At 32.9% G+C, this 72089-nt stretch overlaps 8 protein-coding genes and 1 long non-coding RNA gene across 10 annotated transcripts in view; 6 read left to right on the forward strand and 3 right to left on the reverse strand.

The window, feature by feature from the left end:
• Positions 1–6075, forward strand: part of LOC128186496 (forkhead box protein F1-like) — a 6342-nt gene extending 267 nt beyond the window's left edge. Inside the window, exons 1-2 of the mRNA XM_052856286.1 lie at positions 1–1068; positions 5687–6075. The exon at positions 1–1068 is cut by the window's left edge and continues 267 nt beyond it. Coding sequence (XP_052712246.1) covers positions 3–1068; positions 5687–5823 — 1203 coding nt within the window. The 5' untranslated portion in view covers positions 1–2 and the 3' untranslated portion in view covers positions 5824–6075. The remainder of the gene's footprint in view (positions 1069–5686) is intronic.
• A 12317-nt stretch (positions 6076–18392) lies between these two features.
• Positions 18393–24107, forward strand: LOC128188974 (uncharacterized). The gene is made up of 11 exons (XM_052860327.1): positions 18393–18555; positions 18860–18905; positions 19043–19217; positions 19639–19808; positions 20139–20200; positions 21439–21488; positions 21827–21986; positions 22904–22975; positions 23226–23275; positions 23367–23470; positions 23711–24107. The coding sequence occupies exons 1-11, from the start codon at positions 18451–18453 to the stop codon at positions 24007–24009; spliced, it is 1293 nt and encodes a 430-aa protein (XP_052716287.1). The 5' UTR covers positions 18393–18450; the 3' UTR covers positions 24010–24107.
• A 941-nt stretch (positions 24108–25048) lies between these two features.
• Positions 25049–33657, reverse strand: LOC128188411 (testis, prostate and placenta-expressed protein-like). Its single transcript, XM_052859451.1, has 7 exons — positions 33296–33657; positions 31797–31858; positions 28008–28066; positions 27372–27457; positions 26849–26910; positions 25802–25866; positions 25049–25589 (listed from the first exon to the last, which is right to left on the reverse strand). Exons 1-7 carry the CDS (start codon positions 33513–33515, stop codon positions 25526–25528), a joined length of 618 nt encoding a protein of 205 aa, XP_052715411.1. The 5' UTR covers positions 33516–33657; the 3' UTR covers positions 25049–25525.
• A 149-nt stretch (positions 33658–33806) lies between these two features.
• LOC128188410 (partitioning defective 6 homolog beta-like) lies at positions 33807–39591 on the reverse strand. Its single transcript, XM_052859450.1, has 3 exons — positions 39429–39591; positions 37911–38133; positions 33807–36735 (listed from the first exon to the last, which is right to left on the reverse strand). Exons 1-3 carry the CDS (start codon positions 39492–39494, stop codon positions 36038–36040), a joined length of 987 nt encoding a protein of 328 aa, XP_052715410.1. The 5' UTR covers positions 39495–39591; the 3' UTR covers positions 33807–36037.
• A 1301-nt stretch (positions 39592–40892) lies between these two features.
• Positions 40893–43666, forward strand: LOC128189611 (turripeptide Gsg9.2-like). Its single transcript, XM_052861275.1, has 3 exons — positions 40893–41037; positions 43196–43319; positions 43530–43666. The coding sequence occupies exons 1-3, from the start codon at positions 40995–40997 to the stop codon at positions 43609–43611; spliced, it is 249 nt and encodes an 82-aa protein (XP_052717235.1). The 5' UTR covers positions 40893–40994; the 3' UTR covers positions 43612–43666.
• A 963-nt stretch (positions 43667–44629) lies between these two features.
• Positions 44630–48082, forward strand: LOC128190219 (uncharacterized). Its single transcript, XR_008244337.1, has 3 exons — positions 44630–44781; positions 47506–47623; positions 47958–48082. It is a non-coding gene; the product is annotated as an uncharacterized LOC128190219 (long non-coding RNA).
• A 5885-nt stretch (positions 48083–53967) lies between these two features.
• LOC128189902 (GTP-binding protein Di-Ras2-like) lies at positions 53968–56266 on the forward strand. The gene is made up of 4 exons (XM_052861695.1): positions 53968–54310; positions 54477–54544; positions 54845–55052; positions 55940–56266. The coding sequence occupies exons 1-4, from the start codon at positions 53986–53988 to the stop codon at positions 56140–56142; spliced, it is 804 nt and encodes a 267-aa protein (XP_052717655.1). The 5' UTR covers positions 53968–53985; the 3' UTR covers positions 56143–56266.
• A 3219-nt stretch (positions 56267–59485) lies between these two features.
• Positions 59486–64050, forward strand: LOC128189800 (ras-related protein Rab-2). Its single transcript, XM_052861560.1, has 8 exons — positions 59486–59638; positions 60112–60183; positions 60357–60424; positions 60892–60974; positions 61587–61679; positions 61942–62053; positions 62209–62277; positions 62670–64050. The coding sequence occupies exons 1-8, from the start codon at positions 59593–59595 to the stop codon at positions 62760–62762; spliced, it is 636 nt and encodes a 211-aa protein (XP_052717520.1). The 5' UTR covers positions 59486–59592; the 3' UTR covers positions 62763–64050.
• Positions 64051–65211: 1161 nt separating this feature from the next.
• Positions 65212–72089, reverse strand: part of LOC128188317 (WD repeat-containing protein 7-like) — a 27049-nt gene continuing 20171 nt past the window's right edge. For both annotated transcript variants that reach the window (XM_052859296.1, XM_052859295.1), the window contains 2 exons: positions 69093–69197; positions 65212–68233 (listed from right to left, as the gene is read on the reverse strand). In XM_052859296.1, the coding sequence (XP_052715256.1) occupies positions 68048–68233; positions 69093–69197 (291 nt within the window). In that variant the 3' untranslated portion in view covers positions 65212–68047. The remainder of the gene's footprint in view (positions 68234–69092; positions 69198–72089) is intronic.

Raw genomic sequence — 72089 nt, forward strand, 5'->3', positions numbered from 1 at the left:
AGATGGAGACTGCAACAACCCTTGTGGATAGCAAGGATATTTCTACAAACCTGCAAATCCTTCAGGACGTGGACGGGAAAATAATTCCCAAAACCGAACCGGACACTTGCGATGATGACGCGACTTCTGATGACGACGATGAGGACTCTTCCGAGGAAACACCGACCACCACTACAACGGAGGAACCAAATCCGAAAGACGCCAAGAAACCCGGAGTTGGGGTTCGGCGTCAGGAAAAGCCTCCTTACTCGTACATTGCTTTGATCGTGATGGCCATCCAAGCTACCCCTAACAAACGATGCACATTGAGTGAAATTTATAATTTTCTTCAACAAAGGTTTCCATTTTTCAGAGGAACATACCAAGGTTGGAAAAACTCTGTCCGACATAATCTATCTTTGAATGAGTGCTTTATCAAATTACCTAAGGGCCTCGGTCGGCCCGGGAAAGGACATTACTGGACCATCGACCCTGCAGCCGAATTTATGTTCGAGGAAGGTTCCTTTCGTCGCCGTCCAAGAGGATTCCGAAGAAAATGTCAGGCTCTGAAGCCTTTCGGAATGATCGGAATGAATGGGGTGACTCCCGCTGGATCTCCAATGCTAGGGTCCCATTATGATTTTTTTCAAAATACAAATATGAATTCTATGAACATGCAATGTGCAGTGAACTCCTCGCAGCCCTATGACACGTCAGGGATGATGACGTCACAACCCACAGGACTTCACCCATCAAGCTATTCCACTGTTCAGCATCAGTACAATCAAAATTGTAGTTTTAATTTACCCGGGAGTGGAAGATTCGGGTCCAGTTGTGCTATGTCCGGATTAGAGGGGGATTATGTTCAGAGTGGACCCTCGGGTAATCTCCCCTTATATGACAGAGACCATAATATGCAAGGTCTTTCCATGGCGTGGACAACGCAACGTTTTTCCAAACAGCAACCCCTTAGTCCGGCGGGAAGCACAGGTTCCGTTCCCAGTATATCTCCATCCGGTTCCGGGGAGCCTTCACCATATGTTACCAACACCATTACCACATCAGAACCTATGGATCTAGCTCTTGCAGGTACATCTATATTTTAAAAAATATATCTCTTTAACTCATTATTTATACCCCGACGTCAAATGAGAAATGTTTAAACAGCAAAAATTTCTGTTATTTTTTAAGGAAGAAACTATTCAGTTCTCTTATCAACTTTTTGCACGTTTGAAACCGGCGCATTAATTAGTGAATTTTGCAACAGAAGTAACTCAATTATCGCCGGGTTTTTTCGTCGGAAAAAAACTGACATCGTTTTTGACACAACTCACGAGGGAGCATTCCTCACCCACCTAAAAAATTACAAAACGGTCGAAAAATGTTCTTTCCACGTGTGAGGGATTAGCACGTTTGTGTTTTCATTCGACGGGGTGTTTTCAAAACTAGGCCCAGATACCAGAAGAATCCCTTCAAGGATTACGTGTACTTTTCCAAAACTCGGTATATAATCGATCAATTGCTTTAAAAAAATCGGATAATTATATAAACTACCAGTAATTAAAAGTTTTAAATGAATACTTTAAAAAATATAAAAATTTTATTTGTATATAACACGACTGTTTACATCATGCCGAGTATTAAAATATGCATTTAACGAAATTAAAATATAAAATCTGAAAAAAAGAAAAACAATCAGTTTATAATTTCAACATCGAGTTTTAAAAAATCTTAAATATTTTCTGATTAATCAAATCGAAAAAAATACGTATTTCTTTGAGGTACTAAAAGAAAACACTGGTTACAGATATGATGGTTAAATAGTGAATATTCATAGATTATGACATGATATGATGATTAAATAGTAAATATTCATAAATATCTAATTGACTTTTTCCTCGGAATATAAAATCAAGCAAATCTTTGAACCGTTGGTACGAGACTGCAAGGCTTTTGTTCACATAGTGTTTACGCCAGACAGTAACTTATGTGTCTGGTTGTTAATGAGCTAAAAGGGGTGATTATCCAGCGCCTCTAATGAATTAATGTCCAGATCGGTACAGCGATACAGATGTCATGACCTTATCTACCAGAGGCCGTGGCAAGCAATCCCACCATGCACCGCCTGTGTCCTGTCGCAAAATGGTAAATGATAATGTAATAGGCCTAAAAGCAACAAAACTAAAACTTAAACCCACAAAAATACATTGGTTTGGTTTTATTTCTTTATTTTAAATTAATTTTCCAAACAATTAATATCGGGTAACGTTAAAAAAAAATTAACCAGCACATAACTTCATTGCTACCTATTTTTACATTAACAATTTACAAAATTGCATGTGCTCGAAATTATCTTCTAATTTTTCATTCTTCTTGTTTCTAAAATTGTTTTGTCGCATGAAAATTTAAAATATCATCAAAGCGAGTATTTATCAAAATTACTTGTAAATTAATCCTTTATTATTTTAATTATATTTTTAATGGGAAAAATCAGATATTCCGTACAGCTCAACCATGAAGGACTCGTGGTTGTACACAAGTGTCCACTAATTGAGCCCCTCCCTGACACATCAGATAGCGCTCCCTGCGATACCTCGGGGTCCTCCAGGGGCGTGTCAGGGGTCGGGATCCGTATTGTTCTGTATGTGTCAGACTCCCTCATCTCTGACGAAATTGGTCACTAATTAAGAATTAGATGTACATTGGCCATAAATCACATTACGAATCTCTCTCTCTCTCGCTCTCGCTCTCTCTCTCTCTCTCTCTCTCTCTCTCTCATTTATATATATTACATTCACTAAAAACTAATACGTGTTAAATAAATAGTATACCATATTGAATATACTATATGCACTAAAAACTGATACGTGATAAATAAATAGTATATCATATTGACTGTACTATATGCAGCAAAAACTGATACGTTATAAGTAAATAGTATATCATATTGAATATGTAAAATCAGCAAGTGTCAAATATTTTGTAAACTTGAATAAGTGTGAAACAAAAAATTAATTTATTTCATCTACATCTATCAAATTGATAATTTTTCTTTTTGTGTAATTTGTATACTTATTTTTAAATCTGAAAAACATCGAAAATAATATTTTACAAATATATTCATAATACGCATTAGAACGAACGATCAATTATGCAATTCACATAGATATAGATCAACCATATCGGATAAGTCGGGTATGAAAATATTATCATGCGTTTATGCCGGCGATTAACTGTGAAATTGAAACAATGTTATTCCTCGGGTGTAGATAATTTAATGGTCTTTAATGTGAACCCCCGGGAAGTCCCGAGAGGAAAAGCGTCCACTTCAAACTGATCGTCATATGATAATTCATCAGGACTATCAAACGCTTCATTACTGGGGTCCGCTCGGACACCGCGGGGATTGTTTATTTATTCGGAGGGGTTAAGTAAACCTCCGTTCCTTCGGACGATACGGTGAATTGCATAATTCGGAACCTCTTTAGATTGTAGATAAGACTGGTCAGAAACCACAGATCTTGAAAGCTTTTGGTCGATGAGCGGCATTTCACGGTTATTCTTGTCGGATAAGAATCGCCGCATTACCCTCATCAGAAGTGATGATTCGTGAGAGAATGTTTAGGAAAACAACATAATTCTTGTTGTATTTGGTTTCAAACACGATGTTTTCGCACGGAAGTGTAAGGGAAAGCGGAATTTTTCCTTCTCTTGTTGTCTTAGCGGGTTCCTAGAACCTCCAAATCTTTTCTTTTCACACAAAAACGATCACGACAGAATCAAGACAAGACGAAAATGCTTGATTCCTCGTCAAAAATTTGTCTAATGTTTTGACAAAGCAATTTAATGTATATATAGATAGTAACGAAATATCCAATGATTTCATAACGGAACGAAAAACTTTGTAAGGATGCGTATTTTTCGTGGGGCTTCGCAGCATGAACTGTTCATATGACTAGAAATCTGCGTCGTTGGCAGTCGTTATTCTGAAACCAAAGAAAAAAACCCGATTTTTCTTCTTATTCTGCAGATTTTATTTCTTAATTATTTTACAAAAAATGTGCGAAAAATAACTTTTGAAAAGAATGCAACATTTGTCGTTTTTTTTTTTTGTTTTTTTTATAAATTTCTTTAAAAATCAAAATGATAAATTACTGTTCATCGTTGCCAAAAGTCATTCAATGTGCCTTATGGATGTTATATATATAAATACTAGCTTATATTCTAAAATTCTTTCAAGTCGAAAATTTTTAGAAAAAAAAATCGGTTGATAAAAAAATCATAATGAAAACTATTACATCAGTGTCAAGCAAATAAATATGGCGTTTTATCTCCGCATGGCGGTTTGACGTTGTCGGTTGCTTCACCTTTATCGTGTGGAAAACACTTTCTTCATGTTTTTATCTCCGTCTGAAGGGCCACCAGTGGTACCCTTGTGGCGATCTGACGAAGCCCCACACACGATCTGACGATAACTGTGAATTACGGGGATCCGCGTGACACCATTTAGTGTGGTGTCAGATTGATATGGAAATTTTCATCTTGGAAAATAAAGCTTTGTTTGCATACATGTTTTTTCGGCGGAAAATGTTATTTTTTCGACATCAATCGAATTTGTACCTTTTTCTATCATACCAATTCAATACGAAAAGTTAGTATCTCTTGATTGACTTCTTTTCCCCAAATATTTATTTTTATTCAAAAATAAGATGTGGTTTTATAACTTACCAGTATGAAGACATCGCTCCTCTATAATACGATATAGCTTGTTTTTTTTTTATATACACTAGATATTATATTTGTATCGAGAGAGTATCAAACTCCAGTAAAAGATGCAAATATGATATGAATACAAAATCACAGTTGATGACTTCCATTAAGGGCGTGTATTAATAAAATTTTCCAATACGATACAATATTTTGAGATGCAATATCCGATATATTGGATTAGAAATTAAGTTGAACAATTTATGTAATATAGTATCACAGTGAAAAGAACTAAACCTGTGCAATGTCTTTTTTTATTTCAGTTCAAAACAAAACAAAACTTATTTTAGTGTAGGAAATAAAAACAGTCAGAACACTAAACATATTTCAATCATTTCAGCTGTAAAAATAGAACAAACCAAAAAAAAACCACAAAATTAGGAATACAAAATTTTCAGGACTTTCAACATTCTCGTGTTGCACAAACAATATCTCATCAATCCTACATCTATTCTTGTGATAAAGTAATAATATAAAAAAAATTTCAATAGTATCTACACTAAGTTCTTCTAATAAGCATAATGAATTTAAAGATATAACATTAGTTAGTACATGTAATTTAGACTCGGGTGAAATTCAGACACTTTTTCAACACCTGTTGTACAAAGCGACCTGGCGGCTTCTACAACGTTCCAAAACGTGCATTATGAATTGAGGGGAGCCCGATCCTCTTAATGGGAACGTAATTTGTCCCGAAAACGAAGCAGATGTATTGTAACAGATAACTCCCTCCGTGAACTCGCCCTAATGAATAAGTCATCTCGCCTGTCTAAGATGGTTAGCATAGAAAAATAAGTACACGTGATCTTGGGTATATTTTTCTTTCTTGAGATTTCCGGAAAAAAATCCTTTGAGTTCTCTTTTTGTCCACCTGGGTATGCAATAAGTTTGATTTTTTTTCTTCATGTTTCCTAATTTTCTTAATTGTCTTTTTTTTCAGGCATGCGACTTCAAGCACCTTCTTATAGCCAGAATACGTCTTGTGACAGGAAGCCATATTTTGGACACTATGGAACAAATGCAATGAATTCGGCGCTGCACCATGCGCCATATTATACCGAGAAATGTGTCATGTGACTTCGCTGATCGAATGAAGAATTTGCTCAGAACAAAATCTCGTCTCATTGGAAAGCGGAAATATTTTATAAAACCAAAAAAATATGATACATGTATGATTCTGGTGAAAAATGGACTGTGTGTGTTAGTAATTTAATGTTGTATGTGACATTTTGATAATATTCATTGTATTTTTAGCAATTTGACATGTGGATCTTATTCTATACAATGTATTGTATATTTCTATATATAAACTTACACAAAATATTCTGATTTGCTGTGTTTTATCTATACTTTTTTTTCAACGATTCATTGTCAGGTAATTGGTCTGACAATGTTTTCATCGCAACCCAAAGTACTTGATACAATCGTCTATTATCAGCGCTCAGCGGCAAACCTTTATCTTATATTGAATTATCAAAATAATTTTACACTAAATCCCCCAAAGTATTTCAAATACAATGAATATATAATAAAAATTGTCATCGTTTCTCTGCTTTAAGATACAGTCTTTGTATTTGGAAAGAGCTTACCAATTTTACAAACTCCATGGATGATACTGATTGTCGGTTGGATCGTCAAGATGATAATAGTCTGTCCCAAATTATTGCTTCCATCAATTTTTGATGATTTTTAATAAAAATACACATACCTGTGAAAGAAATACAATTGAAATCGATGAAAGGGAATATATCCAAGATATCTTCATTGAACAATTATCCCTTTTCACTCATAAAATTTCACAGAAACGAAAACAATTTTCTTACGGAGATTTGTAATGGGAAATGTTTACATCTTTTCTCCATTTGAAATACACTCGGAATACATCGCGTAATTTTTTAAGATTATCATCCGGGCTTCTTAATGGCTGATGCAATGCAAAATTTCCGTAGACTTTCAATTTTTGTATGTGTATTGAAACCTGAAGCGGTAGAGGGGGCGTTTCAAAACAGATAATCTGGACATTTTTCATATTAGTGGATGAACGTAGTTTGAGCACAAAGGTATTTACTATTATTGAAATATCAAGCAAAAAGTGGTGGAAGCAAAATCTCGGGACAGAGTATAGGAGTCTGAGTTATAATTACCATAAAATACGCGTTTAAACTTCAATTGCATCGAACACGAAGAAACCAAGCAGTAAATGATATGTATTAACACTGAATTCATTCAATTAGGAAAAAATCTTACATGTTTTAAAACTCTTCTTCGAACAATTTCAGATTTGAAAATAGGTTGTTTGAGTTACATCGAATGTGACCAACAATAAACTTTAAATATTGTGTGTCTATTGACTTCTACATATTCTAAAATGAAAAAAAAACCATGTTGGTTTCAGAAAATCTCGGTAGGTACCGTCATTAGTATATTCGAAAAAGGGAATAATGAAATTAATTTAAAATCAAATTTTCCCCTTAGAATACTGTATTGTGTATTGAAAATATCTGTAATAAATCTTATTCACAATAATGAAAATAGTGAGTGGTTAAAAAAATTCTCTAGTTATTTATTCGTTTAAAATTATGGAAATCGCAATTTCTTCTGACTTTTCACAAATTAACTTTATTTCAAGAAATCGTTTTTGTAATAATCTCTTCAATTGCCCAAATAAAATGAGTAGAAGTAACTGAACAATCGACATTGTCCGCAACGCAATACAAAAAGGAACATCAATTTCTTCCGTATAGGGATCAAACTGGGAGTCTGACGTCAGTCCGTGCAGTCCGTGCTCTCCGTGTAGGCCTACCTATGTCTAGGTTGGCTGACGATATACTTCAATTCGTCCTGAACATTGGTTGGTTTGTATTTGATATGACGACTCTATTTGTGATGATTTTTCGTCTTCAACGTTTTTAGAGTATAAACAGATTCCCAAATACTGGACTGCATGAAAACTGTTTTACACTCGTTTGCAGCACAATGAAACAAATGTACAATTTCTAAGCGCGCCTTTTTCGCTCTCTATATGTTTAACCACAATTTCAAATCTGGAAAATGATCATCTGATTAAATGATATCAAAGTCAAATAGATCTGTGTGGAGTTTAAAGAATTTGTGGTGAAAATATTCATAAAAACAACTCTTTATTGTCATACATTCTTTTATTTTTTTCTCGAACAAGAGATAGCATTATTTTATTTACTATATTCTAAATTAAAATTCATGTTTTAATACCAAAACTCTTGGTACACCAGTAAAGTATATAATAAGATAAACCAACTATCTATTTAAACGAATGGTTTTCAACAGCTTCAACTTAATTGTACGTTTATTGTTTACATTTAACATTCTATATCTCGTGAATTATATATTTTCTTACAGAATATTCTAATGTGTGCAGGGCATTTGCTTTTAGTAAATGCCCAAATGTCAAATAATCAAATTAAATTCGATTTTTATCGTTTGAAACGCGTGAGACTTGCTGTTACTCAAGCGTAAATTCTGTCCTAAATATTTATAATACAGTTCACGATTTGTTTATTTTCTTACACAAGCAGCCTATACTAAAACAGAAAACAGATCAGCTTGTAATTTTTTCTGAATCGAGTGATCTTTCCTGAAAGAAAAAGAAATCATTGTACTAGACTTTTCATTTTACTGTTGAAAGCAAAATATAAATAAAATATAATCAGATTAAAAGAAAACAATATTGTTGCCGATAATTCTTGTTCTTTGCGAGTCCCTGCTTTACAGGTTTTGTTCCATCAAACAAAATTTTAAATCGGTGCTAACTTTTATCAGGATAGGTACCGTGGCTCAACGGTGATTTTTTTTTAAAATGGAGAAATATCTGAATCATCTTTTTTTCAATTAATGTTTTAGAGAAATATAACTAAGTATATATGATCTTTTTCATAAATCTTTGATTTCTTTGTCAATGTAAAACACAAGTTTGTATGTCACAACTCACCGGTTACACGTAAATTAATCCGAATATGAATATACGTATATTGTAAACTAACTTCTTATTCATATTATAATATATACACATGTACATATAAACAAAGCTTTCGTTCACAGAAATCACTTTCCAAGTCAGTTTTCTGTGAGAGCATTTGTAATTTATAATTTTTTCATTTACACAAAACCTAATTCTTTCTAAAAACTTTATCGCAAAGATAGCTATATACTTTGCCTGATTTTTTTCCCGTTTATTAATGAGGAACAAATATTTAAAAAAAATTATGAGATAATTGATTCACATTACTTATTCTATGCTTATTAATTAGGTCATTTTTCTAAACTGGTACCAGATACAGAAGTAAATTTAGTAATCCTGTTTTAACTGAAAAAAGATTTGTGATATTGAGGCTCGAGCAAGGAAGTTATACGATGAAAAATATATATTTCCGCTATCTGAATGTCGATTTACAGACGGGCAGACAGTACTCATTTCAACATTCTTCCGCCGATAGATCAAAAACTGTGACGGTTGTGTGTTCTTTAAAAAAAAAAGCAATCTACATGTAGTTGTGAGTAAACAAAAAAGAGTAATATAGTATTTCAGTTAACCAACAATTAACTTTAACCTGTAAATGATTTGTGCCATTGTGCATTTAAATAGAATTTCTTTTTTTAGTTTAGTTTTGCGTGGTGTTGGGGAGAGGGGATGAAAACATCAGTCAAAAGCACGCTACGTGCACCAAACTGATGAATTCCCGAAAGTCAGGCGAACTTCAAGCAAACCCGGGTCAAAAAGTAGAAACAAGACGTATATCTTTGAAGTGACAAATTACATGATTAATCAAATTTACGATTTTCAACTGCTTATCAAAAGAGAACTTCTGCTACACGACGCGGAATCTTTATTGCCAGAAGAAAAGGGCTAACCACTCATGGATCTACATTTGTCAAAAGAAAATGACAACTTAATGGCGAAATTTCGTACCCAAATCAAACCTATTTTTCTCTTCTGCGAAAGAGTTGAAAAAGTAAAAAACCTCCCAAAAGCAAGACAAAAACCAAAAGCAACGATGATGGTCTCCACTGTGAAAGAAATACTTGAGAGGCAATTCCATGAGTTCAGGAATTGGGCAATGTGGTTTCTGTACGTAGGCTTCACCGGATTAAAATCAAGGGGAAAAACCACATCGATTCCAAGATAGGTTCAAGTTGAAAGTTAAACAAACAGAATCATTGATGACGAGATTCTATGAAATGAACATTAGTGGATGGAATTCTCGCAGACTTTATCCCTCCAGATCTCTAATTTACGAGAGTCCGTGGACGGGGCGCACTAATAGACGGTAATTACACTACAATCAAGTTTGGAACACGTGGTCCTTGCCAGATATTAGCCAAACCATTAAAATATAATTTGTTCAGACAAATTGCTCTCCTATTAATAAATCATATATTGGATTTTAAGATGTTTCTACAAATCAAAGCTAAAGGCATGGAAAAACATCGGAAAAACTATTTCCTTTTCTTAATTAATTAGAATATTTCTAACCATATTAGCTTTCTTAAAATTGACCAAAATAATTTCAGTTTTTAATGTTCGGACCACACGCATAAGAAATAAACGTTTCCAAATGATATCAAATTAGTTGTCAAAATATGCCAGGTTGTAGAAGCGGCTTTCTGGGCTCTGTCTTGGTGAGCGATGAATATGTTTTCGGAGCCGATTGTTTACACGCGCACGAGTTTTGACACCATATGGTTAACAAATCTAATCTACTATCTAATTGGATAATTTGTGAACACAGGGCACAGAAAATAGAAGCACAGTTGAAGCAACTGTGAAGCTACATATATGTATTTTTAGGAAACTAAAAAAATAAGATTTAGAAATGAATATTTTTCACATTCGATATCATAGTCATCGCAAAAATGTGAATATGTATGCATGTATTTATAAACTTTTTGAACTAAACCATGGAGGACGCGACCCCGTATGATTCAGCAATAAACGACTGCTACCCAAAGGATGCTATCGATACGGTAAAAAATATTCAATCTTCACGATTTAGACCAATTTGTCATCAAAATGACGTTATCTTGCCCAAGTGCTTTAATACTTTTGTAAGAAAAAATCCGAACTAAAAAGCGGGGATGATGACAGATAAACTCCATGATGAAACTTCTCGTATTATCGGCCATAACGGCGAGGAAGCAAGCCTCTTTGAAGTGCCTATGTTAGACAGGGATTTTTGTTGTTTCTTCATCATAGCAGAATATTACCGAAACGGAGATCAGAATAAAAGAGAAAATAAACTTTACAACTTTGCCCTGCCCTACGAATACGTAACAAAGAACTTATCTCGAAATTCCCATCGAATACGCGTCGATTTTACTATCACACCATTCCATGAAAAAATAAAACCACCAAAAAAAAACACCTTTGTGGAACAGTGACGTAATTGTCTGACGTTAGAAATTGAAGCAATTTTAACACCTTAGAGTTTTGAAATAATTTGCTTGCTTCAATTTCCTTCGCCTGCATTCTGTTTGATTGTCATTTTCGGAGTAGAACTGACACTTTCACCCCCAGCTGCTCGGATGAAACGTCCCTTATCAAGCATGGATGATAGAATCTATCGACACAGTAATGTTCTGAAAGCGCTGTTAATGGCTGAGTCCTGAATTTGACAAAATAGACCTATCAGGGCTGTGGGAAACACCAAACTGGAAAGAACAAAGATTATTTTACACAGTACATACATTATAAAATATACTGATAAATTCTTGTTGATTTTTTTTTTGGTCTGATTAATTGATTCATCAATTAGCAATATACCCCCCCCCAAAAAAAAAAAAACAACAAAAAGCATGATTACTGAAGAAATTTAACTTCAATGTCTAAATTATTGCAGCTTTTTAATGCTAAAAATGTAAATGTTACGTAATTTAGGTATATATATTTTTTACCCCTAGCTTGAAAGCTGGACAATATTCACTAATGCCAATTAGATAACTCGATGTTAATACATGTACCATACGTACACTACAGTTACATCCTGTAAACCTACCTATTCATGCACATAATTGTTTTTATTTATTTGAACTGATGAGCTATACAGCTAACAGTTATAAAAACATGAACTGATTTCCGTGTGTATTAAGCTTAGTTTTTGTTTGGGATAACTTTAAATTTTCCCTTCTTAAAATATGTTTGACATGTTCTGCACACAGTGCGACTTTTAACCAAATGCTGAACGCGGAACGGAAAATGTAACGTAAAGCGGAACGGATCGGAAAACGAAAATTCCGATAACTTTATATAATTTGATATTATTTGATAAATTTGATAAAGAATAAAGTTGATATATACAATGCAATATTGTATATATATCTTTTAACAGATTATTCATTGATTTGATCAGAAATTGCATGAATTCCTCGAGAATAAACTGACATCGGTGACAAATACCGGTAATGCCGTTAAGAAGTTATTTTTTTTTTCATTTTATGTACCACGTATATCAAGATACCTCTGGCTAATAAGTCGCCTTTTGTTGAAATCAAATGTAAATTAATTTTGTATTATGCATGTATGATACTAATGTACGCACTCATTTGCATATGCGTATGTAAATGTACACCTTCAAAGAGTGTTCTGTCCCCATGCTTCAAGAGACTGCATGACGACACGATGACATCATCGATTTAATTGGTCTGACTTTTTTGTTTGAAATTCCAATTTTTTAAAATTTAATTCTGTATCTAAAAATAAATTTGCTAATATATTTTTCATCAGTATATTAAGCTTTTAATTATACTTAATTACAAGTACGTGTTTTAAATAAACACTATTGTTAGGTATTCAAAAAGAAATGTTTAAACTGGAAAGATATTACAAAGATAAGATTATATGAACAGTTTGTATTATATTAGCTATAGAGGTGTACACACATGGTTTATTCCCACTTAGCCAACATTCTGAAATTCTCAATTCCCACTTGGCCAACATTTTGATTTTCACACCTGAGTGATCAGGAGGCTATAGTCTGTTTTCACATGTAAGTGTATTTGTTATCAATTACCTGAGAATAGTTTATTGAAAAAATGCAAATAAAAAATAGCATTTAATTTTAGCTATAACATGCATATGATAATTAAAATAAATAATTAAATAAAAATAACCAAAGCTTATTTTTTTTTTCCAAAAATAAATCAGCAATTTTCTGCAAGATTATTACATAACACATTTTATATGTATTAACCAATGCCAGAACTTGCATGATTAAAACATTTATGTAAATTAACAAACTGTTTATAAATTGGATGTATATATACATTAATAAGATAGATCAGCAGTTTTTAAAGAATAGACTAGAAACATGTATTACTATGTTCTAATATAATATTATATTTAATTTAACTTTTGACATTACAATTTAACGCAAATAACACAGTTTTGTACCTCATGTACATGTGTATTTTAATGGTTTGAGAGAATAAACAAATTGATATTGATAAGCATTATTAATTATGATTAATTTAGAGAATCAAAAGCCTGAAAATTATGACTTCTTATAATTCTTTTATGGACTGTTAGTTGAAAGATATAAAAAGTAAATATGCCCGATATTCAGGTGCAGGTCAACTTTAAAAAAAAAACGACAAAGGATGATTTTATCTTCTTAACTAATGATGTGTTCATCATCAGACAATGAATCTTATAAAATGTGAATGTCACCGTTAGGAATATAATTAAGGACTTAATTTACTCAAGTGTTGTTTTTTTTTGTATTTTGTTAATTTCATATTATCTAGATTGGAAATATTCAATATAATCATAGAAACCAAAGAAATTAAGAGGACGAATAAAGTTTTTATAACTTGTGCACAATCCCATTGCAATATATAATGCAATAAAATATGTTCAAATCAGAACCAAAGAAAAATATTTACATTCTACTGTGTTTTTCCATTAAATTCCGTGATGTTTAAATGCCTCTAAATGCAACAAGTAGTCAAAGGTCAAATTGGCGAGTTTTATTATGACGTCACAAACGTTGAACGCTGTAAACTGCAACGTCACAAGCGAAAATCAAAGTTCACGCTTATGGCTGTTACTGTGGCTCTTCCATTAATATTAACTTACCCTTAGGATGAGATAGGAATTTTAAGGTATGAATCACATTTGCAGACAAGGCAAGAAGTTAAAAAATGTAAATATAAGCATTAAATCATGATTTTTTGAAGTATACACTCTCATAACTGCAGCGGTGTGTGCATACAAATTTTCATAACGCGCTATCGCGCGTTACTCAATTTGTATGCACACACCGCTGCAGTTATGAGAGTGTATACTTCAAAAAATCATGATTCAATGCTATATTGAAGAAAAGGAATTGAAATATATGATCCATATGATTTATAGATTTTCAAACGTGACTCTTATAATTACAATATTTTTCAATGCCAAGTTTAAAAGGCAGCTTATATAATTATCTCAATAAATGATGAAAATAGACAAACCATGATATTTGTACCTTAATCAAGGGCATAAATTATAAGTGAATGTGTAACAGTTAATTTTTTAAAATTATATTTTCATCTGAATTAATTATATAAAGTACTAGGACAGAAGCTCAATATTCATATTTATTCCTCTGTAGTCTAACAGATATTTTATTTCTCCGACTTTTATCTGAAAACAGACTATAGCTTACCTGTAATTAAATTCTTTTGTTCTCCACCTGCACCCCATTCCCACTTAGCCAACACAAATCTACCTGTATTTTACCTGTATTTTTACAAAATGTTGGCTAAGTGGGAAGACACCACACACATGAAGTAAAGCTGAATAACTACGCATGTAGTGTATCATGTCTATCATAATTATCATATCTCATTGTTCATCTTATTTGATATGCCATAGGGCATAAGGAAAATAATAAACTCCAATCATCATAAAATATTACTTCATTTTTAATCCCCTCTCTCTCTCTCTCTCTCTCTCTCTCATCTTTCTGTCTTGTTGCATGTGATAGAACAACTAACACTTTTTGTTCTTTTATTATGCAAGAAGATAGAAAACAAAAGACCATGGTAAACCCAAAATGGCATAGGCGGGCAATCGAACGCGTGTCTGAGGCATAGATTAAACCATTCATCAAAATTTATGTTTACATAAAATTATGAGTTTTCGAAATTAATTTTACAAGCGATGAAATGCCACCCATTTTGTAGGTCGTGCAACCCATGTGTAATATGCCGATTTCTCTCGTTGCTACCAAGAATTATGAATAGGTCATTGATGCATGAAGATGGTGCACCAATACCGATTTTTTAAAGGTACATGATATGAAGCTCGTCCTCTTAATTTGTTATCATTTTCAACACATGATCACTTATTTATTAAAGATATTCTTGGGAGAGAGGGAAAAAAAATCAAATTTGCGTGAGAGTTATCCCTCATGGTTTACTATTGGATGCGGCAAAGGCAAAAGCGCACGTACGGACCAAGCAAAAAAAAAAACGCAAGAGAAACATTCTATTGAAGTTTTATAAGGAAAAAGATATGCCAAGATTATCTTAAACAATATTGCAATTCAGCAGTATTGTTTATCACATCAAAATGAAATAAAACACCAAATGTCACAAATTATATCTATGTATTCTAAAAAGTTAAAATCGGTATGTATATATACATTTACAATCATATTTAAAATGCACAGTTATTTCACAAAATGCATGCTGATAGAAATACCGGGTATTATGATCTGGCTGCGGCCAAAACTTATCTAAACGTTCGAGCAAATGTTTTGTTTGCTCTGAAAGCACACATTTTTTTAAAGATGTCATGCTATTAACTCAAAACATTTTGAAACAAACATTACTATTTAAAATGAAAGGCACCTAGACACGATTTGAGATCAACATTTTAAATTTTTTTCTTCTTTAGTTTTTGTAGTATGTATTAAATAGTTTACTTGTGCATTTTGAATGATTGATCAAAATTTAAATAAGTGAAGTTACAAGCGAGATACAGAGGTTAGAATTCATTGTTATGTAAACAAGGCTCGAGTCTTTTATTTGTTTATAAATTATGAAAAGTAAAAATTGCCATTTCTATGACAAAATGACTCATGGCAAACAAGATAAATGATTTTAGTATGTTAATAAATAATACTATCAACAAAAGAAAGACAGGTTTATTGAAACTTGTACCAATAAATCATAAATATAAACAATGCAAGGCTCGAGCTTTGTTTACAAACCAAAGTATTCAAAACTCCGTATCTTGCTTGTAACTCAATTTTTAAAGTTTAAATTTTGATGAAGTATTACAATAACCCATATTAACCATTCTAGACTTTAAAATTGAAAAAAAAATAAGATTTGAAAAGTTTGAGCTCAAATCGTGTCTAGGTCCCTTTAATTATTAGTATACACTATACAGCCAACAGCCGGGCATGATGAAGTTACATTCAGGGTTATTGCTGCTTACATTTTGATACCTTGCACACACACACACACACACACACACATGGCACATGACACACATGCTACGGTCCCTTAAAGAACTTCATTACCTTAGAGAAACATTGTCTAGTCGAAATCGAAAACATGTTAGATAATTATTTGACAGACATTATAATTTTGTTTTGCAATCTATTCTTGCTATATGCAATTGTTTGACAATTATCATACTACATCGTGATGCAAACATTCGAATAGATTTCCGCACACTCACGTTTCTTTACACACAGTTTACAATAAGTAGGTGCTAAGAGGCCACATCGCTCACCCGAGCAATGATAGCCATAACTCTAATGAAATCAACTTTAGGGTATCAAATACAAAATATCTGGACCATTTTTTCGGAGTATCTCTCAATTATTAAAGATTTTCAAAATTTTCTCCACATATTCTTGTGTAAAACATTATGCCCCTTTTGTTGTTTCGGTCTTTAAGAAGAATATTTTAAAAGATTTGTTTTTATATTAATTTCTATGACAAAATTCAACTCCCCATTGATGTTTGAAGGAATAGATATACAATGTATAAATTTTACAATGTTGTGTTTTATGTATGTGAAAATGTATAATGATTACACTAAAGAAATACATGTATGTATACAATACTATAATATATAAATGTTTTAATGAAAGATTTTCGAAAAATTAGAAAAGATTGTTCTTTATTTATTTTTCCATGAGAAAATTCAACCCCCCACTGTGGCTTCACCCTATCCCAGAGGATCTTGATTTGAACAAATTTGGAAATACACTACCTGCCTCCACACAAGTTTTGGCTTTTCGGGCCAAATGGTTTGCGAGAAGAAGAATTTACAAAACAATGATTTTTATTATTTTTTAAATTCTTAATTATCTTCCCTTCAAAAAGGGCAAGACTTATTAGAATAACTAGACATGCCGTCAATCAAGGAAGCAAATTTGGTAAAAATAAAAATAAAAAAATTCAGGATTTTAGAGGCAATGAAAATTAGAAAAGTTTACGACAACGACGACAGCGAACACATTTTTGAGCAGAAAAACTCATGAGCCCTCGGCTCAGGTTAGCAAAAAAAAGTAATTGATGTTAAATAATGTCAACTCATTTTTCTGCACGTGAAGTCTGTTTTATGCATTTAAAAAAATTAGTTCTATCTATCATCATTACAAAATCTTATTAAAAGATCGCTTTTTAAGTTTAGAAAATCCGTCTCATGTCTTTTTACCATTTTATTTGAGTGTGTTAAAAGCATTTACATGTATAATATTATACATGCATTTCATCTTTTAAGCTAGACGTATCATACCAGTATGAAAATTAATAAAAATACGAGTTTTTAATGAACGATTATGATATTACCATTAAAAACTTGATGCCTTGCTTTGCGTGCTTCGGTGCCTTCCTGGATGCTCTATAGGGGTTTCGATTGTGAGTGCAATCCTTTCCTCATAGGTTTAATTATTAAAGCACATAGCCGAACATATTCATATCCGTTGTCAGAGCAAGATATATAATTCTTAGAATCATTTTAAAAGAAGTTTGCACACTGGGTATTTGTGTGAAACAGCAATGTGACGTAGGTCTGTCTATTTCACTGCTGTCCACTCAGCCATGGCTCTTTGAAATCAACAAGATTTGTCTGGGTTTTTTTTTTTAGCAAAGACTACGAAATCTGTGCATACTTTATTTGAAATCAGGTCATTTTGAAATTGTTTTGGTGCAAGAAATATATATATATATATAGTAGCTGCATCCTACCAAAAGTCCACATACGGTTTAACAATAAGATATAGTTTTGTCCCGAATGCAAACTGTTTTATAGTACATTGTATTTCATTGATCAATGATTGCTGAAAATTTACCTTAACAAACGGGGAACTTATTTTTTTAAAGAAAAGGACCTTTTGATGAAAAATTAAAACCAACGGGAGATTACTCTAAACTATTTCAAGATTTCTCAGATATATTTCAGCTGCAGAGCAATTTAGCCTTTTTCAACAGAGAAAAAACTAGAACATCTTTAATATTGCCACGATTAATACTCCAATAATCAATGTTTGTAGCTCAGTGGAGTCAATCTTGACCCGGAAAAACTTGCGTGAGTTAATATAAATCAATGACAAGTCCACGTGTATAGATTAGCGACTGCATCTGTCGATCTTTGGTGACACGTGCAAACATCTTCAGATCAATGGTCGTGCGCGTCAGAGAGACACCCTCCTTCCTCCGTTGGCCATCATGAATGTTTGGTCGTTTGTCTCAGTCTCAGTACTCCACGTATTGCTTTGTATGTCTGTTACTCTTGCTGCCGTTGTAGATGTATCGTACAAAAATCTTGATAAGGTAAGATAACTAACATCTCAAAACAATGAACGATGTCCAAAATGGGTACGGGTATAAAATTAAATTGTTTCCCATCTAAAAATCTTTGAAACAACGAAAGGTTTTTGCCTTATAACAGCTAATGAATATTCACTTTGTCAAAAAAAATCTCCAATTCAGTACGTGACGCTTTTTTTCTTCTATGTTGTTGTCAGTTTAAATGTACTTGGGTATATATGTGTGTACTATATGTAAAACCAGCACAGTGTTTTCATTAAACAATAAGTCATTATATCTTATAGATTTAGATTGTTCTTCCATGCAGGTCAGAAAAGCAGAGCCATTTTCAGTCTTCTTGATCGTTACCAAAAGTGAGTATAGACTTTCATTTAGACCCGCTAACAATGCAGCATATATGTCAGAATGATCTTCTTGATTATGGTAACGAACTAGACCAGTTTATGATCATCTATATCACATTGGATTAGTAACCAGTTTCTTCTTTCAGATTGTGAGAAGTGCCGACTTTTGTATCCAAAGTTTGTGGCCGCCTCCCAAGCCTTTAAGGGGGACACTTCCGTTTTGTTTGGTCGGGTCAAGGACACAAAACTGACCTCAGAATGGGAGGTCACTTCCTTCCCGTCCCTGGTGTTCTTTGAGAAGGGCGGCAGGCACCCAATGAAGTAAGTAAATGGATATCGGTATATATACATATAGTGCGATATTCCATTAATTCGCAATTTAAAAAAATCTACCGAGATTACTGTTTTGCGAGAGTCAGGCTGTACTGTACATGTAGATCTAGAGGAAAGATTAATACTGTATATATGACTTGTGAGTATACGACTTAAGATAATGTGATCTTATTAATTCATAATGATAATTTCGTAGAACACACATGTACATTTATGTCATGTTATAAATTTTATATTTACATTCACCCAGTAAATTCAAAATTTACAACATGACTTTTACATTTATACGAGTTATATATTAGACGAGTGTTCGTTTTTAAACGGAAGTGTGTCGACTTCGAGCCTTCTTGTGGCTCTTCCTCCTAATCTGTTTCATACTATTAGTTACAAGGTTAAATTGTTTTCACAGACACCGGGGTGACATCACGGTGGACACGGTGACGGAATTCGTGTCCCGGGCCCTGGGGAGGGACAGCGCGACCGTGCGGCGCCACTACACCACAGAACTGACCACCACTAACTTCTACGAGATCGTGGGGATTCCCCGCCAGTTCAAATTTCTACTGTTGTACAAACAAGGTAACTGTCGGTATATAAATTCTCCTTATGAATGCGGGTATAATTTTTAGAGCACACGTAGGGTATAAATTACTGATTGGTCATTTGACAATTATATAATGTTTTCTTTGATTTGAATTCTATTTTTTCCCTCTTTTTTAATTTCCATTTTATTTAAAACTCTAGGCTGAGTATGGTACAAGTAGATACATTAGTACCATGCTAGCTAAAATAAATTAAAGCAGTGTTTAATATAATTTTTTATATTGGAGAAACTGATGATTGATGTTTAACAAAGCTTTCATTATTTTAACGTTATTATTTGTTTTTTATTCTTGAATCTTCCACTAGAACACGAGGAGGAAGTCGCTAGAATTGAAAAATACGCTGAAATTTTTAAAAACGAAGATTCTGTAAGTACAGGTAGAACATAAAGCAAACAAAGGTTCTGACTAAGAGCCATTTATTACCGGTACGCACGTAGATCACTCATGCCAGTTTGGGGTGTTCAGAAATGACAGCCAGCTGTTGGTTGAATTTAACTTTCCAGGATTGTTCCCACTAACATGCTTCACCAAGCCGTCTTTTAACTGAACAAAGAATTTTCTCTTTTTTCTACTAAATCATACAGTAGGATGTTGTTCATAATCCATATAAAATAGAACTAAAGAAAACTGATTTGGAATTAGTTTATTTTTATCTGTTATGTAAAAAAAAAACGATACAGAGTATGCTGTGCTTTACAAAAATTAAGATTATTGGAGAAAAAAAAATTGTAATTTTCATGTACAGAATTTGATTCCCAATAATCTAAATTTTTGTAAAGGACAATGTCTTAATGAGGCATCATGATAAAAATCAACACGGAAAAATGGATGTGGTTAAATCTCTTGTGGCCTTCAATCATTAAAAGAAAATTAAAAAATATTCTCAGAAAATACGTAAACCACCCTTTGTGGCATAAAATGTTCCAATCTGCATATTTTGATTCATAAGTATACTGTATGCATTAACAGGGTTTGGGACCGGGTGTTCGGTCTGTGCGTCATGATAAAATTCAACACGGAAAAATGTGGTTAAATGTCTTGTGGCCTTCAATCATTAAAAGACAATTAAAAAACAAAATTCTCAGAAAATACGTAAACTATTATAATGTATAAGTTAACAGGAGTTTGGTCTTTGCATCTTCATAAAATGTAGAAGTCATTACGTGTATGTGCGATTAGGCAAATAATATTTATTAAATAATAATTAAGAAAATCATAAGTCATTATTCAAACAATGATCAAGAACGTGATAAACATGTAGGAAGAGTAGACAGTAAATGATTAGAAAATAATTAGAAAAAACTGTTAATAGAGAATGACTAATATATGTGCATGTGATTTTTGCATTTTAGAAAACAGAAAGTAAATTTTTAAAATCGTTGACTTTTGCGAAATACAGATACAGAGAGCAAAGATTTTGATGGAAACTCAAGACTGATTATAGATAAATATTAACATGAATAGTAGCAGGCATTGATCGAATATATATAAAATAAGCTATACGTACTTGCATTAGAATATTTCAATTTTAAAGTGAATGCTACTAGTGTACATTTATCAACGAATTATTGTGAATATGATATGGTTTTTGTTTAATATTATAGATTATTTTTCTGCGACTAGATGTATTACGAGAACCAAATTTAGCTGAACAGTAAGTATGTAAACATTATTACATACATTACACTGAGAGAGAGAGAGAGAGAGAGAGAGAGAGAGAGAGAGATGAAAACAACGTGGCAACTTTTGAATGTTTAATTAGTCACAATCCCTTTAAACGCATTGTGGTATTGTGTTCTTTTGTTTGTTTTGTCCTTTTTTGTTACATGTTTTTGGCATGTTACTTTAAAAATTGACGTTTATTAGCTTAATAAATGACCATTTTAATTCTTCAAACAATGTGCTGTGTTTTAATGTGACAAACAGAGCACCATATTATCAGTTATCCGATGCGATTTTTTCATCTTTTTTTTATTCTCGAATCTACTTTAGGTTTGAAACGCGCCAATACCCTTCATTATATTGGTATGCAGACGATGAGCGTCCCCAAAAAGCCAGATATGGCGGGAAAATGGACGATACTCAGATCTTGGAATTCATCAAAGACCAAACTGGAATTCAAAGAACTAAATCCGGGGCATTAGTAGAAAATGTAAGTATTTTCTGGAAAACAGTTTTGCAAAACATATCTGTGTAACTTTTATATATGCAAAAGTTAGCCAATATGTCGACTCTGACGAAAGAGTCTCCATATTTGCTATTAAGGACCGGCTCCCGAATCTAGATATATGGGTGACAGAGGTCAAACCCCCCCCCCCCCCCCGAAAAGAAAAATATTTTTATCATTAAACTCTCAAATGTTACAAAATTGGCCTTGCACCACACCCCTCTTTATTTGTCCCTTTGCCAACAAAAAACTCCCTCTCACCCCCCTCCCCGAATCCCACGTAAAATTATGGATCCGCTTCCAATACCTTCGCTTTCCTACAGTTATGTTACTATCTTTTTGCAAAAATGTTATTGCGATGTAAGGATACAGAAATTACTCAGTTCTGCATAAATGTTTTTAATCGATCTTTTTACAACAGTTTCAATATTATATAAACTTTTTTTTATTGGCCTTTTGGTCATGGCATTAAAAAAAAGCAGGAATGGCTAGCCCAGCAGGACAGACACAATATAAGCAGCAGCATAAGCATAGATGATCTGCTGTTCCGGGTATACGTACTAGTACCGCAAACAGCATTTTACTTTTAAGGTTAATAATATGAATGTCTATGATTATAGAAAATCTTCACAAAAGCAGCATGAATCAGCAAGCTTAAAACAAGCAGCATTGACTTAATTAGCATTGGTTTGTGCCCGGGTTGACCGAGAACATTGAAATTGAATTTTAATTATTTACAGGTTTAAAATACGAAGCCAATGTAAAACAGTTAATGTTTAACAACATTTTACAAAATCAGCATCACATACAAAAGATCTGAGGATTTATATAACAATTCTTCCCATGCTATTGCAGATATTTTAAAATTCTTTTCTGCATTTTTTTTTCCTTTTTTTCCCCAGGCAGGGCGACTTACTGATCTCGATCGGTTGATATCGGAGCAAATTCATTTTATTGAGAAAGTCAGAAACATGGTAAATGTCGTATTTTTTATTATCTTTTTGAAATCAATTTCTTGAATCAGTGCATACAATAATTTTGAAGATTTATGAATAAACGAAGTAAGCTACAAATTTTTCAGTATTTTTTCTTCTTCAAATTATTACAATTGAAACATAACAATTTCTTCTTTGAATTTAACTCGTACACTGATGGATGTAAATGACAATATATAGTTTATTTTGCTTACATTGTATACTATGTATTTTTATTTATTCTTTTCAGGATTTGATTATTACAGAAGCAAAACGAAGGTCTAAATATCATAAACAAGAGTAAGCACTAAAAGTTTTTTTTTTAGAAAATGTTATTAAAAATTCAAGTCACATTAATTGATAGATTTAAACTTTTCCATTTCTCTTTCAGTTTGGCTAAATATTATATATACCTATTAAAAGAAATTAAGAAAGCTAAATCAGTTGATATCCTGGATGACGAAAGAGCCGCAATAAACAGAGCATTGTCTGAAGGTATACATATCTATGAACCATTTTCTAAAAGTTTGCATTTTTGGTGGAGGGGGGTGAATTTTGTTTCGAAATACATATTCTGTTGATTTGTTGCGTAAACGAAGTTGAATCAAAGCTGAATCAAGTCAAATTTTTAAATAGTTCCTTAGGCCCAAAATGTATAATCTTACTGGTACCAAAATCATAATTTGCAATGATATTTACAAATCTGTCAGGTTCAAAATTTACAACTTTTTCCAGATCCTGGACCAAAGTCTTCAGAGGCGCTGATCAAAATGAGGAACATTATCTACGCCTTCGTGGACGCGACAGGGAAAGATTTACATAAGAATACTGCAGAATCCAAGTTCGTTGTGAATAGGGAAGCCCGCGAAGTCAAACTACAGATTGATGAAGAACTTGTATATCTTGATAACGGCGAGGAATACCGAGCCACGGGTGACGGTAGGACCGTTAAACTGAAGAAGAAGACGGGGAAACAGAAAAACAAAACTCAAGGCAAAGAAAACAGACATTCACATCATCATGACGAGTTGTAAAATTACTTTTCGATTTTTGATTTTTGCTTACTAATTAAATATTACATGATTAATGAGCGTTGAGATGTGTCACAATATTAAAATATTTTCATTTTCTGTATCTTTGTCTGTGATAACACTACGAATCGATTTTGTACTATACAGTCAAATATATTTCATCAATGACTATTTTGATATTTAATCGTACAATTGCTAAATGTTATTTAAGTAATAAGAAATCATTCTTTGAATATTATAAGGTGATCAAAAACGGTCCGGCGTGATCAAATCTATTATAAAGCCTTTCACACTACGAATCTAATTTGTGGCAATTCGTTTTGTTATTCAACTGACGTTATTTCCTTTGCAAGTTTTAAAAGAAATATAATTACTCCTTTGGTATTAAAATATCTAAGGAATAAACAATTAAACGTCATTGTATTTACAAACCCCCCCCCCCCCCCCCAAAAAAAAAACCCGTTGGCTTGCGAAGATGTCATATACTTATTTACACGGCCAGTTTAGACGGAAATTGTTTAATCTCGCAGTCCTTGTAATCTAATAGAGCATTCACAGCCCCAGACCCTTCCCCAATCTTCGGAATCCGTTCTACTTTCCCGTCTTTTTCATATTTCTAATTTAAATATCATTTAGAAATGAAAAAAAGTCATGTGCGGTTACAAGTGCCAATGCTATACCTAGTTTTTGTTTTGATTGGTTTTAAGTTTTAGAATTCAAAACTTAAATGATTCTTCAATGTAATACATGTATTAGAAGGATAAGAAATGGGACATTTTTCGGTTTTCAACATTCAATACCATGCTACATGTATAAAAGAATTTATTAAAATTGTGGCGGATCCAAGGTAAGATCAGAAGTGCCGAGGTTTTTTGATTTAGTTTTTTTTTCTTTCTTTTTTTTGGGGGGGGGGGGTAATTTTTTTGGTGTTTTTTTTTTCCATTCTGAAATATTTCATTTGCATATTGGCATAGGATTGCATATTGCATATTGTCATCGGATATTGTACCAATGTGTACACTGTGATTAAAAATAAAGCAGATTGTATGGCTTGATAAAGGTTTAATGAAAAAAAAAACACTTTATGTAAAAATCTTATATGGTTGAGCACATTGTGAATACTGGATGCAATACATTAAAAGCTGGCACAATGCCAATCACAAAGTTTGAGCAAGATGAATCTAATACCTTAAATACAAATACTAATCATGAGAAAAAATTTTATACTCAAGAACAAAATAATAATGATATTTTAAAGACTCAAACATAACAAGCGCATTTCTACATATGCATGAAATAACAGCTTATAACTTTGATATAAATATATTCTATTCTTAATACTGATGAAAAGTGTAAAAAAAAAAACACACAAAAATAGTTCGTTCGATAATAATACTGAACGGTTTCAAATATGCGCTATGATACATTGTAACAAACAATCACCAATATTAACAATGATGTACAATTTCTAAACATACACAGTCTAAAAAGGATTTTCTTGAGAGAAAAATATCTTGGTTTATCGCCAGGCTTCGGATGCGATATTTCTGCTGTACTGAGGATATGTATCCCTGTATCTAGCACTGAAAGAAAGGTCAAGGTCAGATTATGACGGTCAAGGACAGATGATGTCATGTGCATGCAATTAGAACAAACAAGAACATTCGTGCATTTGTTTATCATCCTTCTTTACGCTTGCACTTACTGCTTCATATTTCAAGGAACCAAAATCTGTCGAATAAATTCATTAATAGGGATGTTAATATCATTTTTGATTATATTTTTTTAAACTTACTAGATATTAGCAGGAATTGGCTTTTGGCCGTATTGATCTAAAGATGGCTCCTGGCGCAATGTGTACTGAAAATAAATAAATAAATCAAAGGCCGGAACGGCCACAAAGGCGTCGAGCTGACATTTTCTTTTATATAAAATGATATCAATAATTTAAATTTTTGTACTAAAAGTCGTATATCAAATAAAATTAGAATAAAAAAGTAAATGAATTATATTTTGTGCTGCTTTAAAAACAAAAATTAGTATGTTCCCCTATAAAATAGGTAGTGATGCGTTTATAATACATTAACTCATCATGGTTACAAAAATTGAAGGAACTTCAAAGTTAAAAAAAAAAATTTCTTCCTGCTTAAAACAGTTTTTGAACATTTTTCACAGGTTCATAATTTGAATACATTAACAGTGTGTCTCCCTAAATATAAAAATAAAACATACTTTTATTTATTTCAATTCCCTTTTGAAACAAGATTACCTATTGTATGGTTGTTCACAAACAAATCCACAACACGTGCTATCTAAAATACTCGACCAACTGCAATATTGTTTTTATTTCATTAGATACATTTATCGCTTACATTTATTTTGGAGACCGTGCCCGATAACAAAAGAATTTACATATAAAAGTTTATTTATATCGGGCGCGGTCTACAATTAAAATGTAAGCGATAAACTAAAATAATATTTTACACCTTCTTGTATTCATCCGCCATTTCTTGAGTAAGCAAATTTATACTTATGCAATGAGTTGTCAATAACCAGAGAGGCAAAGTTGGGTTTTTTGTACACAATTAAGTTGAATAAATGAATAAAAATCTTGTAATGTGTTTAATACTTTAAGGATCTTATTTCTTATGCGCATTTAAAAGGCGGCGCAGAGCATGAATTTTTGGACGATTGCCAATCCAGACGATCGCTAGAAGGCTGCCGAGCATTAGCTCGACGCCTTAAAAACAACGATATAAAAGTTTTTCAATAAATTGTTTCTGTAATTTTTACTGATTCAAAATTCGGTGTAAATTTTTGGCCGCTATATATAGTGTCTTACATTCCAAGACTTGGTGACTTCCGGTCGGAGATAGCGTACTGCGTAACCAACAAACCGCTGATCTGAAAGAAAGGTGAAACATTCGTTAGGAAATGTATCGTTTGGTCATTTTGTGTGCATAAAACTTGTTTTGTTTGATTATTCACAACATAACATTCAAAGGAGCAATTGGAATATCATTTTGTGGTAGGTATTGGTGGTGTAAAATTGTTAGTGTCTGTTGTTTGTACTACGGTACGCATATTCTGTCCATTTATTTTTGATTAAAGAAAATATTGCATTTCATACTCTCAAATTCATATTCAAAAGATGCCACATTGATTTCATCTCTCTCTCTCTCTCTCAGGTGAAACAAAAACCATATACGGTAATTGGAAAACCGTAATATTAATATTAATAAATAAGACTGTGTGTATGTTGTATAATTAATTACTAGTGACGTAATAAACTCGAATTTACTGTCTCGATGGACTTAAAATACTAAATATAGTATTAGTATTTTAATATGCATTGCGTCACTCACCTTTGCTACTTGGAAGGGATGGTAGCTGAATGTTGAACCTCTCCGGGGACCTGTTCAGGAAGTCCGACCACTCAGTGCGAGCCCGCCTGAAAATCCATGTTAGATTAACATTTACCAATGATAACTACCGGTATTGTTCGAATTAGAATACGTTTACTTGTACATGTATTTCTTGTTATTCTATTTTACTATAGGTAGAAAAGCTATAATTATGCATAAACCAGGGGAATTTAATAGCAACCAGGTTAATTCGTGCTTAAAATAATGTCACCTATAGGTGCGCTATTCAGTAAGATATTGCCCCAATACAAAACTCGAGTAATGACGCGTCCTGTTTATGCGTATTATCTAGATACGCCTTCTTGGTTTTCAAATAAAATTATGGATGCAATATTGCTTGTACATTTGCATGGACATTTTCGTGTTTGTTAAATTTTCGCTCCATTTGCTTTTTTATTTTGACGGCAGGCAAATTTTTAACGGCCGGGGCTAATTGAAAACAATTACACATTTTAAACCATAATTTCACAGAAAGAACATAAGCGAAAAGAACCACGTGCGCACTATAATGATAATTAGATTTAAACCTTTAAGATAAAAACGTTCATCTAAGACAGACAATTGGATTAGACTTACTTAAGCTCCTCTGGAGTTGTATAATGCTTGTGTAACTGCTTTCCCGTCGATGTTATTTCCTAAAGAAGGTTATATGAATTAAACAGTATACTAATACATGAAGCTTTGTTCTTTTTTAAAGTGTAATTAACACTTGATTACTTTCGAATGTGTCTGACCTAAATTCCAATGATGACATGCAGATTAACACCATATTATTATTTGATGGACTTATTAAAAGGATGGGAACGCTATGGATGAAAATATAACAGTTGAAAAATTATGTAATCATTGAATAAAACATTTTTTCATAAATGCAATAGTTTGCCTATAAAATGAAATTGTCTTTGAACACTGTTGGTTTTTATCGCATATAAATATCTAAAGGTAATACGAGACCTCCATAAATGGAAGCGTACCTCTCCTACCGCCTTGTTGTAAACTGTGAAGTAACTAGTATCGGGTAGCAGTTTATACAAAATTTACAACATGAAACTAATAAATAATTCTATATATTTAACAAAACGATTATTTTACACATACATACCTAGTTGCAGGTCTGTAGTTCCCGATCTGAAAAATTTCGGATTGATGACTCCCAGTTCATCCATCCGATTTATTTTTCGGACCGGAAGCTACAAACCGGCAGCTGATATATCCCCTACCAGAAGACAAACACGAATTAAGAAAGAAGAAGATGTAATGTACATGTATGTTGGTAAAAATCATGTTATTTCAACACATACAATATATATATACATGTACTTATGGGAATAGTCAACATCTTTCTTCGATATTTTTATTTCTAGAGCAAAATTCGAATTAATTCCCCATATCTTTCTTATTTTAAACAAGCGGCCCATGGGCCACATTGCTCACCTGAGCAACAATAGACATTATAAAATCAGCTTTACAGAGTAATATACCCCCCCCCCCCCCCAAAAAAAAAAAAATTATGGATAATGTAGTCTTACAGATCCTGTATTCTAAAAAATCAATTTTTTCCCTGAATATTCTTTTCATCATTGATCCCTTTTTGTCACAGTATAGTCATTTGACATATATTGAGCATTACAGTTCTCAAGTAGAGAACTAAATCAAGTCTAAATCAAATAAGATATAAACCTTCATCAAACTTGTGAAGCCCAAGAATTGTCCAGAAGTCAAAGTCTAAACAATTTTAAAGAATAAAAAAATATGTCAAAATGCTTGTATATAAGTGAAACCATATAATATAAGATTTTAGTTTTGGTGAAATCAAAATGGTTTCCTTTGTAAAATTGGACCCCCCCCCCCTCACCCCATGTAGCTCCATCCTACTCCTGAGAAATCTGATTTTGACAAATTAAAATCTACACTGTCTAAGGTTGCTTTCACTAATGTTGCACCTTTTGTAAGAGAATGTTTTTTTTTAAAAAGATTTTTCACAATATATTTCTTTGTAAAGATTTAACCGGTCCCCATTGTGCCCCTACCCTACCCCCAGGAATCATAATTTGACAAAACTTGAATCTACCCTACCTGATGATACTTCACACAAGTTACAGCTTTTCTGGCCACTCGTGTTCTGAGTAGAAGATTTAAAATAAAATTTCTCTTTATATTCCTATGTAAAAAGTTGACCCCCCCCCCCATTGTGTCCCTACCTTTCCCCGGGGGAACATTATTTAAGTAAACTTGAATCTGCACTATTTGAGGATGCTTCTATGCAAATTTCAGCTTTTCTGGCCTAATGGTTTTTTAGTAGAAGATTTTCAAAGATTAACTCTATATACAACGGTTGATCCAAAGTAGTTGCAGAACTGCGTTCTAGAACACAGTTCGCAATTCAAAATTTAAAATTCATATTTGGGGCTTGAAATTTTCAGGGGCATTTACTGGTGGTATACCACTGCCACTGTGAAAATTTGGTGAAGTGGTCCTCTCTAGTTCTTGAGATTTTGGCTTTTTTGCGATTGAATAGTGAACCGCGTTCTAGAACGCAGTTCGCAATTCAAAATTTAAAATTCAAATTTGGGGCTTGAAATTTTCAGGGGCATTTACTGGTGGTATACCACTGCCACTGTGAAATTATGATATATCAATCTAAAATTGAGAGCGAGGGTACAGGGTACCTTTAACATGGTTCCAAAACCTTATAAAAGCATATGCCATGTTAATAAATAAATTAGATAGAAGACATACGCTCTGAAGGAAAATTAAATCTGGTTTCTTACGTCAATGGCTATACATCATAAAGCTACGTTCATGACTTCTTGAAGAGACCTCGACAAACTGATCGCACATTAAATAATCCAATATACTACTTCGTCGAATACAAAAAGATTTAAAATTAGTTACAAAAAAAGTTGTGAAAAAAATTGATTTTAAAAAATGTAAAATAGAGCATTGTGGTGAATTTCTATAGAGTACTAAATTACGAAATTCTACCAGAACACCAAAGATTTAGAAATGAATTCGCTAGCGTGCGGCGAGTATCGTTACCTCATGCTCTATAAAATATATTATCTTTGGAAACAATTATCACAAAGCATTAAAATTTTCAGGTCTGAATTAGGTAGATATCTTAAATCACGAAATTTTGTCACTTCACGCTGAGTTTTCATGATTTTATTGCATCTGTGACATTACTTTTAGATCAATCCTCGTATTTCTATGTAAAACTTCGACCACCCCATTGTGGCCCCACATTACCCCCGGGGACCATGATTTGCACAAACTTGAATCTACATGACCTGAGGATGCTTCCACACAAGTTGCAGCTTTTCTGTCCAACTGGTTTTTAAAAAGTAAATTTTAAAAGTTTAACTCTATATACTCCTATGTAAAACTTCGACCTCCCCATTGTGGCCCCACCTTACCCCCGGGGACCATGATTTGCACAAACTTGAATCTACATGACCTGAGGATGTATCCACACAAGTTTCAGCTTTTCTGGCCAAATGGTTTTTGCGAAGAAGATTTTTAAAGATTAACTCTATATACTCCTATGTAAAAAATCGACCGCCCCCATTGTTGCCCCACCTTACCCCCAGGGACCATGATTTGAACAAACATGATTCTACACTATCTGAGGATGCTTCCACACAAGTTTCATATTTTCTTACCAAATGGTTTTTGAGAAGAAGATTTTTAAAGATTTACTCTATATATTCCTATGTAAAACTTCGACTTCCCATTGTGGCCCCACCTTACCCCGGGGACCATGATTTGAATAAACTTGAATCTACATGATCTGAGGATGCTTCCACACAAGTTTCAGCCTTTCTTGCCAAATGGTTTTTGAGAAGAAGATTTTTAAATATTAACTCTATATACTCTTGTGTAAAACTTCGACACCCCATTGTGGCCCCACCTTACCCTCGGGGACCATGATTTGAACAAATTTGAATCTACACTATCTGAGGATGCTTCCACACAAGTTTTCAGCTTTCAGCTCAGGTGAGCTATAAATAGTAAATTCTTGATCAACTGTTGGTGTTACATTATATACAATTAAGATGACCGGATGGTCCTGACTATTTTTAGACCATATTGATCTCCTTGAGATGAAGAGCTCTGAATAAAGATATAGAGAATGTTCAATAAATAAAATATATAGAACTAAAATATCAAGATTTTTCTCTAGTACATCACAGTTTATGACTATCATATTTGAAATTTAAGGTAGATCTGATGTTAAAATTTTCGAACATCAGTCTCTATCATTTACTCTAACCGTAATAAATGAGAATATTATGAATCGGAGCACCAAGCAGCACATGTAAAAGAAAACAAATCGAGCACTCGTGTAAAAATGCTGAAACTTACCAAACCAGACATATTCTTCACTGGGGGCTCCAGCATAGTGGACGTGGATCTTCGGAAGTCATCTGTCGGAAACGAATGATGTAAATCAATGTAAAATCTAGATTTGTGTCGGCTTTCAGGCATGCATAAAGATAGGTTTTCTTCATGGAGTACTATAGTACGCCAAATCAAACGAGTATATTACGGCAAATATCTTACTGAACATGTTTTAATATTTAGAGACCCCCCCACCCCCCCTCCAAACAAAATTTAAATAAATTAAAATTCATTCCATGTGCGCGTGTCTTTTTGAACATAATGTCATTGATAGACTGACATGATTATACCACCTAAAATAACATTCCAGCTGAACATATTTACATGTCAATTCTAGCTGTCGTAGGAAAAAATATACGATAATGCGGTACTATAGAGGCATTGAACGTGTGTACATTTAAAATCGGAGGAAAACGGTAACAGGATTAAAATCTTTCAGTGTGCGTATGTTTGTAGAATGGAAATGCATGTGTACCTTTCAACAATTTTGTCGGTGCTTTCCATACCGCAAGAATATTTAAACCTTTCCGATTGCCAGAAAAATTTCTATTCAATCTTTGCGACAAAGGCTTACTTAAAGTTTATAAACTCTTTGTACTTTTGATAGGGAGGCGGGTATACTCTGTTCCGAGTGGCATGTATTGGGAAATTCATTCTTAATTTACAATTAAGTGAAATCAATAGTCCTAAACGAAAAAGTCCACACAATAGGTGGGATCAACCTTTTAAAGCATATTGAAAAACAAACAAACGATGTCTTGGTCTATAAGAGCATAAACATGGAAACCCCTAACTGTGCTTTCCAGTAACGATTTTTGTTCAGCCATATACAGATTCCAATCACTTTGGCATGGATTATGATTAAACCCGATCAATATGTTGTATGACTGTCTTTAAATATTCTGCAATAACTTTAAATAACGATATACTTGATTGGTCTTTGTGCAAAGGATTTAAGTGATAGCCTTTGGATTAAGGGTCACAATTTTGATATATATTTTAAGCCCATTTAATTCATACACACACAATGCCCTGTCATTGTAAACGTCCCACGGGTCATTATCATTATTTCACGTAATTAATAAGTGACATCTAAAACCTCAATACGATATATAAAGTCGGTGGGTTTTTTTTACAGTTTTCATTCCAATTACGTTGACCAAAACTCGATAATGTTTTCATATGAGGATCAAACTTTTGGCGAATTATTCCAAGCGTACATACATTTCTCAGGGTACATGAATTGATCGACACATATGCTAACTGCTACCGATTTTAACGAAAGATGCATTACACGACCTGCACAACTTCACGGCGGCCTAATCTTTAAGGGCTGATAAATTTCTTTAATTATTCAATGCTTGACAAAATGAATAAACTGTAGAAAAGATAATCAATACTTAGAACTGGTCAACGTACCATTTTGATCTTGATAAAAAAAAATGAAAATTGATAAATTTTACCTGGCCCACAGGAAGTGGTGGTACGGCAATGTTCATCGGGGAGCTTGTGTCCGGCTGTATCCATATCCATTCTCCTAAAGCTCGGGAGACGGGGGTGGAACAGCCCCTCCTTCACGGCCGCGAGCTGGACCCTCCGGTGGGAGGGATACTGGTAGGAGTAGCTGGGGATCTTCATCGGATAAGCTCCTTGCTGGACGGGATCGACGCTGACAGTTGTCATTTTCACAAGTTCAATAAATATCTGTGATCGCTTTTAGATTCGTGTATCCTCTTATTGTCAGACACCTGTGTAAAGAGGCTCTTATGAACGTCTGGGGGGTTTAATCCAGGTATCGATAGCTCCCAATGCACTAGTTACAGCAATACCCGAGAACGCCAAAACCTTTGTGACGTCACGCTTAGCAACTAACAACAAAAAGGGACATAATTGATTAAATGGTTAAATACAGATGGGTTCCAAACGAAACAAGGAGAGTTAACTCTGATTCTTTATATTAAAAAAAATCCAAAAGTAATTTGCATCGTTTATTGTTTAATTAAAATCAATAGTAATAATAATAATGTTAATAGTACATGTATTTGGTTACACTAGACAACAAATATTGCGAAATTAACCAAAACAAGTTGTGCACTTTTACAAACAATTATTGTCAGACACAAATGAAGCTCTGCTGGTCTCGGAACTTGTAACTTGGCAGTTTAAATAATGATTTAGTCCATAATTTCAAATTAAAATTTCATAAAAAATCAAAATTATACATTTTTCAAATAATCTATTTAGAAGATATGAAATTCACAGTTACAAGTAATAATGTAGAAAATCATTCCAGTATTTTTTTTTCAAAAACAAAATCAGAAACACATTATTTAAAAAAAAATATTTTCATTATGTTTACAAATTGCTCCATAGACCAAACAGATGTTCAAGGAATGTATGATTGGAAAAAAACAAATCAGTGACAAAAAGAGTTTCTCTTAATGGAAGACTTGCAATACGTAAGAGTGAAAAATATTTTCCACTTATAAACAAAAACATGCAAATTTTGTATGGCTATATAATTTTTTTAAAATCATTACAATCATATTTGTATGCCTATAAGATTTTTATACATATAACTGTATGAGAATTATTTACATGATTTATTTGAATTTATTTTACAGTATTTCTTGTTTAAATGGCAATCAAATCAAATGCCAATTAGAACTATTTCAATATAATATCATAAACAAATAATAATTCAAAAAAGTACTTTGATGTGATGAGAGAAATCTTTCCATTTAAACAACACATAAAATTTAATTGGAAACAAGGAAATTTGGTTAAAAAGTTCTGCTCAGCAGTAAAATCGATTCCTTTATGTAAAGGGTTTGGTGTCCACTTTGAGTTCAAAAGTAGACACAAAACTCTTGTCATTATAGCAATGTGTACAAGGGTACATTCAAACAAATTCCCATTCAGTAAATTTTGCTCTTTTCAAACTCCAACAGCCAGATTAAAACCATATAAAAAATAAAATACATGAATTCCACGTTCCTACTCTAAGCATCATAATGTATGAAATTAAAAAAGACTGGATGAAAGACTTCATACAACTTCATGTATTATTTTATAACTCTACAGTGTATTATCTAAATATCAGGTCCAACATAAAATAATCATAATGGTCAAGCTAAAATAAGGGTAAAATGATTATCAATATCTTATAATTCACTGAACATTTTTATCCTGATATATGTGCATATACCAGTTATATACATGTATATGTTTTTGGTCCCCAAAATTTTGTATTCAATACAAGTTTATAAATTGAAAATTTATTTAAATGTACAAAAAAAATGTAATAATTCTAGTACAGTCTGCACAATTTTTCTTTTCTCTCTTTCTGATAAAAATGCATGAATCTGTAGCCAAAACAACTTGCTTTGTAAAATCTATTGAACTACTTATAAGTTTTAAAGTGCTAACAATACACTGTACACTTTAGAAAGTCTGCCTTGTAAAAACTAACTTCTCCCATTAACCGACTAGAGAATTTAAACATGCAAATCGAGAAAGCATTCTAGGCAAGATATGTTATAAAAGTTTAATACACAACTCATCTCTGTTCAACAGAGTTCAACAAAAATCACTAAAAAGGGGGGTATGTGTTAAAATACACTTCCTTTGTAAAAAAAATTATCATTATTGATCCCAATGAATAACAAAAATAAATATATAAGTATAAAAGTGTTCATTGATGTTTTCTTTTCCTTCTCACTAAAAAATGAAATTGTATATCAATGCCTATGAATTAGAAAACTGGGAGGGAAATGAATACCATTTAAAATATGCAGTGGTAATTACTGCATCATGTGCTTAGACAAGTCTGAATAAAAACAAAAATAACGGACATGCATAAATAAACAGAACATTTCTTACAATGTGACCAAAAAATATCATTGCTGCTGAATAAAGGATTTGCAAAACTATGGACAATTAAAATCCATAAATGCATGACATTTAAATAAAACAAATACAATGCATTGGGGAATGGAAGGAGGGGTTTATAAATCCAGATGCAGAAATAAAAGTAAGCAAATAATGTTAAAATGAAAGTAGACCTGTGATCATTGTATATATCATTATTGACCATATATAACATATAACATATAATACATATGGACATTTTTTCAATTGAAGAAAAAATATGAACCAACATCAAAACATGTAAAAGCTGTGGATAAACGCATGATTGGATCTCTTCATAAAGTGACGACTTCCGTGTTGGGAATCTTCTTGGGTGCCGGCGTCGACAGATGGTCGTGAACTTCATCGTCCTCATCATCTTGTTCCGTGACATGGTCGCTGTCGAAGGATTTGGATGACCGCTGGGAACTGAAGGACATCTGGGATGAGGCCTGTGAAGCCTGGGACATTTGGGAGTGCCGGCCTGGGCCCCCTCGCTGGGGGGCCAGGGTCAGTCTCTGGTTCACTGGCTTCACTGTGATGATCAGATTTGAACTGTTTGCAACCATCATGTCTGTCACTTGATCTAGAGTTTTTCCAGCCACTTCGATGCCGTTCACTTCTAAAACTTCATCGTTGACCGCTAAAAGTCCAGTGCTTTCCGCCAGACCACCAGGCACGAGTCTTGAGATGAAAATCCCGGGAACTTTTTCCAAACCATGTGGAGTGACCCGTACACTAGTTCCATCTCGAATATAAAATCCAAGTGGTTTGTCAGACCCGTTCTTCATTAGTTTCACACGCCGGTGATGCTCAGGAACTATATCAACATCGATTATTGCAGACACACGACGAAAGTCTTCAGGAAGCCCAATGTGAAGTTTGGGCTTTGTACCAGGTACTGGTTCATTTGTACTACTGCCCATAAGTTTTGAAATTTTATTCTTTTTCTTTGTTATTGTTCCATACCCATTCATTTGTTCATAGCTCTCTCCTGCAAGAAAAACATACATTCAAGCTATTTTATTACCATTTAGCCTCGATTTAATTGGTTCTCAATATTCAAACAACAAATTGCTCTTAAGTTCTAAAACAATTTGTTTAACAAAGGCATGTGTCTTTCAGGTATTTTCCATGAAAAAAAATCCCCTTGAAAACTAATGACATTAAACTATGGTATACTCTGCTCACCTTTTGTACCTCATCTTTCAAAATTAGTGATTTAATTGGTATCATTTTGTAAAACTCTGACAGGGCATTTAATATTATAAAATGTAATGCAATATAATAAGGTAAACCCCAACTAAACCCTGAGTTTACAGTACAGATCAGACCCAACCTAACAGAAGATAAACTCCTGACCAACTAAACCCTCAGTTTACTTTCAGTTTACTATGGGTTTACTCAGGGGTTACTAGAATGGACACAGAGAGTAAACCCTGATCAGAATTATACCCCTTAAAGCAGATGCTACATGTATCATAATATACAAGAGACAGGAATTACAGGCAGTAATATGGTAAAAACATAAAAGACGGGTCTGTTTCACTCTTCAATGTGTAAAGTGAACCCCAAAAGCAAACCCTGAGTAACCCCAAGTGGACCCAAAGTAAACTCTGAGCGGATGCACATTTTCAAATGCAGACCCATATTAAACTCCAAGTAAACCCCAAAAGTAAACCCAGGGTTTAGTTTGGGGGGGGGGGGGGTCTGCTCTTGTGTCAGCTTCAGTCTGATTGGTACTGTACTATAATGGCATTAAAGACTGGAATTTTTTACCATAACATATCAAATGTACAAATGGAAAGAATGTTTTGAAAACAAAAGTAAGAAGTTTATAATAAATGTGTTACAAATAACATTTTTAGAAAATAGTGATATGTTGTATTATTTGCATTTTAAATTTATTAAATTTTTATTTATAAATCAGAAACAAGTAGAAAAAATTTAACCGTCTGCACAAATTTATTTATGTGTTGCCTAAAAATTTTGGCTACAAAAAATAATAACTTTATTATTTAATCGCTTGCCCACTTGTACCTTTTTTCACTGGATGTTCGAGGAACAAGAACTTATATTGGTGTGGCCTAAATTAATACCTCATTTTTTTTCTCTAAATTTCAAAAAACTAATACATGTATTTATATTTTATAAATAAAACTACATCACCTTTCATCTGAACCATAATTCGCAGCAGTGGTTTTGCGGTGCTAAGGGCTTTCTGAAAGTTTTCGTTATTGTTGATTGGCAGCAGGTCACCATGGGTGTCGGTGTAGGTTATCACAAAGCTCTGTGGATCAATGTTGTGTAAAGCTGACAGGAGTTTTTCAAAGCCTTCATACTCTTTCATTTTATTCTTGTCCACCGAAAACCTTCTAAATTCTGCATCATACTGAAAGAAAAGATATTGATGCATACAAATGAATATTCATAATTTTAAAACATTAAAAATAGATAAAATTAAGAAATTGCCTTTTACAAGGAAGGAATTTTACTTAGATATAGATGTACCTGTAAGTAGAATGATTATCATGGTGGTGCAGTAAAGACATTTCCCAATTACAATGTAATAACATAAATGCTTTCTAGCTTTCATTTCATGTTTTGTTCTTTTTAAAGTGCACATGTCCTTTTATAAAAGGTTCATATTTTGTTTACAATCACAAGATATTTTAATGCATACATTAGACAACAGCTTTATTTGAATATAGATTCCATTTCATCTATATATCACATTAGTTTACTCTTGTCAAGTGAAAACAATTCAATTAAAGAGAATCTGCACTTATCCTGAATTGCATTGACTTGTAAACAAGATTTTAAGTAAATAACGACAAGGATACAATTGTATTTATAGGATCAAGCATGATTAATGACAAATTCTTATTTCGAAGCACTTGATAAATAATTCAATCATTGTGATAAAAATTACAGTTTCATAAGTCATTCCAATTTTCATTTCCAGATTTCAGACAAAATATTGTGTTTAAAGTCAACATTACATAATTTTTGGAAGGATTAGCAACTTATTTGAAAAGAATTTTTCAATTAAATTCTGACCAAGGTAAAACTTTCAGTACCTATTGTTAGGTTGCATCACTGATCAGCTATATTAAATGTGATTACAAGTGTGTTACACAAAAAACATCAATAACAAAAGCATAATCCACTATCATAACATGACTCATTTAACACATGGATGCAACCGGCATTCCTTATCAATAAATTTAGTATTGATACTGTGATCTTACTGATCTATCATATTGATCATCAACATGGTCATACAAATGATTGGTCAACCTACATTGTAAATACTGGTTAGTTTCATTGTCCTATTTTCTCTTTTACAACAATCCCATGTATGTTATAAGATATATAGGTCAGTTTGACACAGAATGTGACAGGTGTGAATGCCCACAATAACAGCTATAAAGGTATTTCCCAAATACTTATGCTCTGAGTCACGATTTGAACCGAATGCATTCTATACAATAAGCCTGACCCCTAAAAATATCATAAAATAGAGACTCCAAAATCGAATGATAACATTTGTGACATTGTCTGAATAGGTTGGGTTGGGAGGGGCCCCCCAAAATAGATACACGGGCATATATAATGGCAGGTGCAGGTGCCCGTCGATTTTAACTTCAACATCGCTACTGATCGCGATGTAAATGGAGTCCTTACCTTGCTTTTTACCTCCACTAACCCACTCTCTCCACGAAGCGAGGACTTGGATCCCTTTGACATCATGGAATAAGCCCTAATCGGGGCTGGTCACCTCATTGAAGTTTATTTTGGTGGCTATCAAACCTTGCGTAGGCCAAATTTGATGACGTCACATTTCTGATACGAAACTCTCGAAACGAATACAAATATATGTGTGAAAAAAATATTTACTACGATAATAAAAATCGTGATGTATTCAAACAAGCCAAACACAATGAAAACTTGGACAATTATTTTTTTTTCATAATTGGAATGCCTTTATAATCTGACTTCCTGTTTTTATTATAAAATTTAAACCCAATACTTACATTTTTCCGGATTTTTTTAATTTGAAAAGAAAGTGCGTAGATAATGCATGTAAAATGTATATACATTACAAGGACTGATAATATACTGAAATATTAAACTATCAACAAATATGATAATTTTAAAAATAATTATCGAAAACAGTATATATTTAACAAATCGTCGATTTGCAACCTATATAAATATGTTTATACTTCGGAGACGTACATGTACGTTGATTCAAACTTGCGTATGTGTATCAAAACCTCCTAATCCTGCCATTCTTTAGAAATTCTATGTCTTGTTTTTAATAGAGTGGGTCTGTGCTCCGTTCTAATTTTTCTATTAGTCTAAATAAGGTCTTATGGAAAACAAACCGATTTCAACAAACAAAACGTGGAGGCCCAATATATGATAAATATATCATTTTGTATCCAAACAATTAAACGTTTTGAAAAAACAATACCGTTACTCCATGGCCAAAGTCACACACCAGACAGAGTTTAACATTATATACCTATAGAATTTTTATGGTTTGGGTACAACCAGAACTCAAAACGATATTTTTTTCTTCTCGTTTATCAAATACAGTGTACATGTATATTAAAAACTGAATACGATTAGAAATTACGCTTTTGCAAACTTGTATAATAATATATTTGAAAAGATTTTATTCCAAAAAAAAAAATCAAATCAAAATTGTATTTTACGACTAAACCGAATGGGCATTTGCGCTGTCTTACCCCCCCCCCTTCTTCTATGTGAAGTGATGAATGCTGACCGAATTGGATAAATTTGATAATATAGCACCAAGTATAATAATTAATCATGTAAATAAAAATGCATTGTCACATATAGACAAAATGCATTTACTTAATATATGAGGATTTCCGATGCCAGACGACTGCAACCTTACCATATTGTAATACTTCAATAATTTAGTATTTGACATATATCTAGATTTTTTTTATCAGACATCTCAAAAAGTGGGGAGGTAGGTGGCTGGGCTGGACATAGAGCAATATTTTAATTTTATATAATATTTTAACAGAGAGATATGTAACATAAAAATAAAAATTCTGGTACGTTTCTTATGCCTGTTATTGCTTTTTAGCATTTCTTTTGCGATTAATTTCTCGTCACTGAAATGACCTAACTGATAAGAATGAAACGAAACAATCCTATAAATTAGACGGATTAGATTCTAGATTTACTTCACTCCTTCAAACATTATTCCCAATGAAATCTGTTATCTGCCTCGTCTCCCTTTTCGCTGTGGCAGGTAAGTTACATTTTCTTTCTTTCTTTTTTTATATTTTTGGGACTGCATTGTTTACGTTTAAGCAGGCAATTCTAACTATAAGGTATTGAAATAAAAATTTAATGCTCATGAATATTTTTATAAAGATATTTAGTATAAGATTCTTATTGTTATTGTACAATTTTTCATTTCCAAAGTATCATTATCATTTTTACATGTATTACATATTTCAGTTTTTTTTTAATCATTTTTTTATTTTCGTTTTACATAAGGATTATTATGATTTTAAAATTTAAAAAATGATAAAGTAAAGACTGTAAAAATGAAAAATATCGTAAAAATATAGAATATAAAACGAAATATTACACAATATAAAAGGACAAGTTCAAATATTACCAGGATAACATGCCGTGACGTCATAAAAGTTGTAGTTAATCTTGTTTTATTTCGAAATCCAATGCGTCACAAAACTGCAGGCATGTTCACGAAACTTTCCTAAGATATGAGAGGTCTCAGGTAAAGATCTTAAACTGTCTTTTACATGTAGCGGTGTTAATTAAGTTGATTTAGTGACGTGTAAATCGTCTTTAAAAAAGGTTAAATCAAATATACGATAAATCTTGCTGACATTCATTCGTAAAATGATGTCTTATTTTATTCTCTTCAGACTTTAGATTTACGATGATTGGATTATTTCGCATACTTCTACATGTATTTATTAGTACTTTTTGTTAACTTAAATCTTTTATTTCATAGTTTATATTTGTTAACTTATCATTTGTTGTTTATTATACGTGGATTGCATGATGGACATACGAAGTTTCATTAAATTACGTTTCAGGTATTCACAGAAACCTGAAATTTCTCAATATAGAGTATAAAGCAAAGACACGAAATACTAGTATGCCCTAAATTTCATTTATCTATTTAGGGTTAGAGGCTTTCCTTCCGTGACGTAATATATGCAACTCAAACATTGATGACATGATCTGTTATCTATGCTGATAACGCGCCACATTGCTTATACAAAGTTCATCCGAAAATCTCAAGAGCCTTGGTAGAGATCGAGTCTTCTCTTTTTTTTTAATGTCTCACTAAGAGACCACGGCCATCATGGGCGCTGCCATGTCGGTCATTTCTCTATTACAATAACCAAACCATTTTGAGATTTATATATTTTGCCTGAAAATGTCAACATCAAACCACTCCTGTTTGCAATATTTCCCACAGATGTTGGCAACCTAAAGTTGGCCAACTTGAAGCCAACCTTTGCATTACGTGACATTTTCTACAATTATACCATAGTAAGTTGCGTGATTTAGTCAATTCAAAGGTTATACGACAACTCATCGAACTTATCTAAGCAAATGTAGTATACTCAGTATACTCTTCCAAATATCATTTAGCACAATAAATATAATTTTAACTCTTTATCTGGATAAACAATACGTGATTTGAACATTATCTTTTTAACCATCTTCGTATACTAATTACAGAATCAATATGACTTTGAAGTTAATTACAGAATCAATATAGCTTTGTACTTCAAAGTCATATTGATTCTGTTGTTATTAGAACGAACAGTTTTTTCATGCATATCGTTCAAAGTTTGGAGCGCATATTTTTTTTCTAATTTATCCCGTCTATGTATCCATGACAAAGAACCCACAACCTCTCCTTTCCTCGTCAGCGTCTGTTGCAAATTTCCTTGAAATCAATTTCTTCGCCCAACAATCTGTTCAACATTGTTCTATGTACAACATATGTCCACTCAGATTACCCTTTGTTTTCTTGCATCAACAATATTTTATGCGGTTATTATTCGAGTGGTCATTTCCAATTACCGGGGCGTTTGAATTGCAGAACAATCATTCTAATTATGTCGTATTTGCTACAAATAAACAGAATAATTCATCCGCAACATTAATCCACAAACAGAAATAATTCAAGAGAGATTTTGATAGAGCCTGTAAGTATATACAGTAATTTGAACTGCTTTCTTCGGTGGTTCATCAAGAATGAATGAATGAATCATTACGTGAACGGACTTTAATTGTTGCAAGCCTTCTTAAAATGGATTTTTTTTCGATGTCTTTAGTTTGCCAAAATACCACTTCGTCATGTACATTTAAATGCTGCGCAGATGTTCACACTTTAATGTAATCTTTATTTTGTTTAGGCTGTTTCAACGTTGAGCGACAATCTAGCTGTCCAATGTTCTGCCCAATGAACTACGCCCCCCTTTGTGGCTCTGATGGCAAAACATACAGCAACGAGTGCGAGCTCCACGTCACCAACTGTCTGTATGTAGAGAGAGAGAGAGAGAGAGAGAGAGAGAGAGAGAGAGAGAGAGAGAGAGAGTTGCTTTTTTAAAACAGCTGACAAACTGATTAATCAGAGTTTGACCATTTAATGAAAATTAATTTATCATTGATCGCTGATATGATTAATATTAATGAAGGTTTTTGTATGACTACTAAGTATATAAAACATACTTTAAAATTGTTTTTCAGTCACAAGGTGAACGTGGTCAAAGTGCATCAAGGGAGCTGTGATGGCTCGGATCTGGCGCAACTCCTCAGCGTGTCGCGCTAATGATCTCAACAAGTTTTCTGTAAATTCGTATATTAAAAAGTCTTTGTTAAGTCTTTATTTTCTCGGATTTATCACTAATTTGGCCATAAAAATATCATAAAAACTCATATAACTGTCATAATTCAGGTGAAGTAGATTTTAACATCCATTTAAATATTTTCTCCTCCATTGCTACTCATAGTAACAAAAAAAAAATGAATCGAGATTTGCTTTTCATTCATAGCTTGTATGAAGTACCAAAGAATGCATTTATATTGTTTATTATAACATTTCATTCTACACATTTTTTCACTTATTTATAGAAAGCGTAAAAGGTCGTAATTGTTAATTAGCACACTACATAAACGGAACAGCCGATTCTACCGTATGCGTTATTTACTTCAAATCATTCCATATAAGGGAAGTTTGATCGATCACAAATTAGAAATAATCCACACAAGGTCAATCTCAAAAATGAAGAAAAAGAAACAAATGAACGGTGTAAAGATTATTCATCATAGGTACATATGTATTTGAGTTTATATGAATTTTTCAATGCTTAAATTAATAAGCGGCCATTTTGAAACTGGTAGGAACCGGATTCTGTTGATTTCCGTCTTTCGGTTTTTCAATAATGAATCACAGTGGATTTTCCTTTAATATGAGAAATAATCGGTGGGTGTTATTAATCCATTGTGATAAACCAAAAACAGAATTGAAGCATTCTCTATAAATGATAATTTATTTTGAGTGTTAAAACGTATCATTGATCAGTTTGTTGCACTTTATCCAAGAAAACTGAAGAGCACTGGAATGCTAAGTTAATTAAACTCTCTCCCTATTTGTGTTAATTCTATCCAGTTTCAACCGAATAGCTGAACAACTACATGTATCGTTGTTACCTTTGTTTCGTAATAAATACGTGCATGTAAACGAGAAATCATTCATGGAATAGTTTCAAAGATGTTTAGGGTGAATAAATTATGAGTATTGATATTTTATTCTGTCGCTGAGCGGTTTGAAATATAAACACATGTTGTAGATATTTTAAGAGTGATAAGCGTGCGAAAGTCCGGGTCTGTCGTGCAATAAAAGCAAAGACTTGTGCTGATAACAGAACGCAATTTAAACTGCGTTTGCAAACAGTCATGAAAACTGCTTTCATTTTCATCGTCCTTTTCGCTTTTGTATGTAAGTATAACTATTAAAACTTTATTGATATACTAAGTATTGGCGGGTCTAAAGATAGAGTTTCACAACGGTTCTAAATCTCAAATACATGTACTTGAAATGGAGAGACGTGTGTCCAATTTGACAAGATGCGATTTTTAAAAACATTATGCGACTTTTAGAAGGATATTTAAAACATACTGTTAGGTCTTTTCTTTAGTTTTAAAAAATGCTGCTCTTCTTTTCAAATGAAATATGTCTGGCAGATCTGAAATGTAGAATGTGAAAATACCGTTGAATGGGTTCTAGGCGACCACACCCTTACTGTAAATGAAGATGCTGCTGCGTTGTCGCCCCGCTGTAGGGATATTTACGAACATTATATAAAAACTTGCAACTGATGCAATATGTATATTCGTTTGATTTAAAAACTGCAGTAGCTATTTTGATCAGCAATCTAACATTAATCCAAAGTACTGATTCTTCGAATGTCCTTTCTGTTTGTGTTATTGGGTATAGTTTAGAGGCTTTCTTTTCATATCTCTCTAGATAGCGGCTTTTTTATAAGTTGCCTAAAAAATGCAAAGGTATAAATACATGCACACACTATATGGACACACACCACCATACAGTACCACGATTGACCATGCAATATTGAAAGCGAATTGTTAAATACAAAAAACAAGTACTTGTTGTTTTACTTAAATATGTTACAGCAACATTTTTTGCATTGTGTGCAGACGTGTTGTTAATCAGATCAATAAATAATATGATATCTCTGATAGCAATGAATCCTAGGTAATATTTATTTCCATGTAAAAAGATTCTTACTTTGTACAATTATTAGTACATGTATATATTCAACTTACTGCCTTTAATTGCATAGACGTCGCGCACGGTGTTGGTGTTAAAATGTCTTTTCAGGGTGCGTGCATGTAGTATTTGACTATTTTTAAAAACAAAAAATTAGACATATGTAATTGTATATACCGATCTGTTCGAATGAACGCGGACTTCAACAAAACATGTCATAAAATGTAGGAATTTTTTTTTATATTTCATAAATCGGTGTTAAAAACTGAAAATTTTACTAGAAATGGCATGTAGATAGGTAACACTTTTTAGGTACATATTTCAAATAAACTACATTATCTCGGTGAACTTTCATTTTAGGAGGGAAAATTTGGTGGAATAATTATTTTGATAATGTAACAGATATATGTCATAACGTTTTTGACGTAATCAATGCCAGGAATCAACGCGGGATCAAAGAATTCTCAGAATGAAGTTGTAGATGCGTAAAAAATCCCCGAAAATGGCCAGGGCAAGATGAGTTCATTACCAAAATAGAAATTGTGATTCAGGAACTTGCAATGATCTACTGAAGTTTTTTTTTTAAATATATGACTTTTTTTAAAAATTTAAAAAAAGAGAAATTTTCGTAATATATATTTTATAATAATTTAATTTTCAATGATAAAAAAAATCGTTATGCTAGAGTTTATTCAAGACACGTGTCACGAGAGATATATTTCACAGTCGAACGTTATGCGTGGCATGGCGATTACAAGTATCATGCCCATTAAAAAAAAAATGTTGGCTATATTTCATAATAATAGAAATCATTTTAGAATGTGCATTTTCATAGGTTGTATAGCCATTAAAAAGAAGCAAATGTGTCCGCAAATTTTCTTAATAGAAGCATTTTGAAATGTCAACATGAAATGTCACACTTTCATAAAAACACATTAAACTACACAAGCAATGAAAAGAGAAAGTAACTTAGACACTTCTTTTAAAAAGTCGCGCAGAAAATTCACAAATGAATCGAAGTTAGAAATGTGCTTTTTCTCCTGAACAATTTGATGCCAAATATACAACCATTGCGAATAAAAATAATTGATTTTTAGAAATAAAATGATGTCAACATTATATGTCACGGGTACGTAATATGACGCAAGGACTTAAACGTTACGGCATGCAGTATGTGTGCGGATTTTCTTTCTTCATAAAAACAGTTTTAGTAAAAATTCTAAATACCTACCAATTTTTTTGTGAAGAAGGTAGCAAAAGAATTAAAAATATAATAATAAGATGTAGGAATAATAACTTAAAGACAAAATTGATGACAAATATCTGAACTTAACCGGTCGAATAAATTTATTTTTACGAATAAGATATAGACGTCATGGGTACATGTAAAATGACGCAATGACGTTAAACGTGATGTGACGATGAACATGTATTTTGATTATTTCAACGGGATCTTTGACTGCTAATCTACGAATTAACATTAATTAAGAAAAAAAAGAAACAAACAAGGGTAGAACAGACTCGGGAATGGAGGAGTTTTGTATATCATTTTTGAATCAAGAGCTATTCTTGACAATATATGACTAATTTCAGAGGAAGTTCATTTAAGAATAAGAATTGAAAGCTGTGAGCGAATCGCATACTTTTGAGCAGTGATATTTCTTACAAATATTCATGTTTTGAAGTTTTGAAATATAAAATCTCTTACATGTCGAAAAAATCTATTTAAAGGTCTTATTTTTTAATTTATTTGTATGTTGTGGTTAATGAAATGTACCATTACGTTATAAGTGAAAATGACGTTTTTGACGTTTTTTACGTTACCGAAATTAACACCAACACCGTGCGCGACGTCATATCAATCCAACCAAATCACCCATTATCTATATTTTACACGGACGCATTGACTTCCTTTCTACATTTATAACTCAGGTTGTGTGGACCAGTCCACCCACTGTAACATGGTGTGCCCCATGAGCTGGATCCCTCTGTGTGGGTCTGACGGCCACACCTACAGCAATGAGTGTGAACTCAGGGTCACCAACTGTTTGTAAGTACATGTATATACAAGTATACCAACTATAGCTACTCATTAACCCCAATGTCACACACGCATTTTCTGGAAGTTTACTATACACTCTAAATCAGCAACTGTAAGTGCTCTAAACTTTGCAAAGTTCCATGCACTAATAAGTACACTCCTTTTCCAAAAAAAAAAAGTTAAAATCAAAGGTCAGAGAGGGATGAAAAGCACATCGCGAGCATGTTCTCTTACCCTACTTTTTGCAAAGTATTTCCGAAAAAAGTGAATTTAGTCCTATATGAATATGAAAAAGCTTAACTTTACGGTAACCATTGTACATGTATCTGCACTCTTGTTTTAGGCAAAAGAGCAACATAGTGAAGGTTCGATCCGGCACTTGTGATACAGACACAGTTGGATAGGTCAACTTTACCCTTGTTCATGTATCCAAACAAAATGAATTTTAATAAATATTTAACCAAACAATGCTTGTTGAAGGATGTATTCTGCTCATACATAAAAAAAACCCTACATAAACTTTAGGTTTAAACTGAATGCGATCACCTGCAGGAGTACTGAAATTTTTAAGAAGAAGACTTCGTAAATTGTTCGAACTTGTTTCTAATCTTTTTGTTTGTGTTTTATACAAAAAAAACTCTGTCCAATTCAAATCACATTTAAAGTCAGCAGTCGGTACCTTTATATACCTGACGCCGTTTAGGCCAAAACAACACACCTACATGTACACTGACCTATGACACTTAAATAATATAACTTATCTACCCGTGCATGAAAACCCTACTTTAAACAATGAATCCCCCAACTGCATGTTTTAAAGAACGTCAAAAAATAATTAATCTGTTAAGCAAAACATGTAGGCAAAATCAAATTTTTGAATGTTATGGCCTATGAGAACAGGATTTTTCTTTGACTGTAGAAAGGCGATAAGGTTCAGAGGTGCGTTTTGGATGAGTTCACCATACAACGCTTTACCTTGTGTGAATACAAACTGTTAGTCTCGTTCCTCTGGAGCTGGAGGCTTCACTTGTGATGTTGCACCGAGGAATGACGTAGTTTTCGAAACTCTCTACACCACCGCATGCCGCAAATTGTGTAATGTCACTCTTTCTTCCTAACCTCGTAATTTCATGGTCAAATACTACTAATCCACAGCATTTATCGCACTCTAAAAACTTTGGAATCTCCTCTTGTGCACCAACACTGCAATTTAATTCTTTTGGCTCGTATGTCACTCCCTCTCTCACTGTAAATATTCTTTCTCTTGTATTCTTCTCTTGCATTGTGCACTCCTCTGGTGAATTCAATTGATTCATCTTCTCTGGTTTATCATCTGACTCAGACTGTATGTATACACTCCAGGAGAGAGGGAACTTGCTTTATTCACATGTCAAGGACAATTTTTAAAAAATCATAAAAAAAAAAAAATCAAAATACATAGCCAACTCTTTTATACTAGTATTCTTTCAGATTGAACACGTTTACATTGGCATATGCTATGGTGTTTTGTAACCTTCTAAACCTGTTATTAAGTTACAGCTCTACATGCATTTATTTACGCACTTAACTTCAATATTATCAATATTAAGTCTAAAAATTAATGGCTGACCCTGTCTCTTGAGTTAGGTAGGTACAAGTTTGTTTTCTGCATGGGGCTGAATGAAAGTTACTAAAAGACATGTCCTTTAATTTACCATGGAGTGCTTACTTTAAAAAGATAGCTGTGTCCTTCATTTGTATGAAGAACTACTGCACTCACTCTCCTATTCAAAGAACAGCTTCCACCGAAATGTATGAAATTATAAAAACAAATATATTTATTGGGATGTATATATATATATATATATATATAACAAAATGATAGAAAAAGGGTCCATGTGGGAAGAAACCTATGAACCTTGTAAAACTCGAAGAAATAGTCAGTGGTAAATGCACACAACACATAATGTAAATGCTGTGGTCATTTCTAATCCATCTTTGCTTACATGCATTTCAAGCAATTTTCCCTTTCAGAGGATCTATACTACTATATTAGAATAATAGACTCGAATTTTTGGTCTTTAATACCGAGAAATCGGAAGAATACTGTCTTTTGTTTTATATATTCTAAACATCATTAATACATGAAGATTAACAATTTGTTTTTATTTTTTCTCAGTTAAGCTTCGCTAATTAATAATCAACGAAAATTCCTCAAAAAATCCCGGAAATCATCTGGATTTTTTGGATTTTACAATCTTGCGCTTGCGCAATACATTCACGCTAACGGGATCTTAGTTTATGTTTCCACAATAATACATCTGCATGAATAAATAAAGAAATGATAATGATAAAAAATGATAATACAAATACGGATAAATTTTCATTGGACTTTTGCTATATATTCTGTTCATATATATTATTGATTTCTTATGAGAGAAAGTATTAAATAACGAATTTCAACTAAGTACTTAATTTCGTCTTCGTGGTGACAAAAAATATTTGATTACATGCAAAAAAGTTTCATTATATATGTTAGGAGAGTGGAGATAGAATATGTTTTATCATAAAAATGAATAATGTCCTACGGACCCAGTTTTACAAAGAAAATATGTGTACGTTAGTGAAAAGGTGTTGAATTCTTCCATTCTATGGATTAAAATTTTAGTTGAAAGGTATTTGCAGTCTCAAAAAATTTTGTTGTGATGAATTTGGCCGTTATTTTTAAGGCAACTTCATTAACTTTCTCCAAAATCGTTCCGGAGCGATTCTGCAATTTTCTGCTACATAACGGAAGGGAGGCATTCTAACTGTGGTGAGAGCCTTTCCCGAGACACTGATTATTCAAACTAAGGAAAGTGTGAAATTAATAGCGTTGTTGTAGGCTTATAGCTTTGTTATGTAAATGTCAATAATAAGGTGTGTCGATAATGTCCGATATGCAATGTCAACCCGTGCACGCACGGGCAAAGCCTAGTATATTATCAGCTTTCCAGAGTTTGTGTAAACCTTCAGAATGTAGAACATGTGTATACATGGTGATCATTTGATTTTTGAAAAAGTAATAAAATACAATGTAGTGTAAACTCTTAAAGGTATATTTGGCGTATTTTTTCATGCTAATGAAACATTTCATTGATTTATTCATATATAGTTAGAAAAAGGTGGATTGAAAATTTTCCTATATCTATGTATACATGTACAGTTTCAATCCATTGTTTTTTCAGACGTCCGTGTCAATGTCGCTCCCGCCCATTTTAAATGTTTTGACTGCAACAAGTGAAATTGACGTACGCTGTATATTTCCAATCTTGCCAGTTAATGTTCCGCGGTCTTAATAATAAATAGATAATATGTTATTTTAATGGAAGTGCATGTCTCCTTCATTTTTAAAAGAAACATGAAGTTAAAAACTTCGCCGAGATATGGACTTGACTGGTCAAATGTCAAACGGCAAACGCGTGTGATAATCATTTTGACGTTATTAAAAAGTTCACAGAATTAACACGTTTTTGATTCGTTATAGGTTCATACAAGGAAGTATATTTACAAATGTAAATATCACGTTTTGATGTTTTAAAAAAAAACCCAGATCAATAAGTGATAACAAATGTTAACTAAAAATAAGACTTACCCTTTAGGCCTAACAAGATTTATTCAAACCAAGTAAAAATATCAAATAATTATATAGAACAGAACCAATTATTTCCGGAATATAAGCATTCTGAAACATGCTTGTATTGGGATTGGTGACCGTTCAAACCATAGTGGTGTTTTTGGGGTGTTTTTTTTTTTTGGAGGTTCATGTGACTATATTCTCATCTACCGAGCATAATTCCCTCTATTTCTTACGTAAACTTTAGTTATTCATAGCTCTATAGAAACTAACACGACACGCCCCGTTTATCGATTGGTCGAAACATACAGCGACTGAAACTGACAGGAAATTAACAGGACTGAAATCTACACGCCCCGTTTATCGATCGGTTGAAACCTATACAGCGATCTTCTAAGAAAAATCACGGACTGCTCGAATTTATCATAATGAAATCAGATGTCAGATCTAGACTCAAATTCCCATAGTGGACGATTTGGCTGTTTCTTTTATATAACGTACTGAGGTTCATTAGCAACTAATTTAATTTATTTAACTTACTTTTTACAATCAAAATATTAATTTGTGAAAAGAAAAGTGTACTAGTAAATATAAACAATAAAATGCTTTCTTTGATGATTCATGTGGGTTATGAAAGTGGCGATCATTGCAGAAAAAAAATTACATAACCCGTGTTACAACTTCAAACCGCAAACCAGTCAAAACGTGTGTATTGCCTCAATTGTTTATTTTTAAGAGATCGGCTGTTCATTACATATAGGTCCTCCCTAGCACATTTTCACTGCGTGTTTTTACATAAATATATAACTTATTAAATTGCCCTTAAAATATTAGGAATATGATTCCAAGATATTTTATAAATAAGTTAAGAGTATTAAAAATCCAAAGAAAAATTCTGTCGTCTGCATGCAATTCCTTTGACCGATACACATTTAAAAATAACTAACAAAACCGTTGGGGTTACACGGAACAGCCGTCAAAATGACCTAGATCGTCTCTCTATAGGAGAAACGATCTGTAGAAATACTGAGCTGTTAGTAGAAGAGAAATAAAGTTCTTGTTATCGTGAATGTTGCAGGATAACCTCCTCGGTCTCGAAATGTTTAAAATATAAAAGCCTCGACTAACGCCTCGGCTTTTACATTTCAAAACATCATTTCTCGACCTCGGAGGTTATTCTGCAACATTCACGAAAACTCGTACTTTATTTCTTGAATGTTTTAAGTTAGATCTGAACAGTTCTGACAGATTTGATTGATTATTATTGTATTCAAAATCATCTGTCATGTAAGTTCCAGATATTCACTTTACACTGTTTATGGAAAATTCTTGATTTAAGTTTTTGCAGGCTAAAAAAAGCATAAGATATATACTAGTATTACAAATTGATATTTATAATGTTTTTGTTTTAAATGCTTATTTTTATGAAATGTTATCATTTATTCTCTTACAATTTACACAATGAATAATCTCACTTTTTCGTATTACAATCACATTTTTAATATTGTATATTCCAATTCTTTATACAGTGTAGTTGTGTAGGCCCAACTTCAATTTTTTTCCGAAACTAAGGGGACACCCTTATCCCTTTAAATATTGTATATTTTCCTGACTTAAAGATTTCCTGATCCATCGTCTCTTTTTTTTTCATGTAAAGAACAAGTGCACTTAGGCTATAGAGAATGGGCCCTTTTTCAGTGTCGTTTTTATGTAGAAAATATTAACAAATTGTTTTATTCCGTAATAGTTAAGCCCTGATGGATATTTCTGATTTATATGGAAAAGAAATTAAATACGGTATGCATATTATGGAACAATATGTTAGTTTTTATTGATTTATTTTATACATGTAATAATAATTTTGGGGCGGCTTAAAGAAGAATTATACATTATTAAGCTGTTTTGTATGAAATTTCATGATATGTTATGTAATAGATTTTTTGCGGTAGTGATTTTTTGTTAAAAGTTTGTTTTGTTTTTTAATAACTTTTAGTTTGTATATTTTGTTTTGGTTGATAAAATTACTACTATTATCAAAACACGTTAAGGAATGCATCATTTGCAATGAAAATTGAAAACGTTCCTTTCCTCCCGCCCAGAATGATTCCCGTGTAGAATGCGACGGCGCACTAGCTCCGCCACACCTCACATACGTTTTCCATTTTTTAGATACCAGCCTAATGTAGTACACACTTCTTATTTTCACGGGAGTTTTCTAAATGTATAATGCGTATTTCGTCTTTTCCACAAGTTTGTATTCGGTTAGGCTGACAGTAAACAAAGGCTTTGAAATGAATGCCTGTCCTCGATTTACTATAAAAACCACGAATGTCGGCTGACCCTTACTATGTGGTAAAGCTTTTTGTGGTAAAGGTGTTTTTATATACAGTAAATTCAGCGCTAAAACTTGCTGATTCTTTGGATTAGATATCAATAGGTGATTTTAGGTAAAAATTATGCTTAATTTGAATCTTCGTTTTTTTTCTCAAATTTTACCGGGGCCCATAAGTGAACTCGTCCTTTAATAATTATACAAGATCAGTTGGAGGATTGGAAACTTCCCTTCCCCATTGTGCGAGTTGATATTCTCTCTAAAAAGGAACCAATGAGATATCAAATATTTAATTAATGAAAGGAATATCAAGAACGCCTACCTACTTAAAATGTCAGCACCCTCCAATGAATTTAGAGTACAGATAAAGGTGTAAATTGGTTTTGTTGATAAAACTGCATATATAGTCGCTCCTAAAGGCACAGAAATCAAGTTTTCAACGAGATGGACAGAGAAACTAAGCAGAACAACCTGGGTTCTCTTACCTCTTTTTCTTCGAATTGGGTTCCATCAAATAGGTCCATTTCTAAAGGAAGACGCCGCGGACTGAACTTGACTGCTAAGTTAACAGCGACCAAACACAAGAGACACGACTGCTACGAGTCCGTCCAACCGGAAGTTGAACAAAATTACGAATCGTTTGAAAGCATTAAACGAAAGGGCGTTTTGCACGGTCGGTTTCAAGTCTTTGGACATCAGAATGTGGGCAAGGAAACGTTGATATCAAATATACTTCTGAGGGGGTCCAGTGTCAAGCAGGATAATTTAGGTGAGTACAAAGAGAAAAAATACAATCGAATTTTCCCCAGATAATTTTAAGAAGTGACTACGGTTTTTCGAGGTTTCCCCCTGCTCTTTAGCAACGCAATATTTCATTTAATTTATATTTATAATGACATTAACATGTTATTTCTAATATAACTATTGTTTTATAGGTTATCTAACTATTCACACAAAGGATGCTATTATTTCATTGAAAAACATGGAAAAGAAATCAAATACGGTATGCATATTATGGAACAATATGATTGTTTTTATTGATTTATTTTATACATGTAATAATAATTTTGGGGCAGCTTAAAGAAAAAATATACAATATTAAACTGTTTTGTATGAAATTTCATGATACGTTATATAACAGATTTTTGCGGTAGTGATTTTTTTAAAAGTTTGTTTTGTGTTTTATTAACTTTTAGTTTGTATATTTTGTTTTGGTTGATAAAATTACTACTATTATCAAAGCACGTTAAGAAATGCATCATTTGCAATGAAAATTGAAAACGTTCCTTTTTCTCCCGCCCAGAATGATTCCCGTGTAGAATGCGACGGCGCACTAGCTCCGCCACAACAGGATGTTTGCGTGGTGATGTTTTCCCTCATGAACAGGTCCTCCTTTCAGTACGCCAAACGGAAAGTCCAGGACCTGAGGTGTCAACACAACGGAAAAATTGCCATCTTACTCCTTGGGAACAAAGCAGACGCCATCCAGAGTAGAAGAGTACCTAGCAAAGGTACTGTACGCGTTTTCATATAATGGGCATATTTTACAATCTCGGAATGGTTACTTGAGTACTAGTACCTTTACCATCAAAATGTCCGGGTTTTTTTTTTTTTAGCAGGTACCACCTACCGAAGATTCTCGTGGTTGTTGGGTTTTTCTTAAATTAGTAGTCATTTGAATATGAGTTTTAATTAACAAGCATTTAATTTTACCACTTATAAAAAAATTTCGATTTTTTAAAAGGTTATAACTTTCTTTCCAAACAAATAAAAAAGGTCAACCTCCCCATAAGGGAAACATTGACAGTTCTAAATCGCCCCCAATACAAAAGTAATAATTTTAAATAATATACAGTGAAAATTTATTTTCATTAGAAAGTTATGGATGGTCTCTCTTATATATAAATTGGTTATTAATGGTTAACTGTTAATTGTATTTAAGAAAAGGTATATTTTCAGCATGGATGAACTTTAGTAAACAAACCATGATAATGTGAAGTAGACTAATTATCTGTAACCATCGATATACTTACAGATAATTAGTCTACTTCACATACTTCAAACTATCGATATACTTTGGTTGGTTTTTCGCGTGTAGACTAGACTTACAGGTGGATGCATCGTCGGATACCCACGGGTGATCGCGTCTTTTACTTATCACATGATAAGTAAAAGACGCGATCACCCGTGGGTATCCGACGATGATGTGGATGTGGGTTGCAGTTTGCTCAACAATTATTTATTTTACATTATTTAACTTACATTAAAGAATAATGGATACAATTTCATCATATATATTATTAGACTGTTTTGTAGCAAATCATGCAATCGAACTGGACACGACCAATCAAAAATCAGAGTGTGCTGATGATCAGGCTTTTTTTTTGTATCATTGTAGAAGCCGGTCTTGTTGCAAGAATCCATGAATGTCAGTACTTGGAGACCGCGGTCATTTATCCGCAGAGCGTTACATCAATCCTGGGTAAACTAATGGACTCTGTTCAAAGCCGCGACCAGGAGGAGACGTCGGTTTTACGTAACATTCAAAGATGTGTGCGACGGTGTTTTCTGCTCCGATTCTTCAAAAGACTGACGCAATGATGACATCATACATCGAATTATTTCGTCTGATATTTTCATCGGAAAATCCATAATGAAAATTGAATTTTGTATCTGAAAATAAAGTTGTTAATAATTGCTAATAAAATCACTATAACATGCGTAAGAGGAATTAGAATTTACTTTATTTAATTTGATAAAAAACTTTTTTTTCGATACGTGTTTATTAATTATATATTTTATATTCATTTATTAATTTTTATTGGAAAAAACGTCTAGTACACAAGTGATAACTGACACTTAATTACCAACAGGACTATAAGCATGTGTACCTTCAAACACTTTGACTTGATTGCATTATACGTTTTAACAAATATAAGATCTCTTGAGCTCAGTACGCGGACAAGAAGTCACCTTTTGAGTTATATCGACAGAGGATTGAGTTGAGAATATTATTGACCAAATGTTGAGGTTAGTGAGTCCAGAGGTCATTTTATATGTCCTGTAAATACGGGAGCAGGTGTAACGAAGAAAATTGACTCAGTGTTGTGGCATAGACCACCCCCCCCCTCCCTCCCCCGCATGCATATTTTTTTTTCCCATCGGGAAAACGGGCCTGGTGTAGACCGCATCCCCGGTCTACACACACACACACACACACACACACACACACACACACACACATTAGACAAATACTGCCACATTTAGACAAATACTGTAGAGGCAAATCTTATACGAGATAAAACATAATTTTATGCCGCTATACACTATAGTTATGTTCATGTGTGCGTATACACACATACTTCAACTTCATTATATACATACTTTTACATGAGTGAATACTAATGCACCCTAAATTACTACTAAATTACTATTAATTAAACTATATTACTAAGTTATTTGGTAATTTCGTGAATGAACACGGCGTTAAAAACGTTCATATAAAGTTTAATTCACCAAGGTATTAAACATTAACTACGAATGAGAAGTAGACCGTCCGCTATAGTAAATTTTGCAAATGCTTTTCTGAAATTTAAGATTTTTCTTCAATTAGATTTTCTACCCAATATTGCGGTTCAGAGGTCAAGTATGTTAATCTGAATCTTCAATTATATTTCTCCAATGAACATTTAAATAATGTTTTTAAAAATCAGCAGAACCAATAAATTCCTAAAACTAAACTCAATTTGACTTTTTTTTGTTGAAACATTGACATTTTATAAAATCATCAATTTACTCCCATTTATCAGAAAAAGGATATTATATTTCTGCAAGACAGAAGTTTCAGGTGGACTTACTCCTTGTTTTAGATCTTCAAACCTTTGAAAATTCATAATTTCTTAATATAATCATGAGAAGACATATCACAAATATCTAATGAGAGTACTTAATTTTTACCCTGCAAAAAAAATTCTAGAATCAAGAAGCTTAGAAAACAGGAAAATTCGCACCGGTCCCTCAGAGCGGTCCCAAACCGCCGACACCCCCCGACACCCCACCCCTCCATCTCCTTTTACTTCACACCTTATCGCGAATGACTAATTGAAAATTATTCAAACTACATATATATAGTTGCTCTCAGTTGAAAAAAAAATATTATGCCCCAAATGTGATAATACACTGTAAGAAACTATAAAATAGCATGTACGAGTATCATTTCTACATCTCTCTGTACTGTAGAAATTCTCTCTCTCTCTCTCTCTCTCTCTCTCTCTCTCTCTCTCTCTCTCTCTCTCTCTCTCTCTCTCTCTCTCTCTCTCTCTCTCTCTCTCTTCTATGCCCATTGACAATAAAATAGAAGAAATAAATTAGTTACATAAAATAAAGTTTGATTTCGTGATAGGGAGAGGGGGTCGAATTGTAAACAATACTAGATAATATCCCGCGCAAACGCAGGAATTAACACTTTTAAAACTTTAAGGTATTCGATGTGTAGCGACCACATTTTGTACATAATAAATGAATGATCGATATTCTTCATCGTGATATCAATTTGAAAGTGTTATCAAATAAAAATACTCTACCAAAGGAATTTTCAAAATGTTGATTATAGTCCAACATCGAATTTTGCATTGAAGTCTATGGGCAACGTATGGTTTTTTTTTATAAAGATATTGTAAAAAGTAACTTAAGATTCGTAAAACTCTCTTGGTTAATACATACACAAACTCTCTTTATATTAAAATATGAAATAAAATAAATCATTATCCGCAGATATTTTGACAAAATTAAAATTTTTTTTTTCATCAAGGGGAGATAACTCTTAAAAAAAATTTAAGATGCAAAATGACCGGCTTCTTATATTTGTTGTCATGCAGTCATGTGAATTTTGTTCATTTCACTAAGTCTTTCGTTGTTATCAAGCAATACATATTTAACTAATTTAAACGATTCAAAATTGTTCAATATCCCTTCAGTAATTAATACATTGAATACCTTATATAAATGTTAAAATGCTCCATGTATACGACCTCTATTTTTTTTTTTTGTTGCAGCCGGATGAATACCCCCCCCCCCCCCCAAACTTTTTCATTTTATTTCAAACCAGAAAGTGGCTGTATGGTGCGTCATGTATGGTGCGTCATTTATCTTTTCTAAATTTTGTTCTTTAGGTCAATAAGCCAAATTTTACTATAACTATTATTACTGTCCCAAAGAAGAATTTCAGAAAAAAGAGTGTAACCTCACCCCGACAAAATTCAAATCCCTTGTTTTCTGCATACATTATCTATTCATACAGACGTAGAATTCTTAATACAATTTGTTTATGTTTCGCAAATTAATTTAATGGTTTACTGCCAATCTGTAGTGGTATGAAAATGTATGCAATTTAAAAACGCTAGATAAGTATATACATATTTTTTTAACCAAAGTTGTCAGATCCAATGTTACTGCCCGATGATTAACTAGACATACAATTTGGCACTTCAATTTCACTGTTTATTTCCTTATCTTCAATTCAATTTTTACATTGTCACAGAAAAGTGGGGGGTGGGGGACTCCATTTTAATTCAATTTTTTGTATGTAATTTTAAGAAAAATCTTTGCTGCGCAAAAAAGTGGGGGGGGGCGAGGTCCTCCCTGCCCCCCCCACCCCCCGATGCTACGTGCTTGCCACCAAGCGTGGCCACCGCCCAACTCTAACTCTCACCGCCTAACTCTCATGTTTGTTTGGTTATCGAAAATGGAAGTAGGTTTGTAATTTATTTCTCAATAATTACTCATTAGGTAAAATTCAGTTATAGCTTACGGATATCAACTCACAGGTGTTGAAATACTAAAGGTGTAAGCAATTACTCTGGTGCAGGCATTTCGTAGTTTATTGGCAAAATGTCTTAATTTTTAAGTATAGATAATTCTACGGATATTGTTCGTCAATATTGGTTCAAAAACTAGAATCTCCTCCACGTAGAAGAACTTCCGGTATACTCGTGACGTCAAAATTTTTTCATCAACAAATCGAGGATTCTCGTCAATATTTAGCTGCAGAAGATGTCATATGCATATTTGTTCAAATACATTATAATAGGAGATACAGGTATTTCTTTTGTTGAATCTCTTTAGAAATGGAAGAAACATCTGAAGGTGTTTGATACGTAGAAAGCTTTGTTTTTCTGTGGTGTCATTAATGATGCCATTGATGGTAGGGTTATTGATTTTGGTATCAAAATGGCTGTCACTGAAAAGAAATCGAATAATTAAGTTGTTTAGTCAGTAAGTTGTGTAATTTTAAATGATTGTTTCGGTTTGTTCAATATATACTTATTTAATGTATATCTGTTATGTGTTTGACATAATACTAATTTTGTTTTGCATTGCAAATCGATTTTTTGGTCGATCATGACTCGATGTTTCTGTACTTAATTTGTTCAGAAGATGACGCTTTGATAAATACACATAAAATGTTGCCAATACTATTCATAATAACAGGAAAACTAACATTTATATGCAGATAATTTAGTATATTTTGTGGGAGTGAAAAATGTTTTCCTTTTTCTTTTTTGATTTAAGGAGTGGGAAAGTCATGCCTTCTGCTCCAGTTCACAGACAAAAGGTTTCAACCTGTACATGATTTAACAATAGGTAATTGATTTGTTGATTACAAGTTCCACTGGCAGATGTTCAGTGAGAAATATTGCGTAATCATCATTCGTCACCATTAATGCATGAAGTTAGTACTTATTAAGAATTTAATGAATTTATTTTGGAAAGTAACCACCACATATATATGATTTTATCTGTATTATGTTTAATAGGTGTTGAATTTGGAGCTCGAATGATTACCATAGATGGTAAACAAATCAAATTACAGATCTGGGACACAGTAAGTTTATTTTATGTTGTTTTTTTAATCAGTTATTAAAGTGTAATAGTCTTATAAATTATAGGAGGTTAGAAGTTTGTTGAAGTTTTAGTTAACAATTGGTTTTAGATTTTGCGATTGGTAGTAAATAAATGATCCAATTGTTCAAATATTTGTTGGAAAGAAAGTTTTAAAATTCACAATGTTTTTCTGTTGAATTTGTGATTATGTATCATTCAATCTTCCATTGGTTTTGGTACATGGTTTATTATGATAAAGATAATGGCATGCAGATAAAGGAGCAGGGGGTTGTCAGACACGCTCCACTGATCACTGATAATTGTACAAATCCTTAGGCAATATTCTTGCTTCATAGTAAAACTGTGGATAATGAAATTTAAAAATAAAACTTGATTATATCATCATTGATATTTATATTTGTTTCATCATGCATTAATATAAGCCATTTATATGTTTACTTTCTTTAGGCAGGACAAGAATCTTTTCGGTCAATCACCAGATCTTATTACAGAGGGGCTGCTGGTGCATTGTTGGTGTATGACATCACAAGGTAATGTTTCACGCACAGCATAAGGAGAATGGGTGGTGGTCAGTGATGGCCCATAGAGTTATCTTTAAAATGTTTAAGGTTCATTAATTCTAAGCATCAAAGTAGTGCTATATCACTAAATATGTTATGTATACTCTTCATTTGTTAAATGTGTATAAACATTGAAATAAAAAACAAAAAAAAATTATGGTGTTTATGGCAAATTTGTCCTGCTGATAAAATGGAATAAAAAAATGGATTTTTAAAAAGTGTTGAGTATTGCAAATTGAGTTATTGAAACTTAGTGAAAATCCCATTGGCCACTTTAAGGTAGAAGTGCTTCACAAATACCGGTACATCTTTTGTGGAACATTAAAATTAATCCTTGATAGCTTGAAAGAAAACCAATCCTAATACGTAACAGCAGTGTTTGTAGATCTTCTAAATATGGATATTACAGGTATTGATGTGTGTGGGGTTTTTTTTTAATGTTACATTATGTAACTCATTAATCTGGCAACTCCTCTCAGGGAGTCTAATTAACTGGCGATTGATTTCAGTGGAGGAAATCTACATCATGTAAATATCAAGTGCTATACAGTAGGCATTTATACATGCTCTTTCTAATTTTAGGCGTGACACATTCAACCATTTAACAACTTGGCTAGAAGATGCTCGTCAACATTCCAACTCAAATATGGTCATCATGTTGATAGGCAACAAAAGGTTAGCAAATTTATTGATATTTTATTTCTTCAAAATGAACTCTAAGACACTCGAACACACTAGCTGGTTGAGATCTTGCTTGGTATCATGAACAGGGCTTACCACGGTACATTAGGAGAGGAGCAGAGTCCTCATTTTCAAAAAATAAATAAATTCTGATACATGTATTAATATCAAACAAATAAATATGAAGTATGATCATCCTAGCCGTTTTATTAAAAATTATGAAAAGAAATAATAAATATATATACACATTAAACAGTGACCTAGAGGCAAGAAGAGACGTGAAAAAAGAGGAGGGGGAGGCTTTTGCCAGGGAACATGGCTTGATCTTCATGGAGACCTCAGCCAAAACAGCAGCAAATGTAGAAGAGGTAATAACATTAATCTTTATAACACATATTTTATGCTGTACAAGAAGGTTTACTGATTCTTTATTTGTTCTTGTTTTGAAAAAATAAAGAAATCTAAATGGTGCAGTAATGGATGTCATGTATTGATGATTTTTAACTCTTTTTCATTTAATTAGGCATTTATTAACACAGCCAAAGAAATTTATCAAAAGATTCAAGATGGAGTGTTTGATATAAATAATGAGGTAGGTTCTTTGTTACAACTTTGTGTTTTTTACAAGTAGGCAAGACTGACTGTAAATGTCTTTTATTAGTCACTGTTGACATTTCGAAGCATCAGGCTTCAACCTTTCATAAAGTCTTATGTCATGGCCTTTTACTAAATGAACAGAAACATTCTAGTAAATCAGATTTTTGGGTTAAGATGATTTAGAGGGTCATCAAAATTAATTCTAATGATTGCTGATATTCTGATTTAGTTGTCAATGGAGGCTGTATTATTTAAAATCTAAGTGAAGTACACCATGCCTAATGCTATTTCTTTTTTAACGCAGACGTTGAACTGGTATTGCCCCCCCCCCCCCCCCAACAAATCATCATCACATATTCATTTTATGTTGTGTTTGTGATATTGTAGGCCAATGGCATAAAAATTGGACCCCAGCATTCCCCAAGCCCCAGCTTGCCCTCCTCCTCAGGTGGTGGAGCCCAGGGAAGTGGCTGCTGCTAGGGCAAGGAAACTCATTCCTAGGGGATTGGAAAAACACCTTCAGAGAGAAAGGAAATAAAAACAAACTCATATTCTGTTGCAATTGGCGTAGATATATCAGTTTTTTGTAAACCAGTCTTGTACATTCTTGTACTTTCTGTTCCAAGGAAAAACATGGATGTTCGAAGGAGTGTGAACTCATTCTGATATTATCATTTGTTAAAAGCTATTTGTTGTGAAATCCGATTTGTGTATATCACCTATTATCTTTTGAAATAAAATGTGCTGGAAACTGCTGTCAAAAATAAATGAGAGAATTACTATCAAACACATGTATTGTAAGAAATATACACACCATTATAATCCTTCTTATTGGGTTTTAGATAAAGTATGATATTTATTGACTATTTTTTCTCTCTTTAATATTTTTTCACCAAAAAATTTAAAACATGCATTCAATTGGTTTCATTTCATGAACTTGTGTTCATTTTCTTCATAAAACAAAAGAATCTGATTGGTTTTTTGAAACTGTTCACCATCCTACAAGTGTAGCTGTTGGCTACAGGAAAAGGGGGAAAGTTTTTGATTGTGACTGAAAGATTGTCTTGATGAAAATGAATGTACTGAATGGATGTGTGCTGAGGATTTTTTTTTTATTTATGGTTGTAAAATGTGGTTTATGTATATAGAATTTATTTTATAGTCTCTAATGATGTATGATTTTTTTTCTTTACTTAAGAAATGTCTGTAGAAAATGAAGCTGTGAACCTCCTATATGTGTAAAACAATTTGACAAGCAAATTGCTTTTAATTCAAATCATGCTAACATTTGTGCACTTTACTGACATTGAGAATATGTACATTTATTTTCATTTGCTTTCAACTACAGTAGTAATCAGTATCTCATGCTCTAAAATACATGTGTACCAGACACCACTAGATATTGAACTGGTATTCTGTTGCCTTTTAAAATATGAGTCAGGAAAAAAAAATCTCTTTTGATATTAAATTCTTATTAAATATTCACGAGGTCAGATATGAAAAAGTTCAGATAAAAATTGCGAGAAAAACTTGACCTTTTCATAAAACCAGCATTTAATAGATATGAATGCATTCATCAATTGAAAAGTACATGAAAAAGTTTGACCTTTTAGAAATCTAATATTAATAGTGTCTATTTATGGTATATAGAACAGTACCAGTGCTAAGTGATGTCTAGTAAGTTGTAGCTTTATAATTATGTCCTCTCTGTTGTATGTCAATACAAATCTACTACATGCAAAAGTTAATTAAAGACATGTAAAGAATGTGTGTAGTTTTTTCATTCTTTTTAAAAAAGATTTTCATAGTCAACATCATACATTTAGTTGAAATTTCCTGGTTTTGAAGCCTTAGCTGTAGGCAAGACACAAGCAACCTTTTAATATTAAAAGGTAGAATGTGGATTATATTTACTAGTTGCTTTTGGCAAGGGAAAGAATCTGATATTTCCACATGCTAGATGGACATACTATGTCCTTTTAGCCAAGCTAAACTCTTATTTATGGAGACAATTTCAGTGTGTAAAAGCTAAGATGCCTTTTTTACAAAAAAAAATTATGGAGAGTTTTGTGATAGTCACAAAAGGTGGTTTTCAGGATTGGTAAAGATGGAACCAATAATTACTATGATACATCTGCTCAAAAAACTTTACCCAGCTCAAAAAAATCATAACCTCTTCCAGCATCCAAAACCTATGGCTCAGATCTAGCATCAAAGCCTGTAGCTCCAGAACTGTTGCTTCATCAGATTCAGGTTGACAGTCCATGACCCGTAAATCCTAATTTTACGTGGAGCTGTTGAGTGCATCAGCATCACTCCCCCAACATTCAAAACCAAGATTAGATTCAGCACTCAAGCATGTCAGTTGTATATGTATCATAAGACACACCAGACATGAAGGTTTGGTGAAGATAGGACCAGTAGTAACTTAGATGTGGCTATCAAAGGGTACCTCCTCAAAAAAAATTAACCTGATCCAAAAACCTTCACTTCTTCTAGCATCTGAAAGCCAGAGGTAAAGAATAAGTTCCCCGGATTTTGTCTTGATGAGCTAAAAAATATTGGCATGTCTGTTGATTGTGTTGAAAAGAAGATTTAATAAAAAAAAAAAAACAACTCAAAAACAACATTCCTGCTTCTTTTCGTAATTTCATATTGATTAAAGGGGGTTAGGCCCTTCGTTTGAACAATTTTAATATTTTTCGCCAGATATGGTAATATTAGTCTTTACATGAAATCTAAAATGTAAGGTAAGTTTTCAGAAAGCTTGGAAAGATGGCTGGACACTGGTTAATGTCATAAGTAAATTCTCATCAATTTGGTTCAAGTATAGGCCTACATGATCAAGAAACATCAATACTGGTTAACACCTTTCAATGACTTTTGATGCAAAAATCTGAAATACTCATCCACAAATAACAAACAGTAATTGCATTCCGTATAATTATCTATTGCACTTTAAAAGTTGCATGTTGACAACAAATTGCAAAGAACATGACTCGATCAAATTCACAGAATATTATCAGTAGAATATATGACTCACATAATAATAAACATAACAATTCTAAATTCATATATCACAGATTTTCTATCTCATTTTATACCCATATAGTAGGGTACATTCTAATGTAAATATACATACATGTGCATGCAATTCACTAAAACATTCACAAGTTCAGAACAGTCTAACAACACAAAAACATAACCCGGCCACGTACGAGTTTCGAAATATATTTAAGCAATAAATCCTTATGTGTCTTCAATAGGGTGACAAACACATTATGAAAGGTGATAAGTGACACAATAAGTTATCAATGCAGATAAAAATACAACATGTTCCAAATATAATCATTGCTTTATCATTTCCCTATTGTACAATATTTGGCAAAATGAATTTTGATAAATACAGCTTTTTTTTTTTTAAATTTAAAGATCATGCAAGCATCCAGCTTTAGATCTCATGAATCACTGTGAAATACAGATTGTAGTAGCTAATGTCTTAACCAAGCTATTGTTCTACAGTATTATACTCTGTCCCGAGTTTTTGCTTCCATCACTTTTCGCTTAATATTTCGATAATTATAAATACCTTTGTGCTCAAACTACGTTCATCCAGAAGTATGAAAAATCTCCAGATTATCTGTTTTCAAGCGCCCCCTCTATCGCTTCAGGTTTCAAATTACATCCCAAAATAGAAAGTCTACGGGGATTTTGCATTGCATCCATTAATAAGCCCGAATGATAACGTTGAAAAATTGCGCAAGGTGTCCCGAGCACTTCCGAATATGGATTTCCTATCATAAATCCCTGTAAGAAATTTGTTTTTCGTTCCTGTAAACTGTTTAAGTGAAAAGGGATAATTTGTCGATGAAAATATCTTGAATATTTTCCATTTCATCAATTTCAACTGTATACTTCTTTTACAGGTGTGTGCAATTTTATTAAAAATCATTAAAAAATGAAGGAAGCAATAACTTGGGACAGACTATAGTCAACAAGACTGTAAAAAAAATTGAGAAATTGTAACTTTTTTAAAAGTTTATCTTGAAAGAAAGTCATTGATGTGTCCCATACAATTGCAAAGCTGAACATGACACATTTGAAAATAGGCACCAATGTAAGGTAATATAGGCCCTTTGATTCAAACTCATGGTTGACTTCATTATATTGTCTTTGATTTTGTGCTTTTGTTGTTTGTTTCATGTGCATTTTCTGTTTGTATTTAATGCAGTAATTTGTATATTTGATGTTTCCTTCCTTCTGGCTTTGAGTAAGAAAGTTAAATTTGCCATTGAGACTTGCAAGATGGATGCCTATACAGGTAAGATCAGTACAGCACAAAAGATGTCCTTTGAACTGTGTCTGATATCTTATTATACAGGGGTTGTAGGGATATTGGCAAGGAGAGAGAAATATTAATTGTGCTCAGCTTTAACACTAGTCTAAAGGTTCACCATCCCCGTGACACTGACTGTGACACAATTATTTATTATGGCAATGACCCAAAGAGCAATGTCTAACAAACTGATAATAGGATTACTCCAGTGGAACAATCCGTTGGAACAAAGTGTTCAGTTTCAGCAAAATGAGTACTGTGGAATCATTTAAATTAGTGGGCGCCAATTTTCGTGGATTGCGGGTTTTTTGCTGGATCATGGGGATGTAATTTCGTGGAAGCGTCGGTTTTTAGTTTCAGTAAAAAAAATAACTCTTTTCAAAATATGTTTTCGTGGAGGATTTAAATTCGTGGGAGATGGATATCCACGAATACCACGAAAACTGAGCCACTACGAATTCTAATGATTCCACAGTAATCAGCAAGTTGTAAAATATTGAAATATACTGTTATATGTTCATATATTTCATTAAAAAAATCGAAATATTAATATATTGTATAATTAATATATATCCTTCCAATATTCTCCTTGACATAAAATCCACATGACAATGGAAAATTATAATTGAATTATAATTGAATAAACATTTTTTTCACTTCATAAGCAATACATATACAGCCTAACCAAAGGACCAAAATCCATCGACCGTTAATTGAACAATTTTGGTAGAGACAATGCTGGTCAGAACTTAGTGTTTCTACTATATGTGGATTCATTAGTGTTCACAGGTATCAATTTTCATAGATTTAGTGAAAAAACACAGTTTCAACATCAGGTAAATTCGTGGTCCCTGATCCTATCAATACAATGTGTTTTCAGACATATTGCATTTCAAAGAACATTTCATATCTTGATAAACTCGACCATGAAAAAAATGGTATAAGATGATAAATTTTATGAAATTACAACATATTCCTAGAGGATGGAAAAGATTTTAATTGAATTATATATCAATGCATGTGCAGCTTTACAACATGATCAATTAAGCCATTCCCTAACACTAAAAGCCTCAACCCAGGGAACACGATTTCTAGGGTTTTGAATTTTTGATAAAGAAGCCTTTGCACTGACATTTTAACCACACATTTTGCCTGGTGGATACCATGGAGTAGAATATATTAGATAATTTTAATAGATTGAATAATTATATTTCCTTAAATAATCAAGAAAAAGACTCAAAAGACAAATATAAAGAGAAGAACAAATTATTTCTTGTTTCCTTCTCAGCAATCTTGTGGACTACATATGACATTAATTTGCACATTACTCAATAAGTGAAGAGTCATTAACACATAATTATCTTCATAAAAACTGACACATCCAGGTATTTATCTAAGCTAACAAACTGATAGAGAAAATTGTCAGAGATCAGACTGAATACTTGTGCTCTTTGCCGTCGACGGTGAGCATGACAATGGAGCGAGTGTCCACCCACACCAGGCGAACCAGCTTCAGCAGGTTGGTCAGGTTTGTGACAGGAATCGGCGAGGTGGCAGTTTGTTTGACACACTTTGTCTGCTGCGATCCAATCCCAAACAGAGATGAGGAGGCGGTCTGTCGGCATCAACAAAATGGCAATTAACTGATTTAAATACCTTACATACAATCATTAAATCAAATCACAATTATATTCAATTAAAATAAAATTAAGGGGGACATAGTCATAACTTGAGATGAATTTTTTTTTTTTTTTAATATTAAAATCTTTTCAATGCCTAACATCGTTAATTAATTGTTTCTAATGCTCAGCCATAACTTGAATATCAAATGTCAGTTAGAAGCAAGACACAGATTCCATAATTTATTGCAATATGTCAGTGAACAGTGACTTGTGTTGCCATGATTTTTCAAAAGTATAAATGGCTCAATAGACAAGAGGCCAATTGGCCTTAACGGTCACCTGAGTAGCATATAACCCATACACAAACTTGTCGAGGAGTCTCATATATGCATTTGATTAATTCGGTTTCATTCTGGAGTATAAAAATTATAAATTTGTAATAATGACCACCTTCTTGCCTGGAATCTTTCAAAAAGAACTGTGAAACCTATAATTTTGGCAAAAAACATAAAGATCTGGTCTACAAAATCATGAATTCAGTTTTCCTTTCAGGTGTCTAGGGGTAAAGAAGATAATTTTTTACCGTTATATGCATTAACACCTATACATCCATTACCAGCATATACAAAATATGTTACAAAAATTATGACTTATATCTTGTTTACATAATGAGGAATTGTGAGCACTGTAACTTGAACCTGAGTAACCTCAGGCAACTGACATTCAAATTTCAGCTTATTATTAGAATTACCATAAAGAAGCATAGTAATTATTTTTAAAAAATGATTAAAATTTGAAAATTTAAGCTTAAATCATGACCATGACCAATTTTTTTTTAAGGATTCAGATTACCTGCCAAAATTTCAGACGACTGTCAACATGGGAATATGTCACCAGGAACTTTCCGTCTGCCGACACAGATACGGCAATCACTGGACCTGCATGAGCTTGAATCATCTGAAATTAAACATTATTTCCCATATACCGGTAGTTATTCAAAAACAGAATAATGGTATTTATATCACGGTTCTCCATTACTTTATAGCAGGAAATAAACTCGCGGAGTTAATTTTCGTTATATTCGCTGAAATAAAAATTCCGCGAATTTAACATCTAGTGAATAATTATTTGAGTATAATAATGATGAAGATATAAGATTTACGAAATCAGTTACACACTGCACAAAATATGTTTCCATTTTAATGGCATAACAGTATAATTGCATGACCCCGCTGAATATAATAATTATTTTGTTGATAAAAAATAATGGTATTAAGCGGTCTATCATAATAACGACCATGGCTATATTGTAACTAACTGGAAAATTGCATGATCCACCAACAGACTTTCGATTAGCTGACATGCTTTCATTTTAGGTTTTTTTTCCCCCTCTACTTCCAGTTTTGATTAAATCTAACAAGACATACATGAGACGATTTTTTTTTTTATAATAATTTGTTCAAATAGCAAATAGAATAATCAAATAACCTACAAGAATTGTCCAAAACCTTTCTTTATTCAGCACATTCTTCCTATTACATAAACTTTAAAGAAGTGAAAAGCTGTCAATGTGACACCAAACTGGGTTTTCTTTTCTATGAACTGTATCAATTATCCATGTCAACCCTGAATTGATAAACACTATACCTACCATATCCAGTGAAATGGAGTACCCTATATGCAATATTCTGCCAAAAAATGAGTTCAAAGTTCAAAAGCTGGTATTTTTTTCATAAATTATCAGAAATCAAAATCCTAGCAATATACACACCTCTGATATATGTACAATTGATCTGCAAAAGAACAACTTGCTATCTTAAAAACTGTAGGAGGATTTATCCGTACAATGAGGGTACCCTATATGCAATAATTTGCCAAAAAATGACTAAGTTCAAAAGCTCGTATTTTTTTCAGAAATTATCAGAAATCAAATTCCTAGCAATATGCACACCTCTGATATATGTACAATTGATCTGCAAAAGAACAACTTGCTATCTTGAAAACTGTAGGAGGAGTTATCCGTACAATGAGAGTACCCTTTTGGCAGCCGCCCACCCACCCGCCCACCATTTTAATAACTGGATTTTTTCGTTGGAAAACCCAGTTAAAAAGAACTGCAGAGATCAAACATGACACTGGACAGGTACCCAAGCCACGTGCGGTAATTCGTGACTTAATTCTGTCTGCACACTACTATCGGTAAATTTCAAAGTGATTAGGGTCTCAGAGTGTTTATACAAGCTCCTTATGAGTGTCTGGCACAAGAAAAAGTGTGAAACGCAATTGACAGAAGCAATCTCTCCATTATAGAAGTAAGGTGCACTTAAAGAAACTGTTATATTAACCAAACAATAATTATGAATTGGTATTACACAAACGGTGTTTTTATCAAAAAGAATTTCATTTAAATAGATATCACTTAATTGTTTTTCAACAAAATATATTTTGAAAATAAAACCTAGATAAATAATTTCTTTTTCGCTGTGAGTTATTTTACATGTACCATGTACCAATAATTATGATCAGGTTTGAATTTTGTTTAACAAATTTTGTTGTCCATGTACTGCGATTTGCTGCAAAATGGGAAAATCGCAATCTTTTCCGACCGCGATTTCAACCTGCTATACAGTATTGAAAATTTTGTAAGGAAGAGCACTTCTTATGGGTGCCCTTTCCTTGTTTTACATGTTACCTCGGCTTTTATATTTCAAAACTACATTACGAGGAGGTTATTCTGCAACATTCACTATAACAAGAATTTTATTTCTATTCTACTAACAGCTCATTATTTCCACTTATCGATTCTCCTATAGAGAGACATTCTTTCACCAAAGTTACAGATTTTCTGGACTAATTTTTTCTTTATGTATTCCTTTGTAAAAATTTGACCCCCCCCCCCCCCACAATATTATGGCCCCACCCTACCCCTGGTGATCATGATTTGAACATCAAACTTAATCTACTTTACCTGAGGATATGCTTCCACACAAGTGACAGCTTTTTAAGCTGTATGATTTTGAGAAGATTTTAAACAAATTTTCTCCATATATTTGTTGTAATAATTTGAACCCCCCCCCCTTATTATGGCCCTACCTTACCCCCAGGGATCATGATTTTTAACACATTCGAATCTACACCTCCTGAAGATGCTCGCGCTAACATCTGTGCCAACGAGAGATATTAATATAAGTTGTAGAACTTGCTTATCAATCACTGTAAAATGAATAAAGTTCAGTTCAGTTTAATAAGTATCTGTTTGAAATTTGATAAAAATATTTGAACAGTATCTTAGAAATTAGACTAAATTTAGGTCCAAGTCAAGCAATTAAAGCAAAGTTGAATTGCTCTCACACTTATGAATCTTTGTTTGAAGTTTGATAAACAAAAATCTTAAAGAGTGTTGTGAAACTAAGATACAATGTAAATACAAAATAAGAACTAGTTAAATCTTTTTGATGGTCACATGTAACATAAATAGTACAAAACTATAATAAAGTCAAATTTCTTTCAACCATATGTATCTTTCCTTGAAGTTTGATGAAAAAATCTCTTTTTAGAAACTGCATGATGTAACCACTGAGCTAAATGCAACGTGTTGTGGAAAGACCGTAGACTGAAGGATGTCATGCAGACAGATTTACAACAAACACTTCACACAGAAGACTGTTAACAACCAACAGGAAGCACTGTATTATACAGTCATGCAAATTATTATCATCCAATCTTAATAAGAGGAAAAATAGGATCTTCAAAAACATTTAAGGTCAGACACGACCTACTTCCATTTTTTCTATTTTTTCCTATCTCCACAATATGAAGATTTCCACTTCGTAATTTCATAGTCATAGT

This window comes from Crassostrea angulata, chromosome 6, assembly GCF_025612915.1.
Source record: "Crassostrea angulata isolate pt1a10 chromosome 6, ASM2561291v2, whole genome shotgun sequence".
Classification (NCBI taxonomy): Eukaryota; Metazoa; Mollusca; class Bivalvia; order Ostreida; family Ostreidae; genus Magallana; species Magallana angulata.

Bases quoted from the DNA above. Each gene is read 5' to 3' on its own strand.
- LOC128188974 (XM_052860327.1), top strand. From the start codon at position 18,451: ATGAATGTTTGGTCGTTTGTCTCAGTCTCAGTACTCCACGTATTGCTT. The intron at 18,556-18,859 runs GTAAGATAACTA...TCTTCCATGCAG, and splicing joins CGTACAAAAATCTTGATAAG to GTCAGAAAAGCAGAGCCATT. The intron at 19,809-20,138 runs GTAACTGTCGGT...ATCTTCCACTAG, and splicing joins TCTACTGTTGTACAAACAAG to AACACGAGGAGGAAGTCGCT.
- LOC128188411 (XM_052859451.1), bottom strand. From the start codon at position 33,515: ATGACAACTGTCAGCGTCGATCCCGTCCAGCAAGGAGCTTATCCGATG. The intron at 25,867-26,848 runs GTAAGACACTAT...ATTTATTTTCAG, and splicing joins AAGTCACCAAGTCTTGGAAT to TACACATTGCGCCAGGAGCC. The intron at 25,590-25,801 runs GTAAGTTTAAAA...CCTTTCTTTCAG, and splicing joins CCAATTCCTGCTAATATCTA to TGCTAGATACAGGGATACAT.
- LOC128188410 (XM_052859450.1), bottom strand. From the start codon at position 39,494: ATGATGTCAAAGGGATCCAAGTCCTCGCTTCGTGGAGAGAGTGGGTTA. The intron at 38,134-39,428 runs GTAAGGACTCCA...CTTTTCTTTCAG, and splicing joins TAGTGGAGGTAAAAAGCAAG to TATGATGCAGAATTTAGAAG. The intron at 36,736-37,910 runs GTGATGTAGTTT...TTTTTCTTGCAG, and splicing joins AATTATGGTTCAGATGAAAG to GAGAGAGCTATGAACAAATG.
- LOC128189611 (XM_052861275.1), top strand. From the start codon at position 40,995: ATGAAATCTGTTATCTGCCTCGTCTCCCTTTTCGCTGTGGCAG. The intron at 41,038-43,195 runs GTAAGTTACATT...TATTTTGTTTAG, and splicing joins CTCCCTTTTCGCTGTGGCAG to GCTGTTTCAACGTTGAGCGA. The intron at 43,320-43,529 runs GTATGTAGAGAG...ATTGTTTTTCAG, and splicing joins CTCCACGTCACCAACTGTCT to TCACAAGGTGAACGTGGTCA.
- LOC128189902 (XM_052861695.1), top strand. From the start codon at position 53,986: ATGGACAGAGAAACTAAGCAGAACAACCTGGGTTCTCTTACCTCTTTT. The intron at 54,311-54,476 runs GTGAGTACAAAG...ATTGTTTTATAG, and splicing joins TGTCAAGCAGGATAATTTAG to GTTATCTAACTATTCACACA. The intron at 55,053-55,939 runs GTACTGTACGCG...GTATCATTGTAG, and splicing joins TAGAAGAGTACCTAGCAAAG to AAGCCGGTCTTGTTGCAAGA.
- LOC128189800 (XM_052861560.1), top strand. From the start codon at position 59,593: ATGTCATATGCATATTTGTTCAAATACATTATAATAGGAGATACAG. The intron at 59,639-60,111 runs GTATTTCTTTTG...TTTTGATTTAAG, and splicing joins CATTATAATAGGAGATACAG to GAGTGGGAAAGTCATGCCTT. The intron at 62,278-62,669 runs GTAGGTTCTTTG...GTGATATTGTAG, and splicing joins TGTTTGATATAAATAATGAG to GCCAATGGCATAAAAATTGG.